Consider the following 72,089-nt stretch of genomic DNA (forward strand, 5'->3'; position numbering starts at 1 on the left):
TGTTGTTGCAGGCATGCATTTCTACTAGATATATTACCAACATGATTGTTGCTTACTTTAAATATATACAAAATTACAGCTAAACCCAGATTTATTTAGAACCACTATAAAAGCCAAACTTTTTCAAAACCAATTTTAAAATTTATATATTTAAAAATTATATAAAAATTACTATATATCACAATAATTAAAAAAATTCTGTGTTATTCAACTTACAAGAAATCATTATAGCTAACACAAAAGAATTGACGTTACGATTAATAGTAAAACATTAGTGCTCCTATATAATAACAGGGAAAAATTAAACGTAACTCCTTTTGCATAAATTAATTATCTTATATTTTATATTGTTTCAAAGCTATTGTTTCTTTAAAGAGAAAGCTTTTTCTCTACGCTTATCAACACTTTTCTTCTTCCACGTAGTACCAACGACGTGTGTGGACGTGTAATACCCCACAAAACCTGATGATTCATGGTACTACGTGGAAGAAGTCATGCAACTTTTGTAAAGTATGTGGTGTCCACACGGGTGTATTTAGGGTGGCAGAAGCGGGTTTACCCGAACCCCTTTCGCCGAAAAATTACGCCGTATATATAAGACAAAATCTATTTTTTACCTTTCTCTTATATTAGAAGGCACAGTTGAGCTACTTGAGCTATCTATGTCATCAACATACTCGCTTGCCTGGCCCATAGTAGCCCCTCTTTGTTGATCAAGTTTCAAGACTACCCCACAAAACCTGATGATTCATGGTACTACGTGGAAGAAGTGATGCAACTTTTTGTCTAAAGCATGTGGTATCCACTGTGCCTTCTAAAAATTATATTAAATTCAAATTACCTGAAGCTCACTTATTATGCTAAAAAAATAAACTTATCCTTAACCACGTAGTACAAAAATTTAAACCTTAAGTAACATTTTAAATTTGTCTTATTAAGATATCAAAGGAGTGCTTAATTTTCTAGACTTATCTATCCTTCTAGATAAGAACACTGAACAGTTGAGCTACTTGAGCTATCTGTGTCATCAACATGCTCGCTTGTCTAGCCCATAATAGCCCCTCTTTGTTGATCAAGTTTCAAGACTACCCCACAAAATTTGATGATTCATGGTACTACGTGGAAGAAGTCATGCAACTTTTGCCTAAAGCATGTGGTGTCCACTGTGCCTTCTAAAAATTATATTAAATTCAAATTACCTTAAGCTCACTTATTATGCTAAAAAAATGAATTTATCCTAAACCACGTAATACAAAAATTTAAACCTTAATCAATATTTTAAATTTGTCTTATTGAGATATCAAAGGAGTGCTTAATTTTTTAGACTTATCTATCCTTCTAGATAAGAATACTGAGATGTGCAAAACTTTAAAAAAGAATGGAGATAAAATTCAAATACAAGCTCAAAAAAATTCCACTAGTGAGGTCTGGAAAAGTACAAGAAAACCTAAAAAGTCAATCAAAGTAAATTGATTGACGAACCTTAGAAGCTCGTAAAGAATGAAGTGGAAACTAACCATTCAGATGTGGAGAAGAACGAAGTCAACCACACAATTTGTTAATCTGTCAATTTCCTGATTTTAGCAAGAAAGAGAGTGAGCAGAGAATAGAGGAGTCCACAAACGATGGTTTTTTTTAGAGGCTCCTATTGTTTTAATAGGAGGGAGCAAGAACGGAACACATGGATATCGGAAAGTCTCACGCGTGTTGATGAAACAGGCTGGTCAACCTGGTCAAGTGTCGCTTCTAATATGAGAGAATGCGGCTTTACAAAAAGTTTGGGTGGGCCCATGTTGTTGCGAGACAGTTGATGAAACATGGTCTCAGCGGAAACCCGAATTTCTTTTCAAGGAATTTCTTGAGTTTCAAAGTTTCAGGATAAAATTAGAAAGACATTTCGAACACAAAAGAAAATAAAACAATCACAGTACTAATAAAAGAAAATAAAATAGAACAGTAAAAACTAACCGTTCGACTACACGATCTTAATGGAGCAACTATGAAACTGTGAAAAGACGCAGTAGAAACCCCAATTTAAGTATCACTTTATATTTCAGAAATTGATGTTCAGTTTTAGACACAGAGTTTAAACGATGAAGAAGGAGAAGCCAAGGTAATTCTAGACAAGGGAAGAACGCGAAAAGCAAATTATTAAGCGGTGGCCGTAAGAGATGGAGCGGAAATTACGTATTTAGAACTTCACCCAACAGCACAAAAGAGTAGACATAGGGGCACAACAGAACTTCTACCTAGCATAGAATTATAAAAAGACCAAGCTGTCCTCTATGGCAAGCAGGGATGTCGACGGTCTCCTGCTTGCTTTAGGCCACTTCTATATATAATTTTGAGTAACATGCGAAAATTTACTGTTTGATAAGTCATTAGTGATCTGACTTGGGGATATAATCGAATTTAAAGTCTAAGTAGTTGAGAAATTAATTTTTAATATAGTTTATTGGCTTGGTTCCAAGATGGTGGTACAGTCGACTCTAGTACTACTCTTATTCGCTTTGCCTTAGTGACTCCGTCTAGCTAGCTGTGACACTAAAGCCCGCTGAAGTTGTTAAAAGGGCGTTCTCTTTCAAAGTTAGAACCGCTAGACACATTGTAACGACCCGACTGGTCGTTTTGCCTTTTAGAACCCCGTTCCCTTAAATAAAACTTCCCGCACTTGCTTTAACTAATCTACGACTTGCGGGGACGGTTGGTTCGGGATTTGGAAGAGTTTGGAGTGAAATATGCCCATTTGATTCCTTAGGATTTTCTTAAAAGGCTAAGTTTGACTTTGGTCAACATTTTGAGCAAACAGACCCGGATTTGTGATTTGACGGTCCCGGAGGGTCCGTAGAAAAATATGGGACCTGGGCGTATGTCCGGAATTCGGACCTAACCCGAGTAATAAATTTTTATCAGAAATTATTAATCTGAAATTTTATTACTAATAAGTTTTATTTTAAAAAAGTTAAACTTTATGTCTAAATTCTGTCAAAGATAATGTCGTCGTGTGTTTATTAGTAACAAAGATCAAAAGTGCTCAATTTTGATAAATATAAAGGACAACTACTTAGATATATATTAAAATTAAATGACCATTTTATAGCAACCCCCGACTATTTTGTCATTTTCTCCGGATAACTGTGCATGGATTGGTATGCAGTGACTAATGATACATTAAAATATTATGTAGCAATTACATGCTTTCCTAATTCCTCCAACCAATTAGCACTGTACAATTTTCTGAATTTTCTGCTAGGATTATTTTTCCTATTTTCTCTAACCAAACCACGCCTTATTGTACAAAATTTCCATTCAGTTTAAACATGATTATTCAGATAATTAAATGGATAGCTATAGGAAATAATTAAGTAAATGATAGCTATAGCAAGTTAATAGCCACTAAACAATATTCTCTCTATTCCAGTTTACGTGAACCTATTTCCTTTTTGGTTCGTTCCAAAAGGAATGACTCCTTTCTAAATTTGAAAACAATTTAGTTTAAACTTCCAATTCTACTCTTAATGAGAAGTTTTTATAACTACACAAATACTCTAGACCTCTTTTTGATTTGTTTAGGACCACAAATGCAAAAAGTTTTCATTTTTCTTAAACTTCGTGTCTAGTCAAACATGTTCACATAAATTGGAACGGAGGGAGCAGTCATTTCTGAAAATTCCTCAAAAAACATAACTACAATAATGCATTGGTAAAAGACTACAAATGCTGTTAAAGAGCTGTTTGTGAAAATTTCGGATTGAGCTACGGTACTTTTGAGAGAAAGGAAAATTTGAGTGGGTGAGGTGTCTGTCTTATGGTCATGCATGTCTGGCATTCTAAGTTACTTCTTGTAAAGATCGAGCTTCTCATTTTAGCAGCAATTCTCATGAAACATGGGGCCACTCAAATTTTCCTTTCTCTCAAAAGTACCGTAGCTCAATCTGAAATTTTCACACACAGCTCTTTAACAACATTTGCAGCCTTTTACCAATGCATTACAGTAGTTATGTTTTTTGAGAAATTTTCAGAAATGACTTCTCCCTCCATTCTAATTTATGTGAACCTGTTTGACTAGACACGGAGTTTAAGAAAAAATGAAGACTTTTTGAATTTGTGGTCCTAAACAAATCAAAAAGGGGCCTAGAGTATTTGTGTGATTATAAAAGCTTTTCATTAAGGGTAGAATTGGCAGTTTAAACTAAATTGTTTCCAAATTTAGAAAGGAGTCATTCTTTTTTGGAACGAACCAAAAAGGAAATAGGTTCACATAAACTGGAATAGAGAGAATATTGTTTAGTGTCTATTAACTTGCTATAGCTATCATTTACTTAATTATTTTCTATAGCTATGTTTTTGCTTGTTATATAGTGTATTCGATATATTCAAGCTACTGTATTCATGAATACAGTAGCAAAACTCGGCGGAAAACAAGGAAGTCCAGCTAAACATAGACTGTATTCGTATGTATTCGTGAGCTGTATTTGGAATATATTAACGGAAATCTACGAAAAAAGGTCTTCAGTTGTTTAAAAACGGTAAGTGAATCAATTAACACGATAAACTTCTAATATAACTTAACAAATTCAATTATAACACGCAAATTTTATATTTTCAGTTATAGAAAAAATTCTCAGCCAAAAAACACCCCAAAAACAGAGCAATCTTCAGAGATTCAATTCGTCCTTTCTTTTTTTAGTGGTATCTTTACTAAAATATTTTTAGTAGTATCTTTACAAATATATTTATATATTGAAATTATATAATTATATTGAATACAGTTAAATACATACAATACGTTGAATACATGAAGAATAACAGGTCATCTATAGTGCTAAACATATGAATACATACTGCAGATATATTTGAATACATATATACATCTGAATAAATAAATTATATTAATTAAAAAAATTATGAATATATTCTACAATACATTGAATACATACTGCTGAACAAAACAATGAAACAAAGTGAAGCTTTGAAATTATATAATTACATTGAATACACTTAAATACAGTGAATATATTGAAAAAGTAGAAAAAACTAAAGACAGTGAATATAATGAAATACATGGAATACAACGAGATACATTGAATATAATGAAAATAAAGTATCTTTTCCCTTAACCCCTGAATCATCATCCATAAGTTTTCTTCTCTTTTCCGCATCAGGAAGTGTTGATTCTTTCGAAGATTTCTCAAAAATTGGGCTTGTTTCGATGTCGGGTAACCCTTTTGTGAGTTGTTGAATCAGCCATTGGAGATGAAATTTCGAGTTTTCTGGTGAAAGTATAACAATGGTGATTATTTCTAAGAAATTAGTAAAGAGAAACAAAAGAAGCAATGTACCAGCCAAAATCTAACAACTTTAACACTTACCACAACTTTTTGGAGCAAAAAAATTTGAAAATTTCGCGAGACATTGTAGATGAATCAGTGGAGAATCGTGTTTATATTCATGGAGAAGAGACTGACATTGAGAGAGAGATATGGTGGAGAGAGATCGTGGTTTCTGAAGTTGTATACTATACGGTGGTCTTGTGAGAGAAAGAACAGAAAGTAGGAGAGAGAAAAATATTACCAGCGTATTTAATGGCTAAACGTAGGAAGTGACCATAAAATCATAAATACATATTTTGCTATAAAACCTAAAAGATAGCTATAGAAAATAATATTTTAAAAAAAATTGAAAGATCATTAGAATATTTTGTTAAATTATTGAAATTATCGGATTGAAAAATTTCTGTATTATTTAACTTACAAGAAATCATTATAATAACACAAAAGAATTGACGTTAGGATTAATTTATAATGCATGCAGTAAGTAATACTTCAAATATGTATTAAATTCAAATTACCTGAAGCTCACTTATTATGCTAAAAAAATGAATTTATCCTAAACCATGTAGTACAAAAATTTAAACCTTAAGTAACATTTTAAATTTATCTTATTAAGATATCAAAAGAGTGCTTAATTTTCTAGACTTATCTATCCTTCTAGATAAGAACACTGAGATGTGCAAAACTTTTAAAAAGTTAATCTGAAGTTTCAAGACTACCCCACAAAACCTGATGATTTCAGGCCAGTTAAGCTGCAAGAGCCCACTATAGAATCTAAAAACAAATTTCAAATGCTTTCTACTGCTGGGCCATCAGATTTTCAATTTGACCACTTCTTCAAAAGCCCAATAACAAATAATGTAAGTAATGATCCATTACTAATCCAACAACGTGCTAACAGCCACTTCTTTACTCCTGATAAGCTGCCGACCTTATTGCCCAATCCTCTTCCTATTAACCCTAAGCCTACATTATACCTGAAACACAATCTCCATCTCTACTTGATTACAACACGTTTCCTCAGGTCTGCATGACACCTATTTCACCTTTGCCATGTAACCATCCAGCTACATCCATAACCCACTTATCCTCAAACAACTCAGAAGGACCCTTGCATATTAAAGACACGTTTGATCCAACTCAGACCAAAGGAGTAAAAAACATGCATGCTACAGTAATCTCCCTTTTGATTTTAGGCTTCCTCAAAACCTATGCAAACAACATGATGACTTCCCATGTGAACATCATCATGAAGAACCCACTATCTTATCTCCTTCACTTACTAATATTTACCCTCCCTTAGTTCAAACACCCAAACCTAATACGACTCCAACATTTGAACCACAGCAATTGCCGCACTCTATTCTCAATGCAGAGACCAACGTTCATAGGCATGAGCCAGAGTCAGTTTCTGACAGCAAATATCCAAACCAACAATCAGTTTTTTCATCTCCCTCGCTTCACAATGGTAGGTCCTCATCTGCCTCAGAGTGCATCACCTCTGATATACACATCTCAGGTCATGACCGTAGACCTTCCTCTCCAATCTTGGTTGGAAATAGGACTGCAGGGATATGCTCTAATATTTACTCTGTAACTCAACAACCAAGAGGTGGTGTTGCTCATACAGAATCCGACTCATTTAGCAAAAATTGTGACAGAAAGAATGAGGTTGAGAATGGAAGCTTACAATCAAAATTAATGGTACACGACCCAAACTCCTTTTCCAATGGATCACTAAGCTTCCAGCTCCACCCATCAACCAGGGCCATATCAGATAGCCCAGATGAGTCCAACTTAGGATCAAATTGTCAGTTTACTACCCTTTTACCCACCTCGTCATATGGGTCAGGTATATGCTCCTTGGTTTCAGCCTCTGGACTCTTTCAATCCACTCTGCCCTTATTCAAGCCCATTGAGTCCACTAAAGAGTCTCACCCCACCAAATAGTCCAGTGCAATCACATCCTCCATCTCCACAAGAACTAGAGAGAGATACAAGAGAGGAACTGATAACAATTCTTGCGGAGATGAGGGAGACACGAACGGAATTTTGGTGGTTAAAAGGGATCCAATTTTACAACCTCAAAGAACAATTTGAAAAAAAATTCATTCTAAAGTGTCCACCGGAAATGATAACACGCAGTCTCAATTTCCGTCAAACCACCAACCCAGAGGTTGGGAAATATGCCATGGTGATCATTCCGACGCTTCTTCAACTTCCACTGAGTATGGATTCGATGACACCCTCAGTTGTCCATCCAATGACTCAGGCTCCTACGACCCAGCCTAAAAACTCTAATTCATACATGAATTTCTTAGTTTGGAACTATAGGGGCTCTCATAATCCAGAATTTAGGAGGCACTTTAGGTCTCTACTAAATAATCATAGGCCCACTCTTGCTATCCTACTTGAAACCCACATGCAAGATCATACAAGCTTGCGTAAGGACTTTAATTTTACAAATATGGTACAAACTTCTGCAAATGGACTCATAGGGGGTTTGGTGGTGCTGTGGAATGCTGATCTTATTAATGTCACAAAAATGAGGATCTCTGATCAGGAAATACATTGCATGGTCCAGGTTAGTCCCACAAAACCTCCTTGGATATTATCTGCTATATATGCTAGTCGACATTATCAGTTACGTGATGTTCTTTGGAATAGCCTAATTAATTGCATGATAATACTGCTTTTCCTTGGCTAATAGGAGGGACTTTAATGAAATTCTGGAATCTAGGGATAAGTTTGGGGGTTTCTTTATAAATAATAATAGGGCTGAAAAATTTGCTAACTTCATGCATAACTGTCGCCTTATTAATTTAGGATTTCAGGGTAGTCATTTTACTTGGACTAATAAACAAAGAAGTGGGCGTACCATATTAGAAAGGCTAGATCATTTTTTTGGTTAATTATGATTGGTTAAACTTATTTCCAAATACAACTGTGACGCACCTTCCTCGTACTCACTCTGATCATTGTCCTCTATTAATTAACTTAGAACCTCCTCAACCTATACAAAAACATATATTTAGATTTGAGACAATGTGGGCATCTCACCCACAATTTCAACAGTTTGTTCATACAACTTGGTCGAATAATATGCCCTTACTAGCTACTACTGATAATTTTAAAAGAGTGGTCACACGTTGGAATCAAAATATTTTTGGTAATATTTTCCAAGAAAAAAGAAAACTGCTTGCTAGATTAGCAGGGTTACAATCCTCCTCCCATTATCCTACTAGTATTTTCTTATAAAACTTGGAAACACAATTGACATTGGAATACAGTCACATTCTTCGTATAGAAGAGGAATTTTGGCAGTTAAAATCTTAAATAAATTGGCTAAATGAAGGGGATACGAATACTAGGTTCTATCATCTCTCCACACTCCGCAGACGTAGTAGAAATAGAATTAATGCTTTACAAGATAATGTAGGGAATTGGGTATCTACCTCTACTGAAATCCATGGCTTAATTATTAATTATTTCACTGACCTCTTTTAAACTGGTCACTTAATCTCGGAAAAAATGAGAGTGAATACTTATAACTGTGAGATCTATTTTGATGATATTCTTAAGCTTGAATCACCTCTTCATCAAGATGAGATTTTAACGACTTTACAAAGTTTTACAAAGCCCCATGACCAGATGGGTTACATCCATTTTTCTACCAAAAATACTGGAAAGATGTAGGTAATAAAGTTAGCTCATTTTGTCATGATGTTTTCTGTTCAAATATTATACCTTATGAGCTTAATAAAACACTTATTTGCCTGGTCCCTAAGGTAAAACATCCTACAAAAATCCAACAATTTAGGCCTATTAGCCTTTGCAATACTGTCTATAAGCTCATCACTAAGATAATAGTTAATAGACTTAAGCCAATCATTAGTAAAATTATAGGACCTACACAAACTAGTTTCCAACAAGGTAAAAGAGCTTGTGATAATGCTATAATAGTACATGAATCTTTAAATTACCTTGCTAGAATGAAAGGTAAATATCCTTCAATGTTATTAAAACTTGATTTAGAAAAAGCGTTTGATAGATTAGAATGGTCTTTTATAAGACGTGCTTTATTTTATTTTAATATACCTCCCTCTATGATTTCTTTAATCATGTCTTGTGTTACAACTACTTCAATTTCCATATTAATTAACGGCTCAAACACCCAATACTTTACACCTTCAAGAGGTATTCGTCAAGGCGATCCACTGTCACCATACTTGTTTATCATGTGCATGGAATTATTCTCTAGAAGCATTTCTCAATCAGTGGATTATTTAAAATGGCAACCAATTCGACTGTCTAACAAAGGTCCACTCCTATCTCACCTCTTCTTCGCAGACGATATTATACTGTTTTCTAAAATAACTACTAAAAGCTGTCATGCGATCATTGATGTTTTAAATAATTTTTCAAAATATTCTGGGCAAAAAATTAATTTTGAAAAATCAAAACTTTTCTTCTCTAAAAATTGTAGTTTGTGTGATAAGGATTTTGTTATTAATTCCTTTAGCATGAAAGAAGGCACCTCTTTTGGCAAATACTTGGGATTTCTCATGTTCCAAGCAAGACCCAAAAATGTTGATTTCCAGTTCCTCCTTGATAATTTTAAAAATAAACTAGCACGATAGAAATCTAGATTCCTGACATTAGCAGGAAGAGCCACCTTAATAAAATCTACTCTAAACCAATTACCAAATCATATAATGCAGTACATACACATTCCATCCCATATTCTTAATAAAATGGATTAGTATCAACGAAATTTTTTATGGGGTACTACTATAGTAAAAAAAGAAATTGTACCTCGTTAGATGGAATGAAATTACTAGGCCAAAAAAGGATGGAGGTTTAGGAATTCAAAAACTACGTCAAAAGAACAATGCTTTACTAGCAAGTTTAGCTTGGAGGTTATTTAAGACACCAAATGCTATGTGGGCTAACATCTTGCTGACCAAATATCTTAATACTTCTCAAAATAATAATCACTCTCATATATGGTCTAATATTACTAATGGCTGGCATCTATGCCAACTAGGTATAAAACGGAATATAGGAAAAGACACTAATATTAAGTTATGGGATGACCCTTGGATTGGGTCTGGTACAACAATCAGATCAAAAATTTATGGCCCTTTACTCTTAGAGCACCAGAATATGACTATCTTATCTTTATTGATAACAAGGGATGAGATTGAAATAAATTACCTTTTGAGATGCCCAGTAACATTACTCAACTAATTCAAGCTACTTATATATCTAAGTACAATAATAAGGTTGATAACATTTTCTGAGGTTTAACTCCTACAAGTCATTTCAACACTAAGTCTATATATGGTATCTTAGATGCACAACATGATGTACCCACTAATAGTTCTACAAATTCTGACTGGATATGGAAACTACCTGTACAACCCAAAATTAAAGGGTTCCTTTGGCTTCTTCACAAAAAGAGGCTACCTACTAAGGACTACCTTAGACATATTAACTTAATTCAAGATGCTACTTGTCAATTTTGCCATCAGGAGGATGAAACTATTAGACACTTATTCCTAGATTGCTCAAATGCTAAAACATTTTGGCTGGATTTGGGCATCCTTGAATTCATCAATCAACATTTGCAAGGAACACTCTCTTCTAATTAGATACACCGAACTCATAACTTGTAAGGAATTTCATTTTCCTTACCAAATAAATCCAGCGGCATACTTGCCTCTAAGTTTATGGAATATTTGGTTAGCACGTAATAATAACTGTTACAAACATACTATGTCTACGGCTTCTACTAAATTAACAACTCAACAAGCAGCAAAATTTACATACCTTGTAGCTAAGAAGCATACAATTGTTAAAAAGAGATAGCAAAATCTCAAATAGAAACCTCCTAAAGATCATTTCTATAAACTAAACACTGATGGAACACATACAACAAGCAAGGCTGGTATTAGTGGACTAATACGAAATTCAAAAGCTGAATGAATATTGGGATTTGCACCAACAGTTCTAACAGACTCATCATCTTCAGCTGAATTACGTGCTTTGTTGCAGGGACTCCAGTTAGCTTACTCACATAATCTTGTTCCACTGGAGGTGGAAGTGGACTCACAAGACATTATAATGCTTCTCCATTCGAACAATGTCTCATTTGATAATTTAACTACTGACTCCAGGTACTTCCTGGACAGGTTGGGTAAGCCTGTAGTATTGCATGCATACAGAGAGCAGAATAGGGTTGCAGATAAACTAGCAAAGGCAGGTTGCAATTTTGACATTCAATCAGTGGTGTGTATTTTTGAAGACAACCCAGACTTTGCATGGTCAGTTTTTGCGCAAGAAAGGAGTGCAGTGCAAAGACATGTTCTGGATCAATTCAGGCCTCACTCTGATAACTATAATATTGTAAATACATATTGTAATAGTGGTAAATTTAGTAGTAGTAGTAATATCATTTTGTATAATACTTTGGCACCCGCTACTGGTGCATCAGCATGTGATAGGATACAATATAAGCATCCGCCCTCTGTACGCAATATTTAATATTAATATATGTTTATCTTTTAAACCAAAAAAAAAATAAAGCAACGATTTCGCAATAACTTAATAAAGATTTTAATATTTCTTTCTGTACCTTCTCTCTTTTGTCGACTAGTATTCTGGGACAGCTCTTAAACTCTATCTGAAAGCTGAATGAATGACAAAATCAATCATGTCTTTTAATTCCTTTTCACTGGCTGAGTAGTGAGACCAAATCCAAAGGGAAAGAGGGGATCATAATGTCGATCGCCAACGTTCATAGGAAGCTGGTCAACTGACTTGAACCAAGTGCGAGCAAGTTTACCACTGAAACCATAGTCACCAAATAAAGCATCTGCAACACCTTGGCCTTCAGTTCCCGGAAACCATGCAGCCATGAGTGCATCTATCTTTTCGACATAAGGTTCTAGCACGACTGGACGACCAGAGACGACAACTACAACACATTTCACAGCCCCACACACATTGTTGATAGTGCTAGGACCAGGTTCTGTTATTGTAAGATTTGTGCTATCACCAAACATCTCTGCATAGGGGACTTCACCTACTATAACAATCGCGTAGGAGAATTCGTTGGACTTCACAAAGTTTGAATCTGGATTCTGCTCGTACACTACTTGCGTAGCAGGATCCACGGTATTCTTGATAGCACTTAAAATGGTGGTTCCTGCCAAGTTTAGAAATAGATCAATTTCTCGCGATTATGCTACACGAGTTTAACTTCTACTACCTTGACATGTAAAAGAACTTTTATACTATCAGGTCACAAGAAGAAAACTACAGGTAATCGTCCTCAAAAAGTGGAATTAGTAACCTAGAAAAAAGTCATGTTGCTGCTACAATAGGCTAAAATTAGAGTAAAACTTTTTACGTTGTTTGTGCATGTAAGTTAAATCCGTGCTACAAAAAAAAGTCGCTAACCTCTGTTTGATTAAAGAAGGATATATATTCATTAGTTATCTATGCGTGTTGGTACTTCTAATACGTAAAAGCAGATTCCTTATGAGACGACATACCAACTGTTAAATCATTGCCTGCAACTCCTTGCCATTCTATTGTCCAGCCTCCACATTGGTAACCCAAATTGTCCGCATGAGTTCCAGCTACAAGTATCTTTGGCGCTTTCTTTGGAAGGGGAAGTAACGGCTGACTAGTGCTCTTTCCGTTCTTCAAAAGTACGAGTGATTTCCTTACTGCTTCCCTTGCCAATTCTCTATGTTCCTATAGAGAAGCAGTGAAGCACGTTATATTAGACACATAAAAGAATTAGATCCAAAGAGTTGAAAACAGTTACTGGATAGCAAAGGTACCTGGCAACCTAGTTGGTTTACATAGCTAAGGTCAGCTAATGGATTCTCAAAGAGACCCATGATAAACTTAACTCTCAATGTCCGCTTCACGGCATCATCAATTCTGCTCATGGGAATGATATTATCTTTCACTAGCTGAGTTAGAGTATCAATAAACTCTGTGTAGTTCTCTGGAACCATAATCTGCAGCGTAGACGAGACAATCATATAGAGTAACTAAAACTGTCATTTTGATTTTAAGAAAAGAAAGAACCTAGATCAAACTAGCAAACCAACCATGTCAATTCCTGCCGAAACTCCAGCTTGAACTGAATAAGTGTAGTTAGCATGAGGTGGGCTAGTAATCCGATCAATGCCTTGCCAATCCGAAATGACAAAACCCTGAAAAGACACAGGCCAAAATAGGCGGTTATACACGGATATATCCCTACTTGACCTTAACTTAATGATTCTGAATGAGCTGAGTTAATCATTCTTACCCTGAACTTGAGCTTGTCCTTTAGGAAGCCAGTGACAAGATCTCGGTTAGCGTGCATCTTTTTCCCGTTCCAGCTCGAGTAAGACACCATTACCGTTGAAACACCCTTTATGATTGAATCATAATATGCAGGCATGTGGATGCCAAATAAACCATTTGAGTTAATTACAGTGTTATTTTCATCGATCCCATTCACCGTGCCACCATCTCCTACAAAGTGCTTGGAACAGGCTGCTACTTTTGACCTTAACCAGTTGAAAGTTCAATTAAAGGAATGTTCCACAACAAAGGAAGAAAACAATAGAAACATCAGGGTTGGTGTTTAGAAGCAATTCAGAATAGTCACGTGAATAATCAAGATGTCTAGAATTATTCTAGTACCACACACATTATCTTAAGCAAGATTAAAATTCACTATGATGTTCAATTTTGTAAATGAGAGAAGACTTTAGTACTCCAAAGAATTTTAAAAATACTATCGGATAATAGACTCTACATTTTTAATGAAATGGACAACTGAGTGCACTGGAGGAAAAGATGTGAATTCACGAGAGAGGTAGCAGTTTATAGTGTGAAGAAATATTCCGAAAGCTGAAAACCGGAAAAGGCTATGTTTTATAATTAAAAGTTGGAAAAAAACACCAAGATAATCTAAGTTAATTGATTGACTAACAAAAATATGCCAAAAAACATGGCTGTAATGTGCCATGAGAATGCAATTCTGTCAGTGATTATTTAATTTAACGAATTTTAGGTTAAAAGATGGCGATACATAAAGCCTGCGATATGCAACGACCATTGGCTGATTAAGTGTAATAACTCACAATCCTGAAGACGATTATGAGATTCAAACTATTCCAAGATCATGATAACGAAAATAATGTGATTAAACCAACTTGAATGGTTCATTTATACTTGATCCAAAGATGAACAATATCCAAACTTGCCAAAGGTCATAGTCATGATAAATACTGTGCTGGACCATGATATTGATAGGACCAGTTATATGTTGTAACCAACAAATATGGGTCAATAATATTCATTCTAAGATCATCAAATCCAAACTTTCTCAGTTTGACAGAGAACTTCTATGTGAAGGAATTCAATGACATCAATTCTAAGATCACCAGGTCCCCCCTATCATGTGGCCTTCTCAATAAAGTTTTATGCTTATCAAGTAGTTTGTCAGATAATCGTCATTCTGTTTTTTCATCTTTTTCTTGTTGAAGTAATCTTCACTTTGTTTTTTCTTCATAAGAATGGGATTAGCATATATCATTTAATGGAAATGGTAAAGGATGAAGATGCGAACTGATAGACATACGTACTTTCCAGCAACAAAGGGAACACCCTTGCGAGAATTAGCTGGCAGATCTCCTTGTAAACCAGGAATTATATCTGTCATAGCTCGCACAATCTTATGATCTTCGCTATAGCTTTCATAACAACGACCCCACCTAGGATCTCTACATACCTACCATAACACAGTTACTCAGACATCAAAGAAATAGAAATGCAACTTTACTAAAAGTACAATCATATCATATCAACTTACTGCAATGCAGGGAGAAAAAGCATATTGGATTCCCGTGGCTCTAACTTCAAGTGCAGTTGCAGCCCCAATCCGCTTTAGAAGATTAGGATCCCTGCATCGAGAAGACAAAATTTTAACTCAAATAGTAGGTGAAAGATAAGCATACATATTTCTTACTGTAATTCATAGATACTTGCCTAGTGACACCAAGCCCAATGTTGTGAGGGAAGATAGTAGCATTGTAGACATTATTGTGGCCGTGAACTGCATCAATCCCATAGATCATGGGAATACCAAGGCGGGTCGAAAGAGCACCCTTTTGAAGCTCATTCACCATGTTGATCCAATCCTCAGCAGAGGCCTTAGGTGCTGGAACACTCCCTCCACCACTCAATACACTCCCTGCCAAAAAAAATTCTAACTATGAACTCCAATGTGTAATACAACAGTAGATACTGAAAGCATGTCAACTCTCCCCCCCCCCCCTGCCCCTTTTCCATGTTCCCTTTAAATGCCTATGTATAGTACAAATAACTATTACCTCCGTTTCATTTTATATGACAGTATATGACGATGTTTGATTGGGCATGAGTTTTGAGAAAAAAAGACTTGACACATAAGCTAAACATGTATAACATACAAAAAGAGCCCTAAGAATGTGTAGTCATAAACATGACATGTCATATCTACTCATTAAGGGTAAAAGGGATATCTTAAAATTAAATAGTTTCAAAAAATAAAAAAGATGTTAATCTTTTCGGAACAGACTAAAAAGGAAAGAGTGTTATATAAATTGATACTTGATAGTATCAATTTTAGATAGTCAATCTGATCTAAATCACTTTTCTGTAATCTGTATGCATATACCATAAGTAGTTAATATACACATAAAGAATGGATTTTCCAAACATCAAATGTGCAAGATTCTAGTATCACTGATGAATAATAAACAATCAAGCATTTAAAAAAAGGCCATCTCAATCTAAAGAGTAATAGTTATTCAAACATACCAATGAAATATTGCTTCATAACATCAGCTGTGGCAACTTTCCTCTCAATCTGAGTCATCTGTCCAATCTTTTCCTCAAGACTCATTCTTTTCATTAAGTCCCTGATTCTTGCACCCAATGGCTGTTTTGGGTCCTTATATTTTAAGTACTCAGCCTCTACAGCCACTGCCCAGAGGCAGAATAACACAAATAATCCCTTCACTGGAATTGCATATCTCCCCATTGTTTTTCTTTGTTGGCCTTCTGCTAAAAATAGCACAACCATTTTAATGATAAGTATATAAGATGTGAACAAACAAAAAAACAAGTTTGTTAAAAGAGTAGGAAAAGAAAAATGCTATGAACAAGAAATGGATAACTTACTTGTTGAGCTTCTACTTTGTAACAGAGATGAATTAGACCAATGGGAGTGCAAGTATACATACACATGCACATTGAGTGGGAGGGGTAGTGGGGGGTTGGGGTGGGGTGATTAAGAAGGACTCTACTTACTTATTTTTTCTCCAGAAAAGGACTTTGAATTAATTTTTTAATAAAAGGAGGACTTTGAATAGAAATTTGTTTGTACTAAAGTGGACATTTCGGTTAACGTTTTCCGAGGTAACATGTTCTGATACGGAGTTCTGTTGAGATTTCGGTGGGGCCCATTTAGAAAAGCAATCATATGATTGAGAAATTGCAAATAAGGGCTTGGTAGTTTGGAAAAAGAGAAACAGAGGTCCTAATGAGTTGAAAAATGACAATCAAGTTAAGCTATAATTGAAGCAAAAGTGTCATATTTCAGTAGTCTAATTGGGAATGTGAATTATTGAAATTGTGGTAACCATGGATTAAAAGGATAAGTTACAATTATCTTTATTTAAAAAATTATTCAAATCAAATAGTTTCTTAACTAAGACACCTCATTTAATAATTCAATACATATCTTGTACTTTGATATTCTTCACAAAACAGCAGTTGAATCATAGTAATCTAAACTAAAATAGTCAAAAACTAAATAAAATTAACCTCTTAAAAATTGATCCAGATTTGGAATAAGGCTTGAAGGAACCATGTATATTTTTCAAATTAGGATCTTAAAATTAGATACAAACTAATGAGTATGCACAATTATCATTTCACAAATACACTATTGCAGAAATTTATTAACAAAATAGATTTAATAAATAAAAAAAGGACAACAACGCATCCTGCATTGACGCGGACTTCAGGGAAGGGTCGGGGTGTGACGTAGACAAAATTTGGGACCTATAGGTTTGGAGACAATTTTACCATTGCTATAGGTCACACAGAGACAATTTTACCGTTGCTACGAGGATTTAATAAGCAAAATAACTAAAAAGGACGTGGAGGACTTGAGATAAAGACGTGGTATCAAGCATATGGATTTCAGTGATTTCACTTGGGTTACTAAGGTATACTGATTAATTTTTTAATGGAAACATAGTAATTGCCATCTTACTTTTTTTTAGAATTTGAAATGAATTTTGGTAAATTATCTAATTTGATTCCTCATTTTTGTCATAACTAGAACAGATAAGAATTGCCAAATCAGAGAAGATTCATTAGTGGAAGTGTTAGATTATACAGTTTGGGACTTGAAAAGCCAATAAGACCAAGTGATTAATGGTAAATGGTATTTCATAGAGCTGTCAAAATATTGAACACTACACTTCACTTATTTGCAAATGAAACTAAAAATCTATGGTATTGGTATCTAAATTGAAATTTAAATACACATTATGCTTAAAAAAAATAATACAATGAAAACTAGTTAGAGTGGATTCTGAGATTGCACCAACACCAAATTAGAAGAGAGTTGAACCTATTTTATGCTACTCCCCATTCCAAATATTTGCCATTTTAATAAATCAAATTTACTTTAAAATATTTATCATTTTAAATATACAAGTCATTTATTACTTTTTTCTTCTAAATCGACCCTTACTGTTTCAATTATGTAGTATTAATTAAATAAGATGTTTAAGGAGAGATAAATGGCAATTTAGACATATTTTTACGATTAAAGTTATTAGATGTCTTTCCTAAAGGATGTACAAAAATCTTCACAAACACATAATATGAACTGGCGGGAGTCTTTCCTCCATTTCACCACAATGAATACAATGGTGCTTTTCCTTGACTTTTACTTCCTTTTCCTCCTAAACATTAGTGTTACTCTAACTAGGAGTGTCAGCTGTTCGGTTCGGCCGGTTAATTTATAAAATTTATATCATACTAATTTTTTGATTATTCTATTATTTATAATCAAAATTAGACTTTTCGATACCGTCCCAATCATGTTGATTTCTCTTCGGTACCGGTATGGTTCGACTAAAAGTCGGTATTTTTTTTAAATGTCACGTAAAAATCACAAGTAGAAGTAGAATACAATAACATACTTTTATAGGATTTAGCAAAACTCTCAAGACATTTTACAGTTTAAAGGGTGGTGAATTAAGAAAATATGAAAGTTGATCAGAGTCTAGATCCATCAATTATTCTACAGCAGCGTAAAAGAAACTAAGCAAATACAAAAACAATATAAATCACACGAGTGGAAAGATATTCTCCAAGTTGGGACTCAAGAACAAATTCTATAGAAAAGATTAAATATTCAAAAAGATAAATCTAAAACATACGAAAGAAAATATATTCAATACATTGTAGTTTGCTACTCATAATTCCTACAGTACCTTGTGTCTTGCTAGTGAATATGCTGAAAATAATTTAATTTCAATAGGAGTAGCACAATAGGTTTGGGAATTAGGATTTTGAGTTTATTTACTTGTGGCTTGTAACTGTTTTCGTAATTCTAAGGACCAAGGAAAATTTTAATGCTTTATTATTTTTAAACTTAATATACAATCTTTTTTCACATGTAAATTTATTCGGTACGGTTTGGTATTTTTTCGGTTTATTTTCGTAAAATAAAAGTATTTTTTCGGTTTATTTTCGTAAAATAAAAAACCTACCCTAATTATCGGTACAGTTATAGATTTATGTAAGAACCTACGGTTTTATTAAAAGAAACCTAAAATTGGTTTGGTATGGTACGGTTCGGTCGGTTTAGTCGGTTTTTAAATAGAGAAACTTTCAGAAACCACTATGTTTTAGTGGTTATTAGCTAGTTGTAGTTACCATTTACTATATTACTTCCTATAGCTATGTTTTCAGTTTTTTTAGAGTGTATTCGATGTATTTAAGCTACTGTATTCATGAATACAATAGCATTTCTAGGCGTGAAACAAGGGATTACAGCTAGACAAATTTTTGTATTCGATTGTATTCACGGTGTGAAACAAGGGATTACGGCTAGACATATTATTGTATTCGACTGTATTCACGATATGTATTTGTGAATACAATAACGTAAATAGCGCAATTCATGGTCTATTCAGCTGTTTTTAAACGGAAAGTGAATCAATTAACATAATAGACTCCTAATATAACTCAACAAACTTAATTATAACACACAAAATTGGTATTTCCAGTTATAAAAAAAATTCTCAACCGAAAAATACCCCAAAAATATAGTAATCTTCAGAGAAAATATGCTGAATATTTTTCCCAGCAGATAAATACAATAAAAACAGAGCAATTTAAATACATATATACATTTGAATACATAAAGTATATTAATTAAAAAATATATGAATACATTCATGGAATACAACGAGACAGTGAATACAATGAAATACATGGAATACAACGAGATACATTGAAATACAATGAAAAAAAAGACAATGAATACAATGGAATAGATGGAAATACAATGAGATACATTGAAATATATTAACCGAAAATTCAAGTTGCTCAACCCCAAACTCCGTCGTCTTCATTCAAGAACAACCCTAATGTCGTCTCGTCGAGAGGGCAGCGATTTTAACTCGAAACGCCACTGTTCCTGTTACCATAATACCCTCACGTGCGCTTCAAGAAACCTATTCGTTACAATTGAAGCCGCCGGAGCCACCGTCATCAGTCCACAGTCTCGATGGCGGCGGTGAGGTTGAAGCAGCATCAGTATCAACGGCGACTTCGACTCTGTTTCTCCATCTTTGTATTTTCACTTGTGTCGATGCTCTGTTTTCTTCCGTTCCTCTTTTTTTTTTTTTTTTTTTTACAGCTGCTCGTTCCCTTGGGGTGGCGATTGCAGGTTGTTAATGGAGTGGGCTGCTATCAGCTTTCTTTTTGGAATTCAAGGATGATGATCCTCTCTTAGGAAGGTGGGCGGATGATCAGGTTTGTGAGGGGTGGAGTGCTGGGCGTTCTTGGAGAAGGGGAATGGAAAGGACGGTTGCTGCTCTCTCAAGAAGGAGGAGATCTATCCTCCATTGAAGAGAATGAGAACGAGATGGGGCTGCTGGTGGGCGAGAGATTGGGGGTGGGCAGCTTTTTTAGGGGTTCCTTGACTGAAGCTTTTGGTTAGGGATAGTTGAAATTTGAGTGGAGAGAGAAAAATAATACAAAGCTTATTTTATGGCTCAAGGGTAGGAGATAACCATAAATATATATTTGGCTATAAAAAATCAAAAGGTAGCTACGTAATATAATTTTTTGAAAGGGTATTTATTAAAATAAATAAGGTATCAACCTTTGCTATAGGAGGTAACTAATCCTTTTAAATATCCATTTACACCCCTGACTCTAACAGTGTAATATAGTCTTCTCTTATCCATAATATTTTGTCACCTTTTTATTATTATACAAGTAGTCTTTGTTTTTCTCTGTTTCCCTTCTTCTATTCTTTAAGGGAAAACTAAAATTGTTCGATACAAGGCATAAATAAAGCTCTAAATTACGATTGAACAGCAAAGTGAAAGACCAGCGGAGGAGATTTAGCTCTTGACAGGCTCAGTTGTGAGACCAAATCCAAAAGGAAACAAAGGATCATAATGTGGATCGCCAACATTCATGGGAAGCTGGTCAACTGACTTGAACCAAGTGCGCGCAAGTTTGCCTGTGAATCCATAGTCACCAAACAGAACATCAGCAACACCTTGGCCTTCACTTCCCGGAAGCCATGCAGCCACGAGGGCGTCTATATTTGCAAGATAAGGCCCAGTCACGACTGGACGCCCAGAGATGACAACCACTACACATTTCACAACTCCACAGACATTAGTTATAGTACTGGGACCAGGTTCAGGTATTGTAAGATTTGCACCATCGCCAAATGTCTCTGCGTAGGGTGTTTCACCTACGACAACAATGGTATAGGAGAAGTGGTTGGACTTTAGAAAGTTTATATCTGGATTGTCCCTGTAAACCACTTGTGTGGATGGATGGACTGTGTTTCTCACAGCAGTTAAAACTGTAGTTCCTGTATGTATCCAAATATATGAGAGCTTGTTCAGTCTGATGCCACAAGAACTAATAATTCCCATTCACAGAGTTTGACAATGAAATGACAGTAATCTTTATGAGTAACTTTATTAACATGAGAGCAAAAGGGTTTAGATCATTCTTTGCAACTCGTCTAAAAAGCAGAAATATTTGGTTTACAGTTTGTAGAAGTGGCCAAGCAATATTCAACTCCTGCCAAGACAATCTATGATCTATCCAAGCGGACCAAGCCTAATCAATTCACCTTCCCATTTTACTCCATCCCGAGTGACATTAAACTTCGCTGAAGAAAAAGCTTTACATGTCTAGGAATCAAGTACTAAAAGATGAGGCTATGTTATATTACTCTTGATGTCACCCTTAGATGAACTATTGCACTCACCCATTTTTAACTAATAACAGACGTATTTTTAACTAACTCCACTAAAACAACTACTGCTAAGATTTTTTCTGGATCTCTGCTCTAATTGAATTGCCATCTAAATTAGAGGCAAAGTTGTTCTTTAATAGAATTCTAAGACGTCGAAACAAATATAATGTGCACTACTAATAGCTAAGAGTAAACGTTTGAGTTTTATTTGTACTGAATAGAAGTGCCAGATGAAAGAAAACTAAAAAATTATCACAAACACATCAAGAGGTTGCAAAGGAGGAGTCTCAATAGTTCGTAATAACTGCTAATCAAGGTGTTTTGTCAAGGACAATATTTGATCCACAATGCCTTAAAGAACTGAGAGATACCTGTGGTAAGATCATTCCCTTCAATTCCCTGCCAACTCCTAGTCCAGCCTCCGCACTGGTAACCCAAATTGTCAGCGTGACTACCAGCCACAAGTATCTTCGCCACTTTTTTCGAAAGGGGAACTAGTGGCTGGCTAATAGCTTTCCCATTCTTCAATAGTACAAGTGATTTCCTCACTGCTTCTCTTGCTAATTCTCTGTGTTCCTACAGAAAGAATTTAAGTTGATAAAAAAGGAACTAACTCAAGGTTAGATAGATCCAGGTGAAGAAAATTCACATTCCAGAAAGGAAACTTGTGATTTTGACAGAGGTTGTCTCGCATCCTCTTGGAAAGGCTTGTCATGATAACTTTTGTGAATGGGGAAATTACCTGGCTTCCTAATTGGTTCGCTAAGCTGAGATCAGCCAATGGGTTCTCAAACAGCCCCATGACAAATTTAACCCTTAATATCCTCTTAACTGCATCGTCTATCCTGCTCATGGGAATGATATTATTCCTGACTTGGAAAGCCAGATCATCAAGAAATTCAGTCACGTTCTCCGGACCCATAATCTGCGACAATAAAAACTAAACGCATTAGGAAAGTGAAAAGTAATTACAACTTGAGTGGACTAATGCTGAGCTAATAGTGTCAGGTGACAATTTAGAGGGAAACGTGTTAGATTATACGAGTCCACCAAACTGTAGAGTACCTGGTCCTCTATGTGTTTTTTCTGAGAATGCTACTGAAACAGTAAGTAAATGAGACACGAGATTTTTACGTGGAAAAATCCCACACAAGGGGACAAAAACTTCACTAACTTGTAAACACTCTATTACAAGCCACTTTGTAATGACTCTATTACAAAGACTTTAACTCAACTAACTTGTGATACTCTTACCACAAGCCACTTTGTAACTTACTAGTTACAAAGACTTCAACTTATGACTAACTCTAGTCACAACACAAACTTAGAAAGTTAATGGTTTTACAAAGGGTTTCCTAAGCAACGCTTCTAGCTAAGCAATTTAGGAATTACAATAAGAACAATCACAAAGTTACAACTCAACTAAGGACAAAACAAATACTAGATTTAGGAACTGGTCCATAGTAGCGTTTAACTTTGTTCTTCAAGCTCTTGAAATTAAGTTCACTGTTTTGCAGAAGGCTTGAATGCTTGAAGTGAATTCTCAAGTGTTCAAGTGATGTTTTGATATAATCTTCTTGTTAACCTCGATGACATCACTTGAATGATGTAAGCACTTTAGTTGGTCAAAGGACAAGTGACCGCCGGAAACAGTGCAGTGCAGGCAGTCACGTCGCTTTCCAGCTGTGTCCAATTGACTTCGTACTGCTATGAGGGAACCACAAGGGTATTAGGTCCTTGTTCGGTTCTCCATCTCCTGAAGCTATAGCAGTTGACATTTAGCTGGAATCCGTTGATTTGTAATGTAGCCCAAATGTGTCAGGTTCCGTATCTGGTTCTTGACAGTAAGTTTGTTAGATCATCAAAACATAAGGCAAAGACATTGAAAACCCATCAATTTCCCCCTTTTTGATGATGACAAACTTAGACATTGATAACATGCATTTAGAGCAAAGAGAACCAGATAAGGTAACATGAACTTCATAAGTTCCTCTGACTCTATACTTCCCCCTTTTGGCATCATTAAAAAGACACACGCAGGGAAACATCATAAAGAAGTCTAGCCTAGCTAACTCATGCCATATATGTGCACACAACATGATAGAGAAGAGAAACAAAGAATACAAGCAAGGAGATACTAAAAGAGGATAGATTTTATATATTGAAAACATATGCCTTTGCTTAAAAAGCAAGGGCAGAATTGGACTGTTAAAAACAGGAGCAGCACTGTTACATTCCAACCACATATAAAAAAAAGAAACAAAACATCTGCCAAATCATAAAAAAAATTCCAGAAACTGGTCACTAGTGGGGTTACTTAGGGGGCACTAGGAGTAGAGGGCTTGGAAGCTTGCAGCAAGAGTTTGGAGAACTAAGTCTATTCGGGCATTGGACGACTTTTGCTCATTGAGCAGTTCTGCTTTCAGATTCTCCACTTGTGCCCTGAGATCAGCATTATCTTGTGCCAAACGAGTCACTTCATCATTTGACGCCAGAGTCCCTTGAGCTTGCTGACCTTCCAGGATAGGATTCCTAGCTTTCAACCTTCGAATCTCCTCAGTTGCACAATTTTGAGCATTAATGAGTTGTGAGATGGTTGATGTACTATCTATCCCCCCATTCTTTTCTATACATTCACATTCTTCCAACGTTGTCTGTGAGATAGTCTGCTTCTTAGTTCCTATCTTGCCTTGCCCCAGCGGCACCTTAAAAAACTTAAACACTTGCGTAAGCAGAAACCCGTAAGGAAGACCATGATTACCATCCTTAAAGGTTACTACTTTTTGCATGTGTTCGATCATAATAGCAGGCAGGTTGACAGGATTAAAGCCATTCAGTTGCTCCATTAAAAACAAGTCAGACTTAGAGGTCATGGACCTCCTCTCAGCACGATATAACAGAACTTTGTTTACCAATTCGAAGAGCAACTGATAAATAGGGAGTAGTGCCTTCTTGTGGATCTGGTCCCCCTTTTGGTTCGCATTGTCCTTTACCACAGCATTCCGGAAATTATACTGACATGCATCATTCACACTAGTCACACCATCCGTAGGGACTGAGAATATCCCGGAGCAAACTCACATCAAACACAATGTCTACATTATTCACCAAGGCACAAATATGGTCTGTATCAACGGGGAAGAGGCTGGCATAAAAACTTCGTACCTCGTCCTCATACACTTTGGGTGCATCCATTTGAAACAGATGTTCCCATTGTTGGAACTCAACCATTGCAAGAACTTGCCGCATACCAGCCATATCAGAGATCGCTGGGTCAAACGTACGACCCAACAGAACCTTTTGGTGCCTTAGGCGTTCTGAAGCAGAACTACCTTCACTCCTCAGCTTTTTCACAGAACCAGGTTCCTTAACAGTTTCAGACTTTCGTTTGCCAGACTTAACATCACTTGATTTCTCTTTTCCCTTAGACTTGACTAACATATCCTCATCAGAAATTGAGGGCTCACTCACAACATCCTTCAACTTTGAACTGGGGGTTGAAACTTTCTTTACTGAAGCAGACTGCTTCTTTTTCTCGGACCTTCTCACCAAGGAACCAGGTTCCTTTGGTGTTTCCTCTTCCACTTCTACCACAGGGACTTCTTTGTCACACACAACAACATTGTTTTTCACCAGTCTCCTCTTTTTCTTTTGACTACTCTTTCTGCTCTTTTGAAGGGCAGAATCATAAGCTACCTTCGCCTGTAACCTTGTAGTTGGGCGCTTAGTAGAAGATTCAGGGGTGATAACTTCCTTTCTCTTGACTAGGAAATCCTCCTCTTCACTAGACCTTGTCTCAAGGCTCTAGGATGTCCAAGGGCTCAACAGCAAATGCAGGAGCAGAACTAGCCTGGGTGTGAGAGCCCTGTCCAGTTTCCTCCAGAGAGGGGGGGTCAGGTTCCTCACGAGAGGGCCCAGTAGTTTCTGCTAGTGCAGACTTCAACAACCACCATGGCTCCTTCTTCCCCTATACCCTATGTCTTGTTCCTTTGAGACACGGAGGCGCCAGAAATTACCTCATGTTCTTTCCATCAGCAGATACCACAAATATAGTCGCGATATTTCCTTCCTCGATAGGCTACATAGCCACCACATAATCTGAAACAACAATGGCAGAGACTTCTGCGACCTCAGGACTTTACCTTGTTCTCCATTTTTCCCTTGATCAACGGGAACTTCAGAGGATAGAGAAGAGAGATCAACAATTTTAGGGGTTTCTGCGATGGTCGGCGTAGAACTAGAGGGAGACGAGAAGACTGGGTTAGGAGTGATTTTAGTGATGAGAAAAGGAATAGTTACAGAGGACTCAGTGGGGACGGAGGACTCACTAGGTTTTTCAGTGTTAGAGATGTCTGAGGCAGGAATTGCTGGGTTTGTGTCAGCCATTGAAGGGATAAAGAGAGAGAATTCTTGGAGAAGTTCTAACGGAGGATTGTGGTCTGTGAGGAAGGGAGATGGTTTTAATAAAAGAGGATAATTATGAGGAGAGAGATTGAAACCGGTTCTGAAACGGCAGTTGTGCTTAAAGAGTTGCAACGTTTTAGAGGGAGATGGAACGATTTGAAGTGAAAAGACGTGACAGCAGGGTCTGAAAAGGTGGATGACATGGCAGTTGATATTTGTACCTTTTCAAGACGTGTATTAGAGAATGCACAAAGCTATTAACTTTTGGTACAAGAACCAGGTTCTTGACCTATTATTTGAAAATATCAATCCTCGTTTATCATCCATGCACTGCATGTACAGCTTCTATACTCATCATGCGTGTTTACCTGCAACAGCATTGAAGTGAGTTAGACTTGGCCAGAAAACACTTTAGCTAGTTTTACCTGAAGGTTATTTTCATAGCCAATTGATGAGGAATCAGGTGCTCAATTGGGCTTCAAAAGCCCCAACTTCACCCTGTTTCTTTCAAAATGTTCCCTACTCAATGCTTTGGTGAATATATATGCAATTTGGTCTTCTGTGCTGCAGAACTTCATACAGATCAGCCCTTTCTCCACATTGTCTCTCAAAAAATGATGCCTCACATCAATGTGCTTGGTCCTTTTATGTTGAAATGGATTCTTGGCCATGTTGAGTGCACTGGTGTTATCACATAGAAGAGGCACACAATCAGCAAATACCCCGCAATCCTCCAGTTGCTGCTTAATCCATAGGAGTTGAGCACAACATGATGCTGCAGCTACATATTCTGCTTCAGCTGTAGAAAGAACCACTGAGTTTTGCTTCCTTATGCCCCAAGAGATAAGACATGATCCTAGAAAGTGAGCCATTCCAAAGGTGCTTTTCCTGTCCACAAGATAACCTGCATAGTCAGCGTCAACATACCCAATGAGATTAAAACTGTCACCTGAGGGGTAATATAGGACCAAGTCCTGTGTTCCCTTAAGGTATCTCAAAATTCTTTTGGCAACCTTCAAATGAGATTCCTTCGGATTTGATTGAAACCTTGCACATAGCCCCACACTAAAGACAATATCAGGTCTGCTGGCAGTGAGATAGAGAAGAGACCCAATAATGCCTCTATACATAGTTTGATTCATAGGAGATCCAGTTTCATTCATGTCCAGTCGAGTAGCCGTAGCAATGGGAGTTTTTATCACCTTTGATGCTTCCATATCAAACCTCTTCAAGAGCTCCCTGATGTATTTCTGCTGGCAGATGAATGTACCCTTTGTGGACTGCTTCACTTCAAAACCCAAAAAGAAATTCAGTTCCCCCATCATGCCCATTTCAAACTCACTTCCCATGAGCTTTGCAAATTCTTCACATAGAGAGTCAGTTGTTGCCCCAAAAATGATGTCATCAACATAGACCTGAACAATGAGCAGGTTCCTTCCCCGTTTCTTTAGGAACAAGGTGTTGTCAATTTTCCCTCTTTTAAAGCCATTTTCTAAGGAATTTTGACAGCCTTTCATACCAAGTTCGAGGAGCCTGCTTCAACCCATACAATGCTTTGTCCAGTTTAAACACATATTCAGGGTGTTCATGACATTCAAACCTTGGAGGTTGCTTCACATAGACTTCTTCCTTAAGAAGTCCATTCAGAAATGCACTTTTGACATCCATTTGGAACAAGGTGAATTCCATATGAGATGCAAAAGCGATTAGGATTCTAATAGCTTCCATGCAAGCGACTGGAGCAAATGTTTCATCATAATTAATCCCTTCCTCCTGATTGTAGTCTTGAACCACTAGCCTAGCCTTTTTCCCTGTAGTGTTTCCATGTTTATCAAGCTTGTTCCTGAATACCCATCTGGTTCCTAAAATTGTTCGATCTGAGGGTCTAGGTACTAGGTGCCAAACATTGTTCCTTTCAAACTGATGTAGCTCATCTTGCATGGCTGTGATCTAGTCTGCATCTTTCCGGGCTTCTTTGATATTTTTGGGTTCTATTTGGGAAAGGGCGGCTAAGAAGGCAAGTGAATTTCTGGCTTTTGACCTGGTTTGTACTCCAGAGTCTAGGGGAGTGATTATGTTGTCAAGAGGATGAGAACTTTTGTGTTTCCAGTTAGACAATTGAGGTTCATTTGTAGAGGAGAAGGGTATAGTTAACTGGTTCTCTTGTGTCCTTCTCTCAGGTACTAGTGGAGTACCCTGGACTGCATCTACCACTCTTTCTTCAGCTTCAATGGTTGTAATTGAGGTACCTGGTTCCATTGAAGAAGAAGCAACATTGTCTTCACTTGGCTCTTTCACTTGGCTCTTTCACTTGGCTCATCATATATGTCTTTTTATTTGTCATGTCAGTGACTTCACCAGGGACTAGTAAGGGTTCTCCATCTTGATCCTCTTCAGCACTCTTCTCACAGGAGGGATAGGACTCATAAAAAATAACATGAACACTTTACTCAACACATTGAGTCCGCTTGTTATATATCTTGTAAGTTTTGCTTTGAGAAGAATAGCCCAGAAATATTCCTTCATCACTTTTGGCATCAAATTTACCAAGTTGATCTTTTCCATTGTTGAGAACATAACATTTGCACCCAAATGCTCTTAGGTGAGTTAGCTTGGGTTTCCTTCCATTCAACAACTCATATGGGGTCTTGTTTAGAAGAGATCTGATCATGCACCTGTTCACCAAGTAGCAGGCAGTGTTGACAGCTTCAGCCAGAAGTTCTTTGCGATCCCAATGTCAATCAACATTGTTCTTGCCATTTCTTCAAGAGTTCTATTCTTCCTTTCTACTACTCCATTTTGCTGGGGGGTTCTTGGAGCTGAGAAGTTGTGAGCAATGCCATTTTCATTGCAGAACTCATCAAATTTGGCATTGTCAAATTTTGTTCCATGATTTGATATGATACATGCGACTCTAGACTTCATCTTCACCTGGATTTTCTTCACAAATGCCACAAACACCTCAAATGTTTCATCTTTAGCTCTAAGAAACAAAATCCATGTGAATCTGGAGTAGTCATCCACTGTCACAAAGATGTATCTTTTTCCTCCCCTGCTTTGCACTCTCATAGGCCCGCATAAATCCATATGCAGAAGATCGAGTGGCTTTGAGGTGCTTACATCCTTTTTAGATTTAAAAGAGGACTTCACATGCTTTCCTCTAGCACAGGCATCACAAACTTTCTGTATCTTGAACTTTGACATGGGTAGACCATGGACCAGGTCCTTCTGAATTAGTTTGTTCAGAAGATAGAAGCTTGCGTGCCCCAATCTTCTGTGCCAGAGTTCAGCATCATCATCAATAGCCTTCAGACAACTCAGATCCCCACTTTGTAAGGACTCAAAATCAGCAACATAGATGTTCTTGTATCTTTTGGCCACAAATACCACTTCACAAGTTACCAGATTAGTAACTGTACATATCTTGGACAAGAACTCCACCTTGTTTCCTTTATCACAGATCTTAGAGACACTCAAGACACTGTACTTCAAACCATTTACATAGTACACATTTTCAATAGAGTGAGTGAGTGATTTCCCGACTTTTCCAACTCTAAGAATGTATCCCTTTTTCCCGTTGCCAAAGGATACACTCCCTCCTTGCAGGGCTTTTAGTGAAAGGAAGTCCATGGTGTTCCCAGTCATGTGCTTTGAACATCCACTATCCATGAACCATTGTTGACTACTTCCTTTCATTGTTCCCTGCACAAGAAGATCAAGAGTTAGTTTTAGGAACCCAAGCAAGTTTGGGTCCCTTGTAGTAGGCAGGAGGATGAATAAGAGCTCTCTTAGTCCATGCAGGTAATGTGTTTTTTGTGGGTGGAACCTGGTCCCTTTTTATTAGTTACATTTTCAGCAAACACTTTGTTTTTCTGAATGAACTGGACCCTGGCTTGGCAATTTTCCTTGAAATGCCCATTGTTCCCACAGTGGGTACAACCAGTTATCTGGTACAGTCACATACTTGCTATGGGGGTTGTAAGGGGTTTTCTCCCTTTGGAACCCTATTCCCTGCCTGTTTTCACCATTATTAACGTACATGGCAGTGATAGCTTCTGAGGACCAGGTCCACTTTAGGGACTTTTCAAGATCATTTTTTACTCTTTCCAGTTCAGTTTGGAGATGCTTGTTTTTCTCAGTTTCAACACACAGCCTAGTTCTCACAGCTTTCAACTCGTTTTCAAGCCTAATGTGTTCTTCACTGGCTACCTCTTTTCCTTTTCCAGTATTTCCTGATTTAGATTCAGTTCCTAGTCCCTCTATTGTTTCCCCCAGGTCTGCAGCTACTACCAAGAGATCATCTCTTTCTTCCTCAATCTCAGTCACTCTTTTCACTAAGGCCTCCTTTTCTTTACTGAAATTCTCAATGGTTTCCTTATGATCAACAACTACAACCACAAAGTCATCTCTTTCATTCTCTATATTGGCAATTTTTTCGGTTAAGACACTTTTTTCTTTCTCTAGTTCACAAATGGTTTCCTTCAGATCAACTACACACACTACCAGATCATCTCTGGTTTGTTCAGCTTCCCCTAGTTCTAAGGTCAAGGCATCCTTATCCTCCACAAGACTATGATAGGCATCAATCAGAACATTAGCTAAAGACATAAGTTTCTTAGGAGAGTAGGATTTCAGATTTCTCTGAACATCCCTAAAATTTACCTCATTGTTGTCATAGTCTTCATAAAAGTTGAATCATATTCTTTTTCCTCGCTTTCAACTGTCATCATGGCGCTGTCACCAGCATCAGTTTCATCTTCAGACTCACTGGAGTTGTCTCCCCATGCTGCAAGAGCCTGTTTCACCACATTGTCAGCAGATCTCTTCCTTTTGAAGTCCTTGTCAGGAACCGGGTTCCTCTTAGCTGCTTTCTCAGGATTATACTTGGGGAACTCTTGCTTCAGGAGAGGACAGTCTTTGATGAAGTGCCAAGGCCTTCCACACTTATGGCAGAGATCATAGTTCTTTGGTTTGCTAGAGCTGCCCCTTTTCAGCATTCCTCCATTTCTTCTGACCATCTTCTGAAATCTTTTGGTTAGGTAAGCCATGTCACTGTCTTCCTCACTTGAGTCATTGCTGTCAGCTTTGAGAACTAGATTCTTTTCTTTTTTTGGTTCTCTTCTTTCACTGTCTATCTTCCTCTTCATCTCGTAGGTCTTCAGATTTCCAATCAGCTCATCTATGGTTAGCTCCTACAGGTCCTTTGCTTCAGTAATAACATTCACCTTGCTTTCCCAAGAACTAAGCAGGATGCTGAGAATTTTCCTCACTAGCTTGTTTCTAGGAATGGTTTCACCAAGCGAGTGTAACTCATTTATGATGGAGGTGAATCTTGTGTGCATATCTTGAATAGATTCATCGTCCTTCATCCTAAAGAGTTCATACTCGATAGTGAGCATATCAACCTTAGATTGTTTTACTTGAGTGGTTCCCCCATGAGCTACTTGCAAAGCTTCCCATATCTCCTTAGCAGTATCACACGCAGAGATTCTATTATATTCATCAGGTCCTATTCCACATACCAAAATCTTCTTGGCACGAAAATTCGTCTCCACAGCTTTCCTGTCTGCATCGGAGTATTCTTTTTTGGTTTTTGGCATTGAGAATGGAAGTTCTTCAAGTACCTTTGTTGGGACGTAAGGATCATCACATATGACATCCCATAACTCAGAATCCTCGGCCATGATAAAATCATGCATTCTTGTCTTCCACCATCCATAGTATTGCCCATTGAACCTGGGTGGTCTGTATGTAGATTGTCCTTCTTCAAAATTTGGTGGAGCAGCCATCCGGATCCTTCCTAGGTGTTAGCCTGATAGGAGGAACCCGCTCTGATACCAATTGTTAGATTATACGAGTCCACCAAACTGTAGAGTACCTGGTCCTCTATGTGTTTTTTCTGAGAATGCTACTGAAACAGTAAATAAATGAGACACGGGATTTTTACGTGGAAAAATTCTACACAAGGGGACAAAATCCACGACTTACACTCGTAGGCTTTCAACTTCACTAACTTGTAAACACTCTATTACAAGCCACTTTGTAATGACTCTATTACAAAGACTTTAACTCAACTAACTTGTGATACTCTTACCACAAGCCACTTTGTAACTTACTAGTTACAAAGACTTCAACTTATGACTAACTCTAGTCACAACACAAACTTAGAAAGTTTATGGTTTTACAAAAGGTTTCCTAAGCAACGCTTCTAGCTAAGTAATTTAGGAATTAATATAAGAACAATCACAAAGTTACAACTCAACTAAGGACAACACAAATACTAGATTTAGGAACTGGTCCATAGTAGCGTTTAACTTTGTTCTTCAAAATTTTGAGAATTAAGTTCACTGTTTTGCAGAAGGCTTGAATGCTTGAAGTGAATTCTCAAGTGTTCAAGTGATGTTTTGATATAATCTTCTTGTTAATACACCTTGATGACATCACTTGAATGATGTAAGCACTTTAGTTGGTCAAAAGACAAGTGACCGCTGGAAACAGTGCAGTGCAGGCAGTCACGTCGCTTTCCAGCTGCGTCCAATTGACTTCGTACTGCTATGAGGGAACCACAAGGGTATCAGGTCCTTGTTCGGTTCTCCATCTCCTGAAGCTATAGCAGTTCGCATTTAGCTGGAATCCGTTAATTTGTAATGTAGCCCAAATGTGTCAGGTTCCCTATCTGGTTCTTGACAGTTAGTTTGTTAGATAATCAAAACATAAGGCAAAGACATTGAAAACCCATCAAAACGAGTAATTACATATTCTATAACAGGCAACTTTGGTATTAATCCTTTAGACTGACCATGTCAATTCCAGCAAGAACTCCAGCCTGAATAGAGTAAGAGTAATTCGCATGGGGTGGATCGGTAATCTTGTCAATACCGTTCCAATCTGAAATGACAAAACCCTGATATAAAAAGCAGCATAAGATATGATGATCAGCAATCTCCCCACTATATTTAGACCAATAACTTAGAACAAAGCTGCTTTTTTACTTTGAACTTGAGCTTTCCCTTGAGAAAACCAGTGATCAGATCACGATTAGCATGCATCTTCATACCATTCCAGCTTGAGTAAGATATCATTATTGTTGAAACTCCCTTTATAATGGAATCAACATAGGCTGGCATGTGGATGCTAAGTAGCTCATTTGCACTGATAATAGTGTTATTTTCATCAATGCCCTTGACAGTGCCACCATCGCCCACAAAGTGCTTAGCACAGGCTGCTACTTTAATCCTAAAGCACATTTGCATATATAAGGGATGTTCGGTGATAAACACAAGCCACTAAAAAGAACTTTTCTTAACTATTCCAAAGCAATTTATACTAGACTTCTATAATGGTATTTTGCACAGCTTACTGTTATTCTGCTTGAAACTTGAACATTTGTATATACAATTAAGACTCAGTCCCAAACAAGTTGGGTCGGCTATATGAATTCTCACTAATCATGTTCTCCGTTTAAATTCATCACAAGCCAATGTTATACAAAGTAAAAAATACAAAAATGATATGCACCTTGTATTTCCTATTGGTAAAGAATCCATAATAGGGCTAAAGGACTCCTAAAAAGCATAGACCTAAATTAAATGAATTAGCATGACAACAAATTTCCAACTAACTGGTGTCGCCAATATAAATCTTTTTCTTCCATTGTGCGCTACCTTTTGCTAGGTCTGCATTGATTTTAAGAGATTTTAGGTCTTTCACGACAATTTCCTTCCATGTGATTTGAGGACTACCTCGTCTCCTTTTAAAACCTTCACTCACGATGGTTTCACATCTACGGACCAGGACATCTAGAGGTCAACGCAGGACATGACCATGTTAAGCGATATTCTCTCATTTATCCTCAACGTATGGCGAATGTGGTCGTTTTTAATCTTGTATATCCTAAAGAAAAAATTTCTCATATAATGAAGGTTAAGAGGACCATCGTAGATAATTTATAATGCCATTATCACACTTTATTGTTCTCACTTGACTAGGAAGGAACAGAAAATTTTGATTCTTCATTATATCAGACTTTTTCCATACTAAGGTTGAAGTAAAAGTTCAATTCTTGTAAGTAATGGCAAAAGTTCATTTCTTGTAAGTAATGGCTGTTTTTCAATTCCTTTTTGGCAAGCTATGGTTGTCTAACATCCTCGAGAATGTTTAAAGTTTCAGAAAAGGATTAATAAATTGGGACTTGGGACAAAATAAAAAGAAAATATAAATTAAGTAAATCGTGATGGAGGAAACAAATATTATTTAATGGAATGAAGTAATAGATTTAAGAAGTATTGGGAGAAGTAACTTATCCAATTAAACAAGTAACCAATGTCATTGGAGAGCATATTAGATAGATTTAAAGACTATATGTGGTTGAGGATGTGTACTGAAACCAAGAAGGTCACAGTTAGTTGAAAGTTAGATCACAATTCTCCTGAAGTCAAATGAAGTTACATTTTTCTCAATTGGCTCATCCAATTTCCCCTAGAAAGGCATATTTAATTTCATTTATAGTTCTAACATGCCAATGAGTTCACCAAACAGAGTAAAAAAGAACAAGGATGTGAAAGACTAGAGATTCTTACTTTCCTTCGACAAAAGGAACACCCTTACGGGAGTTCGCTGGAATATCTCCCTGTAAACCAGGAATGATCTCAGTCATTGCTCGAACAATTCTATGATCTTCGCTGTAGCTTTCGAAGCACCGACCCCATCTTGGATCTCTACAGACCTATGATAACAGGTATCAAGCAAAGATAAACACCCAGACTTGTGATGAAAGTATCAAATAAAGACAATAAATACCATACAGGCTACATATGATGTTATGGTACTCACGGCGATACAAGGTGCAAAAGTATAAGGGATTCCTGTAGCTCTGACTTCAAGAGCAGTTGCAGCCCCAATCCGCTTCACAAGCTGTGGGTCTCTATTGCGAAGTTGAGATAATTCCGAATATCAGTATATGAGATGAAAGAACTTCAAGAGCAAGTTGTAAAAGAACCAACTGCTTGGTTAAATCTCTTCTTTCTCTCAAGGAAAAGAAAGGTTAAATCTCTTCTATTTCCTTATTTGACTATGATACAAATAAAATATACGGCACAATATACTTCCAGCCATAATTTTGAAGCCGTGCTTCCACCCTCACACCAAGCAGTAAAGAGAAACAGGGCAGGGAGTCTCAGCAACCCCATTTATGTAAGCAAAATAATGAAGGTTCAAAGACACAAATTTCCAACGCAAAATGTAAATTCAATTTTCCTCGAGAGTATTGTAATCACCACTAGGGGTCAAATACTCAATCTCTAGAAACGACTCCTGATTACAGACACTCTTGGAGATCTTCTAAATTAACAAGTCAGCCCCACCTCCCAAGTTTATGCAATGTGATTCCATGGCTTAGAACCATAATGACGGAAACATCAAATCTTCAAGCCTATCAAGTCCAAAAGTTGAAGCATAGACTATATATCACAAACACTAACCATGTATATTTCTTCTAATTTCACATTCAGTATAAACATTTACAAGAAGAATGCCGCTCAATAAGTTGCAAATAATTGTTACTACCATTTCCTTTACCTTGTGACTCCAAGGCCAACATTGTGTGGAAAAATTGTGGCTTTGTAGACATTGTTGTGCCCATGGACTGCATCAATTCCATAGATCATGGGAATACCAAGGCGTGTTGAAAGGGAACCCTTCTGAATCTCATTAACCATCTTTACCCAGTCCGCAGCAGTAGCTTTTGGAGCTGGTTCGCTTCCTCCAAGACTCAGTACACTCCCTGCCACAATCAAATCATTCACACTTCACTAAACCAGAAAAGGCAGGCTTTCATTCACACTACACTGCACCTAGTACTCTTGTGCAGCAAAGTGGCGGAGCCAGAAGTTTTAACAAGGGGGTCAACAAATTCAAACCTGCAACCTATACATATATGAATTATAACAAGTACTATTACTACTATGTCTCAATCTCAAGCAAGCTGGGTTGGCTATGTGAATCCTCACTGACCATGTTGCTCAATTTAAACTCATCTTGGTGCAATATTATACAAAATAAAAATAAAAATTACTACTAGAAATCTCGAGGTTTTGTACTAGCAATATATATATCTTTTTTAAAATTTTAATAAATGATACATCTCCATTATGGTAATGTAAAACCTCAAGATTTTTGTGAAATGCTTACCAATGAAGTAGTTCTTCATGATCTCAGGTGAAGCTAAATGTCTCTCAATCTGAGTCATCTGACCAATTTTCTCTTCAAGACTCATTCTGTGCATCAAATCCCTTATTCTAACATTCAGTGGCTGTTTTGGGTCTTTGTACTTCATGTACACTGCTTCAGTAACACCAGCACACAAGAACAACAGCAGAAAACCCATCATAATTGTTGTAATTGCAAATTTCCCCATCGTTAATGCCTAGAGTGCTCTCCACTATAAAAGTGGAGAAATCAAATGAATAGCTTTAACAAAAAGTTTAAGGATAGGAACTCAGTGCTACTGCTATTGCAGCTCTATTCAGTAGAATATCAAGTTAAAAACAGGAAAAAAATCTATTCCCTCTCTCTTAATTTATATGCTGCTGGAGAGAGAAAATGAATCAATGGTCCTTCCTTATGGTCCTTAATGAGTTAATGATATGCACTCTAACAGATATGGTCCTTCCTGATCTAGTCCCTCTCTCTTCCTTTATATGCTGTTGAAGAGCCACGAACTACCGGTCGGGATCCTAAATGTTATATTTTTGGATTCAAAATATATAAATAGGTGTAAAAAATATTTAGTGGCCAAAATATATAAAACATAATTTTGAAGGACGTTTTACATTAACGTGACGTTAAGGAAAAACGCATTTCAAAATTGCGTTTTATAAAAACGTCTCCTTTTCACTTGAAATCAGCGAAGGTAATAAATTTTCTGGAAATTTTTAACAAAGATTGTTTATGATATATCCTAAGTTAACCATTATTGCTTATTGAGTTTATATAAGAGATTTTTTAGAAAATCAAGTTGAACTATTAATATAGACAATAGAACAACAACTTATTATAACCAATTAAACTCACTGTAAATTCTTTTAACTTAAATCCATACTTATTATATAAAGTTACATGCAACTACAACAATAACACACCCAGCTTAATTCCATACGTGGGACCCGAGGATGATAGTATGTACGCACCTTTACCCCTACCCTATAAAGACAGAGAGATTGTTTCCGATAGACCCTCGACTTAAGAAACGGTAAAATAAAGCAACAAGCAATAACAACAATAATATAATAAGTAATTGAAGCGAGTGACAATATAAAGTCACATGCAATTATCTTTTATTTATATGATTTGATTGTGTAAGTATAAAATGCATAAGATTTAATTTGAATTATTATTTATTAGATTGAAAATAAAATATAAAAACTATGAAACAAGAAAATACTATTGAAAAGTTATATTTTTCAGTGACTATGATTTTTGTGTGAGAAAATAAAATTATATGACTTTGTTGGGAAAAAATCATAGTTATATAATAATTTGTAAAACTTACCTTTCGTTTCTATTTACTTGTTCGATTTGTATTTTTCACTTCTCGAGAAAACATTAATTAAATATTTAGTTTACTAGATTATCCTTATTAATAATACTTTACATATCTGACTTTAAGTACTAATATATCAATTAGTTTGTGAAATGGATACTTAATAATAAGAGTAAAATTGAAAAAGTTAACTAATTCTCTCTTGATGTGCTAAAAGGAAGTAAAAGGAAAAACGATCTTTAGTATTATACTAAATAAGTAAAAAAAAAACGGAGAGAGCTCATTATTAATCAAATGAGACATTTTAAGAAAATTAAAGAATAATTTAATTAACTAATTAAGATTAAGATTACTGAATATATTTCCTAAGAGATATAAACCAAAGGAAGTAGAAAAAATAATGGAAAAGGAATAAAATAGCATCGTAGTTAGAGCCAAACGGTAAGTAGTGCCTGTCTCAATCATTTATTATGTAAAATGCCAAATATATACGTTTCCCTTTAGAATGGTTGTTTTTTCCAAAAAAAAAAAGAAAAAAGAAAAATGAAGAACAAATTTCCAGAAAATTTATTACCTTCGCTGATTTCAAGTGAAAAGGAGACTTACAGCTTGTTTGGATGGTTGTTACGCATTGTTTTATAATATATCGTATTGTACTGTATCATATTGTACTGTATCGTTTGATAAAAATAATGTTTGGATAAGTTGTATCGTTTGCCATCGTTTCATGATATCAAGCACCAGCAATATGAAGAATAGACTTGTAATATTATAACGAAAAATTATGATACAAGGTAAAATTACTATATAAAAAAAGAGTAAATGATAAAATAAAATTATTTAATAATAATAAGGGGTGAGATTGAGAGAAAAAGACAAGGTAACGATGCAACCACACAAAATCGGTCGTTACATAAAGTGACACATTTCGTCGTTATGTAACGACCGATTTAACGATACGATACAATAAAATTTAAGTAACAATCAAAACAAACACCTTATTTAAAATAACAATACGATACAATGCAATGGGTAACATCCATCCAAACAAGCTGTTAAGGTAAATTTTTATAAAACGCAGTTTTGAAACGCATTTTATCTTAACGTCTCAAACGGACGTTAAGGTAAAACGTGATTTAAAATTGCGTTTTATATATTTTGGTCACTAAATTTTTTTTCACCTATTTATGTATTTTGAGTCCGAAAATACAACATTTAGATTCTGGACTCCGCGAACTACTACAGTATTATTTGAATAACTTTTTGAGAGAAGCTAGGAGTACACCACTGTCAGTTCCAACAACATACTACAAAACCAAACAGTACACGGAACCAACTTCTCTATCTGTTCCCATAGTAAATCGGCAGTAAATAAAGAACACGCGATATTTACGTGGAAAACTCCTTGCTCAATGGATTAAAAACCACGACCTACCTTAGTAGGATTTCACCTCCACTAAACTGAGCAAACTTCAAATTACAACCTATTGCAATCTAGAAATTAAACTCTTAATCGCTCGCTCCTTACAATAACTCTATTGCAAGCCCTTTGTAATAACTCTATTACAAAGTAAAAAACCTTGACTAACTCTAGTCAATCTAGAAATTAAATTCTTAATCTCTCACCCCTTACAATATGTCACGCCCCAAACTTTTGGGGGGGGGGGGCGAGACCAGCACCTAGTGCCTCACCTATCCTTGCGTACCAACTTGCAACTAAGGGGCTCTGAACATATGATGTCATACTTTGGCCATGGGCCATATTGTAAGACAACTGTGAATGCTGACTAAATGTCAATATAAAACTTGCCGACAAGGCCGTCATATTTATTACAGCTGGCAAACCAACCAAATATACATGCAAGGCTTGAAAGCCCAATATACTGCACTAACTGACAAGATATGTCTACAAGCCTCTACTAATAGATATACTGCGATCAGAACGGCCCTCCGACCTACTCATGATATATATATGTATATATACAAGATATAAATAAAGCTCTAGACTCGGAAACTCCAAAAGGCATGGAGCTTACCGATCAATCTGAACTCGGGCAACACTTATTGAAGAGGCCTACTCGTCCGTCTGTCTGACCTGCACGCATGAAATGCAGCGCCCCCAGAAAAGGGACGTCAGTACGAAAAAATATACTGAGTATGTAAGGCAATATACTGAAAGCTGAAACTGAACTGATAATATAATAACTGCAAGTAGCTGGAAGTCAAAGATAATCTGAAGATATGCTTACCTGCCGATACTGACTCAATTCTCTCAATATAGTAAGTAAAATAGTTGTCCGGCCCTATAAGGCTTGGTATACATATATATATCTGCTCTGCCTAGTAGGATCGCTCATAAGCGCTCGGCCATACTAGGCTCTGTATTTCGACCATGCTGGGCTCGCTCATACGCGCTCGGCCACAGTAGGCTCGGTATATATATAACTGCTCTGCCGTAGTAGGCTCGCTCATAAGCGCTCGGCCATACTAGGCTTTGTATCTCGACCAACTGGGCTCGCTCATAAGCGCTCGGCCACAATAGTATCAGTATATAACTTACCATCTGATCAGAGGTTGCCCAATAGGGGCCTGCCCATCGATTATAGCTCGATGGTAATGAAAATACTTTTAATACTATATATATGTAACTTCTCTACTCTCTTGACTGGAAGAAGGAAATATTCAACTGAATATGAAGTCCCGATAAGGAGAATATTATAACTTACAATACTAGGAAAATATATGCAATTTGCGAGACTAGCAAAATATACGTAAATTCCGGGATATGAATTTTTCTTTATGCCTCGTACCAAATTTGTGAAATGACGAGATCATGCAAAATGAAGGAAGAGTTAGCCTTAACATACCTGAGTCAATTCTCTTGACAATCCATTTAACACATGTTAATTACGACGAAACATGTAACGGTGAGATCGAAATAGGGAACAAGGACCCCTATGCACAAACCTTGAAAATGGGCATGGCTCCAATATAGTATTTCACTATAACAGCATAGGCTTCTGATTTGATACACTTCGCTAACCTTCTGCTAAGACATTTCTACATAGAGCTAGAAATATAGCCAAGATTCAATATTCAACGAATTGGAATGGAGGTGAAGTTGAGGCTGCAAACCATTATCTCAACTTGACAAGAGTACTATACAACTATATGACTCCTTTTGTGTCAAAATACCCAAGAGCAGCATTTTTTTAATTATAGGGATATTGATTTGGGTGTTACACACAATGGGAAGTTGAGTTATTTGGAAGGAGGAGTGTATGGGATCATGTATTGTTTTGGGAAATTTCAACAGGTTGGTGAAGATCAAGACAAAGGTTGACCTTGATAATTTCTTCAGGAATGAACAAATCATCCCCATAAATAATGAATGTTATCTTAACTAATTGCCACCTTTTAATTTATCGTATGAGTCACTACAATTGCATGGGGGGCTGCCACCTCATATTTTTTTTTTAATACTTATCCAATATATCCCCAATTAATTAGGTAATGTCCCGTTGCCCGGTAATTAATCAATTACCCACATAATTAAGAATTATCTCAACTTACTTAAAATACTACTCTCTTTTAACATACCTTGTACACCATACTAGTATGGTCATGTAGTACCTTGTATGTCATTATTCCATAAATATCGAGTATTAATGCCCGGTTCGTATTTTATCCGTATATGCCAAACTTTGACGAAAATTCATTTTCTTTGACTTGCTTCCCCTCTCACCTTCACGAATTTACTCATCATTTGTTTAAAATAGCATAATCCTTAAAATCTCCAAATAATCTCTTTACTTGGACTAATGTCAATTACCTTATGACAAATTCAACGCACGATACTACATGGTGCAACATCGTCGTAACTTATTATTGCGAAGCGTGACATTAACGTAATGTAATACTGCAAGGCATAACATCATCGTAATATAATATTGCGGGACGTAATATCGATGTAATATTGCGGGGTGTAACATCATTCCCTCCTTTGGAACATTCGTCCTCGAATGTTGACTGATGCTCTTATCATTTTCGTAACTTATAGCTCTTGTGAATCCCTTAATACTCTTCTTGTCATTTAAGCGGTTGCTCTATGAATAAATCCAAAGTCTAGGGTATTCCCCCCTTTCGTCTTTTTGCTCATATCATGACCTGTGGTCAAAATCTTCCTAATCTTGCAACTGTTGTTACCTCTTGTCATGCAACTTGTATGACCCTGGCTTTGTAAGTGCACTTATGCGATTCATCTTTTTTTTTCTTTTATCTTTTAGTCAATATCTAGGCCTTACTTTGTATATACAAGACTTAATAGGTTGCCTTTCTAGGCCTCTATAGGTGTACTGAAGTCCTTCACTTGGTACTTTGTTGAACTTACGAATATTGCTATACCTTTTTTTTTATATAAATCCATTTATCCCTCCGTATGACTTTACTGCATCAAGATAGGTCATATTATACCGTAACTCTTACCTCGATTTATCGTTACTGAGGTCTGCTACAAAATTCCAGGTTACTTTCATTACTTATCCAATACTTATAAATTTATGTCCTTTAATGCTTCCACATACCCGGGGGATACCATGCTTTCATAACCGTATCTCACAATATCCCAATATGATTCACCTTGCATGGGTATTTTAATCCTGTTCAATTCATGAGATCCCTTTCTTTTCTTCGTCAGATCATTACTCAATCGAAGGCCTAAACGTTATCCTTTATCCATCACAATTACACCCTCATTGTACTATCAAGGCAGTATTCCATCTTTTCTAAATGCTACTAGTCTTAGACTCCTTTGAGTTCATTCAGGCTATACTGAGCTTTCTATAATTTAGAGAAACTATCAGCTCTTCTTGTTTTCATGGGTTTAATCCCAAGGACTTATCCATTCTCGTCACCTTTTCACTCGCCTTTTTTCATCCTTCTCATGTCTTCCTAAACCTTGTCGCTCTACCATACTTTATCTTGCAACCTACACATATCCATTTATACTACTTTCAACCTTTCTTCAACTTGCTTGCACCATAGATTTCCTTATGTTATTATGGAATAACAAGCGAGACGTCACCTCGTCTCTAACTCTTCTATACTCTTTTAACTACACCTCTCGATACGTAGAAACCATAGGCTGGGAGATATGCCACTAACGATGCCGCTATCATTCCTGAATTTTGAATCCCCGTGCTTATAACCTTCTATCTGAAGTATGGACTATTCACAACTTTCTGCATTTTAGTATCTCGTACGTTGTTCACTTTTACCTTACTTACTTAAAATCTCGTATCATATCTTCTATCTCTTTCATAACCTCCCTTCCATCTAGGTGTAACTCACGTCCATAACTTGAAGCTCTATTATAATACTCGCACCTCTGGCACACACACAATCCGGTGGGAGCTTCGTACTGACTTTTTATGAGGCTGGTACTTCTTCTAACTGGATTCCTTGTAGATCCCTTATAGATTATGGTTGTTGTGTTATTTCTCTTGAATGTCTGATCTTAAGAGTGATTCTGTCATGTTCTCAAGCACAACTTCTATAATTTTTTTTCCTAGTTCCAATAGTCAGACTCCTGATTCACTTAGGTGATGTAATTCTTTAGTTTCCTCTTCCTTCTGATCAGTCTTTATGTAGGCTTAAGCTATCTTCCAATTCGTGGCTCATGGTATCAGTTATTACCTTAGCCTTTCATGGGCATTATGGAATATCCCTGATACAATCTTCTAACAATTCAATCCTTTATCTATGCCCTGATCTCAATTCTTTATTTTAACTTATATCGGAGTCTTCTATGGCTGAATGATTGTCAACAAATATGCTGCCTGGATAATGTTCCAAAATCCTGAGTGTATCCATAACATACTAACTCTGGATCATTGATCAAATAATTCTTTCGTTCCGTCTTAGCTTTCTTTCAACATAAGCTATTACTTTTTCCTGGTCTTCCTACCCCCTTGCTGCGTCCATACTTAGCTTATCTTAGTGCCCACACTTGCCAGAGTTTTCATGCAACTCATATGACCTCGAATATTACTTTTATTCTTACTTCCTGTTCATTAGCCATGGTAGGTGCCATTTTCCTTTGGAATGCTTACATAGTTGTTACGCGATTGTTGTTACACGACCATTTTCTCTTTAGGTCGTTGTGCTTAGGTTGAAACCTTCTTCCTTATCTCCTCAACTAGTCTTTCGTTGTAGTACTTAGGGAGAACCCTTGACTCTCGTAAAGTTGTGAGCTTATTACAGACCTTTTTGATGTCCTTATTTGCCTATAATCTAGTCATCCATAGTTGCTTACTTCTGTGCCCTTGTGGTTGTATGGTTGCTTCTGAACCGATATTTTAACTGCCTTCCCAGTGGCACTCTTTTTTATCCCTGTAACACTCATACGGTACCTTTAACTACCCCAATGCTTGTTTGAATATACTTCAAGTATTATAATAATATTCTTCGAGGCTGAATTCTCCATGTTGGGTTCTATTATGTTTATCTTACACGATCTGATGACTCGTCTGTAACCTCCTGTTTAGCCATAACTGGGATCTTCCTGACCAATTACTAACTACTCGTTGGCCCATTCTCATATCAATATTCCTTGTAATCTTTCTTAGGTTATTTCCTTTGTCTTAACTTACATCTCGCACTGGCTCTTTATTTATTAATAACAGCTCTGGCAGGAACCTTTACTTTCTTTACCATTCTATAGTCACTAGAACCACTTAATTCTGACTTAATGTCACATCACTCCATATTCCTAAAGGTGTACTAAAAGCTGAAGCCACGAGGATCTACCTATAGATGTTTTACCTCTTCATCTTTAGCGTCGTTTCTCAACATCAATGATCCTTACTCGCCTCGCGGCAATTCTTCTGTACCAAGGATGAAAAATTCCTTTACTCGCGAGGGTGACACTTAGTGTAACTTAAGCTTAACTTTGCTCATATTGCTTGCTCTAGAGAAGCGTCTCCCTGAATGACCATTCTCTGAATTCATCATGAATCTCTTTATGTGGACCATTCTATTACCACCGGAATGAAATCTTAAATTACCATGATGTCGAGTACTTTCCAATTATTCCGTCCCTAACTTATAATGCTTCCTTATCTCTCTTCTAATTACTCTGCTAATATTTCTGCATATCCCTTTTCTTGTGAAAACTTTAATACGACATTATTTCGCTTTTAGCTTTCCTTTGCTCGATCCAGCGGCTCTTCAAGTTGCTTAACGTTCTCGCTTTACTAGGGACGCGAGCCACACTAAGGTAATATTTATCCCTTCAAGGCTTATAGTGCGTGTCTTTGTAGTACTCATATCTGGCTGCACTATTTTAGAGTGCACCATCTAGGTGTCTCATAAAGAGATCTATTAGCACATTTGCAATATCCTTCGGAAATGTCAACTGACGTAATCAATTCATTCATCATATCTTCTTATACTATTTTTTGTTAACCCCCATAGGGCATATCTGGAAGGGGTGCGACCAATTGTATATACCTCTGTTACTATTGAATATAACTCAAAAAGCTTATGTTCCTCTGCCTCAATTATAAATGTTGTTAACCTTTATTACCTGGGTACCTCGTACCCTTTTTCACCTTGCTCCTTTTACTTGCTGAAACTTGTACTTATCTTCTTAGTCTCTCATTGTCCTTCACCATAAAGATGGATAAGCATTCTTGCCTTAAGACTTCTTATCAGGAAGCTTACGCCTTTCAGTACACCCATGATTTGCCAAAGACCTCATATTTGCTTATCTAGGCATCATACAAAAATCCAACTCCTCTGACTCCGCTCTTCCACAACTATCTCTCTTTCCAACCTTCTTTTCGGATATACGCATCGTCTTATTTCGAATAAAATAGAATTTCGGAATTCGGATTCTTATAAGTGAGCTCTACCACACGATCTAGAGTAAGAAGAAGGAGTAACAATCCTAATGCCATGTAGCCTCTTGCTTATAAATGTGGTGCACGACACACCCATAAACAAGACTCTACTAGGCACGGCTTGTAGACTCCCTAGGACAGAACTGCTTTGATACCACTTTTGTCACGCCCCAAACTGGGGGGAGGGGGCGAGACCAGCACCTAGTGCCTCACCTATCCTTGCGTACCAACTTGCAACTAAGGGGCTCTGAACATATGATGTCATACTTTGGCCATGGGCCATATTGTAAGACAACTGTGAATGCTGACTAAATGTCAATATAAAACTTGCCGACAAGGCCGTCATATTTATTACAGCTGGCAAACCAACCAAATATACATGCAAGGCTTGAAAGCCCAATATACTGCACTAACTGACAAGATATGTCTACAAGCCTCTACTAATGGATATACTGTGATCGGAACGGCTCTCCGACCTACTCATGACATATATACGTATATATACAAGATATACATAAGTCTCTAGACTCGGAAACTCCGAAAAGCATGGAGCTTACCGATCAATCTAAACTCGGGCAACACTTATTGAAGAGGCCTACTCGTCCGTCTGTCTAACCTGCACGCATGAAATGCAGAGCCCCTAGAAAAGGGACGTCAGTATGAAAAAATGTACCGAGTATGTAAGGCAATATACTAAAAGTTAAAACTAAACTAATAATATAATAACTGCAAGTAGCTGGAAGTCAAAGATAATCTGAAGATATGATTACCTGCTGATACTGACTCAATTCTCTCAATATAGTAAGTAAAATAGTTGTTCAACCCTATAAGGTTCGGTATACATATATATATCTGCTCTGCCATAGTAGGCTTGCTCATAAGCGCTCGTCCATACTAGGCTCTGTATCTCGACCATGCTGGGCTCGCTCATACGCGCTCGGCCATAGTAGGCTCGGTATATATACAACTGCTCTGCCGTAGTAGGCTCGCTCATACGCGCTCAGCCATACTAGGCTCTGTATCTCGACCAACTGGGCTCGCTCATAAGCCCTCGGCCACAGTAGGATCGGTATATAACTTACCATCTAATCAGAGGTTGCCCAATAGGGGCCTGCCCATCGATTATAGCTCGATGGTAATGAAAATACTTTTAATACTATATATATGTAACTTCTCTTCTCTCTTGATTGGAAGAAGGAAATATTCAACTGAATATGATGTCCCGATAAGGAGAATATTATAACTTACAATACTAGAAAAATATACGCAATTTGCGAGACTAGCAAAATATACGTAAATTCCGGGATATGAATTTTTCTTTATGCCTCGTACCAAATTTTTGAAATGACGAGATCATGCAAAATGAAGGAAGAGCTTAGCCTTAACATACCTGAGTCAATTCTCTTGACAATCCGTTTAACACACGTTAATTATGACGAAACATGTAACGGTGAGATCGAAATAGGGAACAAGGACCCCTATGCACAAACCTTGAAAATGGGCATGGCTCCAATATAGTATTCACTATATCAGCATAGGCTTCTGATTTGATACACTTCGCTAACCTTCTGCTGAGACATTTCCACATAGAGCTAGAAATATAGCCAAGATTCAATATTCAACGAATTGGAATGGAGGTGAAGTTGAGGCTGCAAACCATTATCTCAACTTGACAAGAGTACTATACAACTATATGACTCCTTTTGTGTCAAAATACCCAAGAGCAGCACTTTTTTAATTATAGGGATATTGATTTGGGTGTTACACACAATGGGAAGTTGAGTTATTTGGAAGGAGGAGTGTATGGGATCATGTATTGTTTTGGGAAATTTCAACAGGTTGGTGAAGATCAAGACAAAGGTTGACCTTGATAATTTCTTCAGGAATGAACAAATCATCCCCATAAATAATGAATGTTATCTTAACTAATTTCCACCTTTTAATTTATCGTATGAGTCACTACAATTGCATGGGGGGCTGCCACCTCATGTTTTTTTAATACTTATCCAATATATCCCCAATTAATTAGGTAATGTCCCGCTGCCCGGTAATTAACCAATTACCCACATAATTAAGAATTATCTCAACTTACTTAAAATACTACTCTCTTTTAACATACCTTGTATACCATACTAGCATGGTCATGTAGTACCTTGTATGATATTATTCCATAAATATCGAGTATTAATGCTCGGTCCGTATTTTATCCCTATATGCCAAACTTCGACGAAAAATTTATTTTCTTTGACTTGCTTCCCCTCTCACCTTCACATATTTCCTCATCATTTATTTAAAATAGCATAATCCTTAAAATCTCCAAATAATCTCTTTCCTTGGACTAATGTCAATTACCTTACGACAAATTCAATGCACGATACTACAGGATACAACATCGTCGTAACTTAATATTGCGAAGCGTGACATCACCGTAATGTAATACTGCAAGGCATAACATCATCGTTATATAATACTGCGGGATGTAATATCGATGTAATATTGTGGGGCGTAACACAATAACTCTATTGTAAGCTCTTTGCAATAATTCTATTACAAAGAAACAAAACTTGACTAATTATTTACCCGTAAAATGGTACGATTGAATTTATACGTGGTTTCTAGACAAGTGGATTAATTTGATCATGAAATAATAAAAGAATTGAAAAAATACACAATACTTAGCCTTGAGATGAAGATGAAATGACAGAAACAGTAAATCCGGGAGTAAGGCTTCCGGACACAACAATAATAAAATTGAAAAGTTAGGAGACAAAATTATACAGAGCTTTGAATAGATTATAGTGTAAGTTTGCCAGAAAATTCGTGTCCTTTACAGTAATAACATAGCTTACTATTTATAGCTACACCTAGGTAACAAGGTCCTAGGATCATGTCCTTCTTTAATATTAATTATGAAGGCCATTGACAAATGTAATAGTTGTTTTTGGTTTTAACTAACCTCTGCATTCGGCTCCACATGTCACTCTCTTATGTAACCACCTAGCATAGGATATTTTACCCTATACAGATAGTCCCCCTGCTTTCCGGTGACATAACTTTGTGTCACCAGGAAGTTGGTAAAAACATTCTTTTTTGGCGGGAATTTCTCTGATCCCCTCTGAAAAGCTTCTGACGTTTTATTAGACGCATGTCTCTCCGCATTTAATGCCCCGAACACGCGTCATCTCACGATTGAACATAACTTTTATTAGTTATCGAGGTAATCATGGCCACGAATTTAGCCGCCTAAACCTTTACTTATACGCATCAACCTCCTTCATTCATACTCTATAATTCTCTAAATTCTCTCAAAACTCTCTTCATTCAACTTGTACTCTGTTTTTCAACCTTTCTTTATCTCTCTTCAAACGAGAAAAGTTTTTCCTTCTTCCATAACATACAATGGCTTCTTCTTCAAAAAATACCAGTTCCTCAAAGAACAAAAACAAAGCCAATGACGCTGCTCCTCCAACAGTGAGCACCATCATCCCTAGAAGTCTTGTCACAACAAAAGACTTAGAAGAGAATTTTCCTTCTGTTAGCCCTCGTACATGGGCCGTTAGCAGATATCCTTATTCTATACGTCCTTCCAACATTCTTACCATGAAGGAAGATTGTCGTTGATCACTCCTGATCCGGCGAAGCAGGTAACCTTACCCAAGAAGGGTTTTACGTACTTATATACGTATCCCTTCACTTTGGGGATATTTTCTCTGAGTGGAGATCTTGACTCCGTTATTGAGGAGTTTTGCCTCCGCTACCAAGTGTGTTTGGCACAGGTGAGTCCCTCCGTGTGGAGGACGATTGCTTCCCTTCGGCGCCTATTCTAGGAAACGGGGGAGGAGCTATCCCTAGCTCACATGATGAACCTCTATTCCCCCAAGATCTTCTGTGAGGGGATGATTAACTTCAGCAAACGAGGCTACCATGCACTGTTATACAGCATGAATGATGATAAAGATTGTGGGTGGATGGAACGGTTTGTTTTGGTTGGAAACAGTGAAATCATCCCTGCCTCAGCTTCTTCCTTCACGGAACTGTGGAACCACACTCGTAAATATACAGTTTGTTTCTACTCTTTCTAAAGATCCTTCCTCATCATTATTAACTTTTCTTCCTTTACCTGCCTCAGCGACTCGGTGGGTTCCCCCTAGGGTTGAAGGCTTAGACCAGTGGGTTTAGAAAATTTTGGACGTTACTATGCCCAAAACCTTCTCGTGGAAAGAGTTGTACCTGAAATATGGGTGGAAGGCCAAAAATCATGGTACGTTTAACTCATCAGGTCCTTACCTTTTCTTATGAGAAAGTTATTTGATTTTTCTCTCGCGTCCAATATAGATCTAACCCAGGGCTCAGTTTTCATCCATAGGGAGGATGTTTTGGCTGATCCTACTGATGCGGTGAGGCTGTTGCAGAAAGCTTTTTCACAAATAGGCATCTCTGAGACTACTTATGGTTCAAGTGCTTCTTCTCGGAGTCCCCCGCTGGAGAACAAGCAACCAAAAAGAAGGCATTCCTTCGTGGTCGAGGGAACACATAAGAGGGTGAAGAATGCTGCCTCCGAGTCATCTTCGAAAGTCATGGTAATGAGCCCTCTGCCCAGGCCGGCCATAGATACTGTGATGATTGACGATGATGAAGAAGCTAGCGAGGAGGGAGCTTCTCTACATATAATACGACGACCTTCCTCAACTCAACATACCTCTCAATCTATTGAGCTAGTTACATCAACTGAGGATGATGTCTCGACAATTTAGGGGGAGTATGAGATGGTGGAAATGCCAACTTCCCCTTCCAGATCCCAGTTGCTACGCCCGATATTTTGGGGCTGAGTGCCGGGTCTCTTCCGTCTTTGGTTGACGAGCAACCAACAACCAACACTGCCTTTGTCGCAGCTGTTTCTCACCCTTCAACACCATCAACTTCATCTCCAACTTCACCAACTCTTCCACCAGTAACTGCTACATCATCTCCACTGGCCGCATCTGCCCGAGAAGAAGATGTTCCTCTTCCCTAGTCCCCAGTCCATGAGAATTTGGGGCAAAATTATGTTGCCCCCTCAAAAGATCTGCAAAGGAGGATGAGTGTTACTCTCTCGGTCTCCACCGGATGCAATTTGCTATCCTGGTCGGTGGAACTTGCTAACTATCTGAAGCCTTTGGCTTCAAAAAAAGATTGGGAAAAATGCAAGCTCTCTCGGGAGAGTGCTTGTTGAACAATGCCATGCACAACACTGTTGCGGTACATTCTTCACTTCTTTTTTCATTTCTCCTGTCTTTGATTGAATGGATATCCTGAGTTTGCCTTTCTTGTTTTGCAGGCCAATTTCCTTGCTTCCGAGGGCCTCCAGAGGTTGATTCGGGAAAAAGAAGAACTAACCTTCGAACTAGATTAACTTTTGGCTGAGCGGGATCACACTGCTGCTCGCCTTTTAGAATTAGAAGAATTGGAAGCCAAAGCTACTGAGGCCATTGTGTTGGAGACTTGTTTGCAGCAAAGCGATCAAGAAGTGGAAACCCTTAGCCAAGAGATTGGCCCGTTGAGTATTCAATTTGTAAGGCCAAGTCCAAATGGGATGAAGTTCATAGTGTCGTTCTTGCTGTATTAGACTGCGAGCCTGCCTCCGCTGAGAGATTGACCAACCTAGAGGCAGCCTTGAACTCTAAAACTGAAGAGCTTGCTGCTACGAGGGTGAAATATGCTCAATTGGAGGAGAAGTATAAGAAGACCATTAAGCATAACAAAATTTTCAGCTCTACTATCCGCAAACTCGATGTTAGCCTCAAGTTCATTAGATCTGCTCGGGAAAACCTTTCTGCCAAGGTTAGCCAACTTAAAGAAGAACTCAAGCACCAAGAGACTTCCCTCATTGTTGAGAAAACTTATGTTATGTACATCATGAGGGTCAACTGCTAAAAAGGGGTCTCTCGACAAGGCCTGATGCTTTCGATTCATCTGATTTCGGTTCCGAAACCTAGGGAACTAAGGAGGAATCGGAGGGCGAATATGTTGAAGGATAAAATTATGAGGGCCAAAATGTTGAGCCATCGGCGGATCTACCCACTTCTCCAAGGGGCGCGGACACTTCTCTTCCTCCGGGTTTCGGAGATGCAGCAGTTTAGCTTTTCCTTTTTCTTTGCAACTTTTGTATCTATGCCATTTTGGCATATTTATTATGAATAAAAATATCTTTTGCTTAAGTATTGCATGAGTCTTTTTGTGTTCTTTCATCTGAACATTTATGCAAGTTCTAATCTTTGTATTCGTAAGTGTTTTTCGCAAGTTTTACTATTTGTGTCTGATTATGCAAGGCCTTGAGTGTATTTTTCCCCAAAATCATTTGGAGATACACAGGTTTTTCCTAAATCAACCCTTTATCGTGAGGGTTTTTATAAGAGAGGGCCCTCTTATGTTTGCGGTTCTCTTGAAGAAGACGTCTCCTGTTCATTATGGTACTAGCATTTGAAGTACTTGTTTAACTTTCAATTGACAAAATCAATTCATCGTTCAGACAAGAAACAAGATGGAAAATAAAAGGACTTTACTTTATTCCTTTCTTTTTTAAAAAGTACATAAGCATTCGTTATGCTAAAAAGAAATTGCCATTCTTGTGGCTAACTTGTACAACTTGTTCTTGCGGGGCTGGCCGCGCGGTCCCCGATACCGATGATACAACTATGTTTCTAGTTTTCATATTCCGGTCGACATGACAGTCATTGTTGCCGTATCCTTACATCATTCTCCCATAGTGTTCGAATGCGAAGAATGCGAATTGGAACACTATAAGCTTTGCACCTTTGAGGACTCCACTAATGAATTCCTAGACAATCTTCAGCTCGGTACCAAACTTCGCTTTCCCTTAGGAATTTATGCTAATGAGCAAAAGACAATCTAACAATCCTCTAGTGGCTTGCACTTATGAACAGTCGGGTATCTTTTGCTTGAGAGAAAACTCAATTTCCCGGTGGAAATTTTGCTATCGAGCCAAAGATTACCTAACCGCTCCGGAGTGGTTCTTTGCTTGTAGTCCTTGCTATCAAATGTCTTATTGTTGCTGTTGAAACCTACTTCGTAGTATGCTTTCCGTCGCTACCTCATTAAAAATCTTGCCAGAAAAACTCAATTGGGACAAAAACTGGACGAAGGGAAAAAGAGGGGAGCACATACTTTCAGTACAGGTGATGTTTGTCAGCAATAATATCTCTTGAGGTGTATCACATTCCAGTTGCTTGGCAACTTTTCTCCATCCTGATTCTCCAACTCATATGAACCTTTCCCGGTGATAGTTGAAACGCGGTAGGGGCCTTCCCAGGTTGGACCTAGCTTCCCTGTGTTGAGTTCTAGGGTGTTTTGAGTTACTTTCCTTAGTTATAAGTCTCCCACTTTGAAATAACGGAGGTTGGCTCTTCGATTATAATATCTTTCCATTCTCTGCTTCTGGGTTGCCATTCTTATATGTTCCAAGTCCTTGCGCTCTTTGAGTAGCTCCAAGTTGACTAAAATCGCTACGTTGTTCGTCTCTTCACTTGCCTGGAAATATCTCAAGGTAGGCTCTCCTACTTCTATCGGGATTAAGGCTTCTACTTTGACACAAGGGAAAGAGGAGATTCTCCTGTGCTCGATTTGTCCATTGTTCGGTATGCCCATAGCACTCCAAGCACTTCCTCAGGCCATTTACCTTTAGTCGCTTCCAACCTCTTCTTGAGATTTTGTATAATCACTTTGTTCATTGATTCCGCTTGACCATTTGGACTCGGATGATAGGGTGAAGATGTGATTCTCTTAATTTTCAAATCTTCAAGGAAATTTGTGATCTTTGCGCCTATAAATTGTGGCCCGTTATCGTAGACTATCTCTTTGGTATTCCAAATCTACAAATTATGTTCTCACATAAGAAATACACCATTATACATTCGCCGATCTTCTGATAAGGACATGCTTCAACCTATTTAGATAAATAGTCTGTTAAAATTAAAAGAAATCTTACTTTACCAAGGGCCGGCGGTAGTAGTTTGACAATATCCATTCCCCACTTCATGAATAGCCACGAATGTAGAACTGAATGTAATGGTTCTGCTGGTTGATGTACCAGTGGTGCATAGTGTTGGCACTTATTGCATTTTTGTACAAAAGCTTTGGCGTCTTGTTTCATTCGGGGCCAATAATTTCCTGCCCTTACTAGTTTTAGACTAAGGAATATGCGCCCGAATGATTTCCATATAACCCTTCGTGGACTTCTCGCATAACATAATTAGCTTCGAACACTCCCAAGCATCGCGCCAGCGGACCTTGGAAAGATTTCCTGTACAGTCGGCCTCTTTTGAAGCTATATCATGCTGCTTTGGCGCGTAGCGCCCGGGATGCTTTGGAGTCTTTGGGCAACCTCCCATGCTCGAGATAATCGATGATCTCATTCCTCCAGTCCAAGAACAGATTAGTCGTACTTACCTTGTAGTAGCTATCTGCATCCAGAACCGAGTGCATGAGCTGTACTACCATTTCAGAATCTGATCCCTTAATGTTTGTTGATGAACCAAGGTTAGCTAATGCATCTGCTTCTACATTTTCTTCTCTCGGATGTGATTAATCAACCACTCCCGAAATAGAGCTAGCAGAGCCTAGACCTTCACTACATATTGTTGCATGTGCTCCTCTTTGGTTTTGAAGATCCCTTAGACCTAATTTACCACCAGCTGGGAGTCGCATTTGATTTCTATGTCCTTGGAATCTAGTCTTCGGGCCAGTTCGAGTCCTACAATCAAAGCTTCATACTCTTCTTTATTGTTAGTTAAAAGGATCATTCTTATGGCCTGCCTTAGGGGTTTTCCCGAAGGCGTGGTTAATACTACACCAAGCTCGGACCCCTTTACGTTGGAAGCTCCGTCCGTAAATAAGTTCCAAACTCCCGATGTCGATTCTGACACCATTACTGCTTTATTGGTTGGTAGAGGCAGCAATCCCAAATTGAAATCAGACACAAAGTTGGCCAAAACTTGTGACTTAATCGCAGTCCTCGGTTTATACTCTATGTAGAATTCTCTCATTTCGATGGACCATTTAGCCAATCTACCTGAGAGTTCAGGTTTGTGAAAGATATTCTGCAGGGGAAAGGTGTCACCACAGCTATTGGGTGACATTGGAAATAAGGCCTCAGCTTTCGAGCGACAATTACGAGAGCTAAGGCCAGCTTCTCCAAATGCGGGTAGTGAGTTTCTTCTCCCATTAAAATTCTACTAACGCAATAAATGGGAGATTGCATACCTTCATCCTCACGGACTAAAATGGTGCTTACCTCTACCTCTGAGACTGCTAGGTAAACTAATAGTGTTTCACCTTCCTTTGGTTTTGATAGTAACGGAGGGCTTGACAAGTACCTTTTCAAATTTCTCAAAGCTTGCTGGCATTTCGGGGCCCATTCGAATTTGCTTTTCTTTTTGAGCAGTGAGAAGAAATGGTGGCATTTCTCTGATGACCGGGAAATGAACCTGCTCAAAGCGGACAATCTCCCTATGAGCCTTAGAACTTCTTTCACGCTTGATAGCTGGTTCGGGATGTCCTTGATGGCTTTGATCTAATCAGTATGTGCCAAAATTTGTTATGAACGAAGTCTTTTCCTGATCCTCCGGGTTCATCTTAATTTGGTTGTACCCGGAATAAGCATCGAGGAAATTCATTAACCCATGTCTGTCTGTTGCATCAATCATTTGATCGATGTTTGACAGTGGGAACGAGTCTTTTGGGTACACCTCATTCAAGTCCTTATAATCTACTCACATGCAAAATTTATTGTTCTTCTTAGGAACTACTACTATATTAGCTAGCCAGTCTGGACACTTTACATCTTGGATCGAACCGATATCAAGTAGGTAAGTTACCTTTTTTTTGATGAATTTATTCTTGGCCTCCGTAATAGGGCATTTTTTGTTGGGATCCAAGCTTAGCTTGTGTACTACCACTTTCGTTGGGATACCTGTTATATCTGCATGCGACCACGCAACACAATCAGCATTATATTTAAGAAATTCAATAAAGCTCGAATCTTAACGTGACTTGGAGACTGGACCCGAAATGGACATACTACAATATGCCTAAGGGTACGGCATAAATTCCACTATCTCCAGCTGAGTGAGCCTCCGGGCTACCCACCTGTAAGGTCACTTCGACCCAAAGCACAAAAGGCCATTGTCGTCCGCCCATGCAGGCAGGAAAGAACCTGACGGTCAATTGAAACTCGAATTGCAATGCGACTCGTAGACTGGATCCGAAATGGTTAAACTACAATATGCCCAACGGCAAGAAATGGGAACTATTACTACCTGTCCGCACGGGCATAGATGATTTAAGGGCAAGAAAGCTCGAGTCAAGGCCTGACTCGAAGACTAATCCTAAACAGTTGGACAAAGCACGGAAGCCCCAATGCCTGATCACATCAAAGATCACACTTAAGAGCCTCTAGGCCTGTCTGATCAGTTCTGGACCTACGAGGATTCCGCCAGACACTGAAACTAGCCTTCCTGGTCAAAAGCAACAACAGAAAAGAGATGCGGAAGAAATAAAGCTTCCATTTTCCTCTTATCTTACATACGCAAAAAAAGGGGGCACACTCTCCATCTACAGACATGCCCTACAACTATCAAATATGAAGCAACAATACAGCGAAATTTACGCTCCGCTCCAAAGGGCTACAGTTTGCCGGGTTCGCTCTTAACCTCGTCATCAAGAAATGACCGTGCAACACGCTCGTCCGCCTTTTCTCGAGCCAATTCCTCCAAGAGAACGAAGCCCCTCGCACCGATCTCCTTGAGTACCTCTCTTCGGGATCTGCAATGAACATATTCTTCAATCCTCTTCTCCCGATCGAGGGCTTGCTTTAGCTCGGCTTGAGCATCCGCAGTGTCTTTCATACGAATCACCTTCCTCTGATCAGCCTTGGTTCGGCTTAGTACCGCTTCAGCCCGGGCATCTATTGTCCAAGCCATGATCTTCGAGAGATTGGATTCAAGTTTCCCGATCATGTCCGCTTGAACTTTGGAATTGTCACGAGCCAAGCGGAGCTGGGCTTGGAAGGAGGGGACCTTGGCCGAAGCGCCTGTCTCCTCTAAAGCTTGAGCTTGCACCTGAGCCCTTAGCTCACCACACGCAGTTCTGACGCGGTCAATGTCGCCCTTGAGATGCTCCAAATCCTCCGTCTTTTTCTGCAACTAATATAACAAAAAGGGGGTTAACCTTAATGGGAAAAAGAGCAAAGCGTGAGCTGCAAAAAGTTACCCGCTCCATCAAATAGCTCTCGTAATTCGAGCTCTGGTATGCCTCATATCGCCAATGCAACAACTCGACCTCCTTCTCCTCGCTAAGGAGCTTAAGGGACTCGCCCTCTATCAGAATTATCTGAAGCCTAGCCCCTTAATAGAGCAGCTCAAACATAAGCCTATCCCAGGCCTGCACAAGGAGAGCTCAATAGGGGGAGGAGGATGGGGAATACAGGAAAACTGCGCCTAAAATCTCCACGAAGTGAAGGCGTCGGACTTCCTCGAAGTCTGAATACACTCATGTTGATCTTGCCTCTTCGGCCCCAGAATAACTGACCTCGGGCAAAGCATATTCACTCGGAGGAACTGTCGCCTGGGAATTAGATACTCTATGAGCAGCGAACTCGGACGATGCCATCTCCTCGGAAATGCTGGCCCGTTCAGCACCACTAAAAGCTCCACAACATCACGGGTGCCGATCCCTCCTATCGCTATCTTCCCTCGGCTTGGGGGCCGACGACTCCTTCCCCTCTTCGGAAGAGCACTGCCTCATCCCAAGGAACCGCCCGATATTTGCAATCGGCGAATTCGGTACAAATAAAAGGGGAAAATGTTACCTCAAATATACGAAGGCCAATGCAAAGGAAGCATACGCATATACCTTGGTATCTCGCTCCCCATCTGGCATGGAATATAGCTCGCCACCGGTGCTCATCGCAGGTCGAATGGGTCACTAGCCTCCAAACCTAGTCGGGCAGGTTAAGGACCTCACCCGACGTCCATGAAGTTGCTGCAACAAGGGAGAAGATGCTATTATTCAACTAATTTTTGTTGTAGGAAAAATCTGAAAAGGCACCAGACGCTCCACTCACGTGCATAATTCCACCCTTCGGAAAATGGCAAAAGCTCCACAGGGATAATGTCGACCGTTCGGACCCAGATAAACCAACTGGCCCACTCTCGATCCCCGTCCTCTTTGTCATCAACTACAAAGGGCATGGACGAATGGCACCTCAGGGTTAGCACGCCTTGGTGATGAAAGGGTCGGTATAGCCTGACAAGGTGGTTAAGCGTGAATTCAAGCCTAGCCTTCTCCGTAAAGAACCTCATCATCAGTACCACTCGCCAAAACAATGGATGTATCTACGCCAAAGTAACTCGATACTTCAAGCAAAAATCAAGCACGACCCTATCAAGGGGACAAAATGCGAAAGGATAAAGGAATACACTCAAGAGTCTATCAGTAAAGTCCGTAACACTCTCATACGGGGGAAGCACCTGCAGCGCTACCCCCTCGCTCCATCCACAGTACCTCCTCACCATATCCAAATGTTCCCTCTTATAAAAGGCACCGTCTTCAGAGCTAACTCCCGCTGTTCCTGAGCGCCGGGAGCAGCACTCTCCACTCCCTGCCGGACCGGCACCGAATTGCTTGCCATGATTATGGTAAAACTAATAGATTAGAGCATGGGCGCGCCAACACTTTTTGCACCTAAAGAAATGAAGAATCCTATGCCAAAGTGGAAGGGCGGATGCTTGAAAATAGTGACGTCTTGCGAAGAAGCCAAAGCTGCCCCACATATATGTGAGAAGCGGCGACGACTCGGCTACCCGAAGTGAGCCCCGGTAAGTCAACAGCCTCAATACAGATCAACGGAGTGAGACCCAATCTAGGAAGCATCCTTCGAAGAAAAGCCAGGACTCGAGGAAGCATTCGTACTATCTCCAATCTAGAGCCAGCATTCTACCTCGAGGATCCCCGCCCAAAAGAAGTTGGACATCGGGAAGCTTTCAACGCCATCACTCGACGCGAGGCAATACCTGATCCCATGGTTCCTTTTCTAAAAAAGTGAATAAGCACAGGAAACTCCGATCACGAAAGCTCCACAAAGGTTCGAGGCAGCGCCCGAGTATAGGCAACTCCTCAGTAGAAGTTCATCCTACACGTTTTAAGAAGGCTATCTGTATCAAGATCAAAAGTGGACCCCCAGGTACCCAAAGCTGACCTTCATTCAAGATAACATCCTCAAAGTCCCCAGAATTCGGCGCACTATCTCCATACAACTCGGAGGGCCCCAATAGCCCGAGCCTATCAGATCAATTTAGGATTGGTCCGAGGTAAGACGATGGCTTCGGAAGGGATCCATGTCGATCGGCAGCGGATCGGAAAGAACGCTCACGCCTAAGTTAAAATGTCGGCAGTCAACAATAAAGGAAGACATTCAAAAGTCCTCGAAGGGCATGGGAACATGCAATAATAAAGCAAAGATCGAAAGCAAAAGTCAATGGAGTATATTCATATTCATAAAAATCCATGTACAACAGCCCTCGGAGGGTCATTACATACAATTACAAAAGCGTGCGGAGGATCTCTATGCATAAAGGAAGAAACAAATGGATGCACACGCAAAGTAAAAGCTCGAAGACCGGTCCACCTTTGAAGTTCCGCAACAGGTGCCTCTGGACGCGCATCCTCGGAAGTTTAATCCCAACCTTCCACACTAATATCCCTAAGGGACAAGGTGAGTGGTAGGGAGGGAAAAAACACCATAACTCTTCGAAGCTTGAGGACCCTCACTGGCCAAGAAAACCTCGTAGAAACAGCGGACTGGACAACCCTCGGTCCCGCTTGCACGACTACTTAGAATCCACTTCTTGGAGTGTCTAGTCGTGCAAGCCCCCAACTCGAAGCAGAGCACCACGTCGAGCCAGGGTATGAAGGTGAGCAGGTATATATAATCCGAGCCCTCTTTTGAGCAGCGGTGCATAATCCGAACGACTGTCTACATGAGGGGGAAACTGACTTCCCCGTCCATCATCACCTTGGGCCAACAGTAGCAGCAAAGGCAAGCATATTGACGACCACAACAATAGCGGGACATCATAATTATGCTTGACAAAGGGAAGTCCCGGCAAACGGCCACAACACGATCTGAGGGAGCTCCCCCAAACGGCCTTGAGGCCATGAGCCCCAAACATGATGTTCAAAGATAGAGGAAGATGATAAGAAGGAATAGGTAAGCAAGCCAACAAAGGCACTGAGATAGGAAAAACAACGCCAAACACCCCTATTTATAGGGGATTACGACATGGTAGTTGAGACTTTGAAAGATTGATCGACGGACGCAGTTAATGCATCCTTGGAAAACCGAATCGACGGTGGTACCTTTACCTTGGAGAGCAAGAATCGGGAGTGCATTGAATGAAGTCGAAAATACATGAGCCCGTGGATGCTCGGTTATCATAAAACTCACGCCAGGAGTCGCATCATCGGTATGACATCACCGTAAGAAGCTCGAGGAGTCAAGTGTCAGAATCATTTCCCATCACTTCATTATGGTAAACGCGGAGACTATATATGCGTGGCAAAATCATAGGACTTGATTTCTCACTGTCAAGTCATTTTGGAAGAACGCCTCGAGATCTTGAGGATGAGAATCCACGATCGAGTTCCCGACCTTGGGGCTCGTCAAGGCCCGACTCAAAAAAGATGGAGATCAAAGCCAGGACAGAAGGGGAAGCTCCTAAGGCATACGGCTAAGTCTGACAGGGCTGGCCTATCCAGAGCCTATGCTGATGCACCGCGTCAAGCCATCCCATCTCTATACTTTGTAATTAATCTCCATGTAGTTATAGCCGAGTTCCCCTCCTATATAAAGGGGATGCACCCTACCTTGTAAAGGGCCGATGTTGCTCTATTTCTCCACAAGAGCAATAATATCTCTCTCTCTCTCTCTTCTTTCTAACTTGCTTGTTCTCGCTGGCCCGAAGTCGCCTTAATCTCCATTGCTTGCTTTCTAGTTATTCATCGTATTGCTTAGTATTGGCTGCAAAGAACCTTGTTTAATTATATCCTAAACTGTTATCCCGTCCCCGACTATCCCCAATAGCTCGAGCTCGACCCTCACATTGACCCCAAGGTCCCCCTTCGACACGACCTATATCCGGGCAAAAGGCCTTTCGGTTCGATTACTATCTCGTTTTAGCTTACATTTCATCATTAAACCCCATATTATTAGCATCAACTGCTCTAACAACTAGCTCAAGAATAGATCACATATTTTTAGAATCTCATTTACAAATTTAATTGTTTTTACCATTTTCACGGTAAATAGATAGAATTCCGACATGTGCCCAGAATTCAGAATGAGTTTGCCGATGCATTAGCCACTTTGTCATCCATGATACAACATCCAGATAAGAACTACATTGATCCCATTCTGGTGAGGATCCATAATTAGCCAACTTATTGTGCTCATGTCGAGGAAGAAGCCGATGGAAAGCCTTAGTTCTATGACATCAAAAAATACTTATCAAAAGAAGAATATCCGGAGCATGCAAATCACACTCAGAAATGCACGCTCCGAATATTATCAAATCACTTCTTCCACATTGGAGGGAACATGTAAAGAAGAACTCCTGATTTGGGGTTACAAAGGTATTTTGATGCGAAGGAAGCTTCTAAGCTACTTGAGGATGTGCATGCTGGGACCTGCGGTCCACACATGAATGGTTTCGTTCTGGCTAAGAGGATACACAGGGTAGGTTACTTTTGGATGATCATGGAATCAAATTGCATTTAGTATGTCTGCAAATGCTTTCAATGTCAAGCGCATGCCGATATGATAAAAGTGCCGCCGAATGAGCTCAATGCAACAAGCTCACCTTGGCCATTCGCCACCTGCGGAATGGATGTTATTGGTCCGATTGAGCCCACTGCTTCAAACGGACATAGGTTTATTCTGGTAGCCATTGATTACTTCACAAAATGGGTAGAAGCTGCATCTTACAAAGCTATAACCAAGAAAGTCGTTGCACCCATTGTCAAGGATCGTATTGTCTGTCGATTCGGAGTTCCTGAGTCCATTATTACTGACAACGTCGCCAATCTCAATAGTGATCTGATGAAAGCTATATGTGAAACTTTCAACATCAAGCACAAGAATTCTACAGCCTACAGACCTCAGATGAATGGAGCCGTAGAAGCCGCGAACAAGAACATTAACAAGATACTAAGGAAAATGGTAGAGAACCACAAACAGTGGAATGAGAAGTTACCCTTTGCTCTGTTAGGGTACCGCACCACAGTTCGCATGTCAACCGGGGCAACTCCTACATGTTGGTTTATAGTACCGAAGTTGTCATCCCAGTTGTAGTGGAGATTCCTTCTTTAAGAGTCATACAGGAAGCTGAACTCAGTGATGCGGAGTGGATAAGAAGCTTCTATGAACAATTAGCCCTTATCGATGGAAAAAGGATTAACGCAGTATGTCACAGCCGTCTTTATCAGAACAGAATGTCCAGATCTTTCAACAAAAGATTCAAACCAAGACGTTTCGCACCAGGGCAGCTGGTACTGAAGAAAATCTTCCCACATCAAGATGAAGCCAAAAGGAAATCCTCTCCCAATTGGCAAGATCCGTACATGGTTCACAGAGTACTAACAGGAGGAGCACTCATACTTGCAGAAATGGACAGAGAGGTTTGGCCAAAGCCGATTTATTCAGACGCAGTCAAAAGATACTATGCTTAGATACTTTGCATTTCCCACTTGATGTAATTGAACTACGTTTGACCTGATTCTCGTTTAAGAGGGGATATCTAGGCAGCCTTATGGGTTCAGTCATATCATAATAAAATTTTCATTTCCCCCAAGATCAGAAACTAGGGCAGAATTTTGAGGAGGGTCTTCAAAATTCCGGAGCAAGTCCAGCCAACGCCAACACATGTCAGACAGCCAGTAACTAGTTAAGAAACTAGGGCAAAATTTTGAGAAGGATTCTCAAAATTATATAGAAGGTTCGGCAAATCCATTATCCGCAAGCAGAATTTTAAGGAGGACCCTCACAATTCCAATAGGAGATAGCTGCAATGCATTTGAAATGTGTCACAATCACTAGTCCATCAAAATTACTCGATATATCAATACGTTTCCAAAAAAACTCTATTTTCACCAATAATTGCATATTATTAGAAAATTTTATTTCCATAACAGTCATGTGCTACCCAAGGGAACTCGAAGGGGCTTTCAGAACGAACCAGAGCAAGGCCAGCAGACGAAGCAAGAACCAACCTCCCCTCATAAAACTTACGATTTTTCTTTGAATGCAGGCACATAATTGTAGCGTTCGCGAAATATATGTACACCAAGATAATTCTCTATCTATCAGCTCATCAAACATCAAATACATCTTTAGCTAAGAAATACACTACTCTTATCTTCTACTCGCTCCTTGCATGAGTCTAATCTCTGACTCCATATTTGCATGAGGCTAACCCTTGCCTCCATATTTGCATAAGGTTGATCCTTGCCTCCATAGTTGCATGAGTCTAATCCCTGACTCCATATTTGCATGAGGCTAACCCTTGCCTCCATATTTTCATGAGTCTAATCCCTGACTCCATATTTGCATGAGTCTAATCATGGACTCCACATTTGCATAAGTCTGATCCTTGACTATATATTTGCATGAGGCTAATCCTTACCTCCATATTTGCATGAGCCTAATCCTTGACTCCATATTTGCATGAGTCTAATCCTTGACTCCATATTTGCATGAGTCTAATCCTTGACTCCATATTTGCAGGATTCTAATCCTGGACTCCACACTTGCATGTGTCTAACCCTTCACTCCATCCCTGCCTCCCCATATTTGCACGAGGTTAATCCTTGCCTCCCTGTTTGCACAAGGCTAAGACTTGCCTCCCTATCTGCATGAGGCTAATCCCTGTCTCCACATCTGCATAGGGACTAAACAGTGTCCTACTTTGCACAGATATTGCTCCATTTTAACTTTCCGATCATGCTAAGCTCTTCCATCCACTTAACAAGACTAAGCATTGTCTTGATAACATCATATTATTGCATATCATGGGCTGAAATATTGTCAATCAATCCGAAGGCGTCATAGTCTAAAGGCATCATTCTCATAGTCGAAAGGCATCATGCAATGGCCTGAGGATCCCTCAATCTTGCATATCATTATTTAAAGGCGTCATGGTTCAGAGGCACCATTTTCATGGCCCGAGAACACCATTTCATGGCCTGAGATTCCCTCACTAAACAATTCATGGCCCAGGACGTCATGGTCTAAGGACGTCATCTTTAACCGTCCGAAGACAACCTTTATGGTCCAAAGGGAATCTGCATCATATTTAAAATTTTCGCAAATACATTTGTAGCATCTTTTATCCGCAGGTAGCTAGTAAGCAACCACTATCCTAGCAGGAGCAATCTTGCTTCAGTTCCCTCCAACCGTCCCGAGACTTAACCGTTCACCGTAGCCGCTTCCGCATCTCGTGTCCGTTCTTGCAATAATTTCATCGGCCTACTCCGCGGGTGAATCTAAAACTACACATGGCGTGATTCCTGTAAAACCAGGGATATGTAGGCAACTCAAAAACCGGAGTCCGGCCTCTGGCTTTTGACATATCCCGTCCGGTCAAAATTAGCCATCATTTATTTAACCGAAAAACTCTTTATCCTTCCCGGGTAAAGAGGGGAAGCTATTGATACCTAATTTTTTCCTATATATTTTTTGTATGCATAAATACCTTTAAAATGGCATATATATGCATATATAAGCATGGACAAAGTTTTTATTGTTTTTCCCATAATTTTAAGGATTTAAATTGATTTATTTCCTCCCCTTTTATTCACAAAATTCCCAATAATCATTTCCCAGATTATTTTTAAGGTAATTTAGTAATTTAATTTCTATACTTATGCCAAAATATGGTTAACATATTTTTTATGTATTTTTATAATTGCATTTGGTATTTTTAAAGCTAAATTGCATATAATTGCAATATTAGCTCATTTAATGGATAAATGCATTTTATATGCGTAAAATTAGTCCATATATTTCAAAAATGATTAATATATATTTTAAACATTTTGGTACATAAAATTATTTTCCAGAATTTGTTTATTATTTTTTATAAATTAAATAGGGGAAAATTGGCTATTTAAATTATAGCCAAATCTGGCTTTCAGTAATAGCCAAAATTGAACCCAACCCCAGCCCAATTTCGCACCCAATCAGCTGACTCAGACCTTATACATGTCTACCCAACCAAAAAACCCATCAGATCATGACTGTTGATCTGAAAGAACAACTGCTAGAATTTGTTCTTTCCTTTTTAATTCCAAACGACCCCCTAACCCTAATCATTCTCTACATTCCTCCGCCCCCAAATCCTCTCATCACCTCTCTTCTCTCAACCTAACCCTAATCCCTTTTCAACTGCCGCCTCCTTCTCCGGTCTTTTCCGGTGATCACCTTTCATCCCCAAGCCTCCAATGGCTCCCCTATTGCCCCGCTCATCTTCTCTAAGGCCTTCATGGGCCCTGGGCCACGCCGACTTATGTCTAAGATTGTTGTTTTGACTGTTTGTGGCTTCTCCGGTGTGATTTTGAGCAAAATCCCCTATATTGGTTACGATCTTTGAAGTTCTAAGCAGGTTCTTCCATCTCTATTTGGGTTTCTTTTGAAATACTTATTTTCGTTTGTATCTCTTAGATCTGTGTTGTTTTTAAACGATTCAAGTCAGGTCCTTTTATGTTTTACACTATTCTTGAACTTCTCTTTCAAAAATCATCGATTTCAAGTTATTTTACTTTCTTTTAAATTTAGGGTTTTTTCGGAACTTCTTCTACAGTTTGTTTAAATCGATTCTTCATGTTTTAACTTATGTTCTTTTCATATCTCGAACGATTTTATATTTTTTACTCCTTTTTCAACTCGTCTATGTCAAAAACCCTAACTTCTTAGCCACAACCTTGGGTTTCTGGGTTTTGTTTTGATAAAATGTTCAGTGAACATGTTTGTTTCTATGATTTTTTGCCTAATTGTGGTTATCCCTGCCTATTGTGTGATTTTGCCTTATCCGGTTCACTAATGTTTCTTATTATTCACTTCTCCTACCTGAATCATACTTAGCTTACTAATTCAGACTATACTCTACATAAATCCCTAGTTTTATGCGTGATTCTTGTCCTACTCGACCTTTTAGGGTTCTGATTTTGCTTACTATGTGTTTGTTCTTATAGAGTGGTCTAAATCAGTGTTACCTCCTATTCTTGTATCCCTGGATCTTTATGATTGATCTTTCACTGATTCTGCATGATTATTCTACTGATTTTTACCTTGTCAAACATTTTTCTAACCTTATTCTATGGCCAATTATGTTGTTAATTGATTGCTCAAATCTTTCCTTGATTTATGTGTGCTGAACCTGGCTTCTATTACATATTGTGGACTTGTACTATGCAGAAAATATTTCCTTAATTAGCATGTTCAGCCTTATAGGATTTCTTTCCTTATTTGTTGTCTATTACCGTTTGAGGTTAACTCCTCAATTAAAGGGAGTACATACCTTGATTTCCTGACTAATTGATTATGAGTTCCTTAATTTTTAATGGACTTTGATTTTTACCTTATTTACTACCAACTTTCAAACTATAAAGACCCTAGTCTTTCATTAGCACAACACACGAACTCTTGGTTCAAAACTATCTCTCACACTCAAACTTTCTACTCTCTCTTTGGTACTACTTGCTACTGCTTTAAGTTAGCCGGCTGCCATTGTGTTCTCTTGTTCTTTCTCTTTGCTTACTGTCCTCTTTAGTATGTTCTAGTTTCAATTCAAAGTTCCAACAACAATATAATTTTCTTATTGCTTCAGTTCATCATGTTCCTAGTTTGCTTCTATTTGTGGTATTGTTGTGAAGCCTGAAACTGATGTTTACCTTATTATGTACTCCCCTTCCATTAGATTAGCATGTTACCCCTCTGTTTGTTTGTGAGCATGTCTACACCAATCAACTCTTACTTGTTATGTGTTTACCATCATGAATCCCCAAATCCCTATCACCCCTATTTGGCGATTCATATTTATTAATATTATTTGTTTTATTAGGACTAATGTCTATTTCTGGAGTTACTTTCTTTTTCTCTTTTGTAATTCTTTCTATTTGATTTTTTATTGTACTTGTTCTATTAGTCAAATCCTTTATTTTGCTTTCTATTTAGGGATTATGTAGTTGTGTTCTTCATGTCAGGTTTGTGACTATGCCAGGGTCAGCTGTTTCAGAGCATGTCTAAACCAGTCATAGACCTTTGCTGGGTTCTGTGCTTGCAGTCAGATGTTCTATGTATCCCAAAGCCCTTAACCTCTGGTGACTATTGAGTTTACTTGGTTCTGTGAATTGTCTATGTATAAACCTGCCACAAGGTGTAGTGTCTGGACTTTGTTAACTACTCCAATCTGTTTTTTTTTTAAAAAAAATCTGTTGCTTTACTAAATTACTTTCAAACAGATTTTTGTTTAATACAGTTTTCTATTGAAATGTTTCAACTTGTGTCCATCACTTCTCACTCTACTCTTAATCAATAAGTTCTGCCCCCTCCAGTATGTGCACTCCCTTGGGATCCTTTTGAGAACCTTCTGAACTCTGGCATACTGAGGCTGACTCTTCCACACTGTATTTGCTCAATCATTGGTTACTAAGTCTAAGTATAAGCACTGCCTGGGATCCTTGATATCCTTAGGGAACTTTGATGCACCTAGACTCTGACTTTGTCTATGGAATTGAGGCATATGAGGCCATTGGGGGCTTTGGGTAATCTGGGCCTAATCAGAGGCTCCCTATAAAATAGCTTCTTGATTTTTTTATTTACTTATGTAATTCATTCATTGGTCTGTAATAACTTGTAAATAGATATTGGGGTATTCAGTGAAAAAGGTGGGTAGATACCTATTTTATGGGGTAATTTAGGTAGAAATCAAGCTCATAGGACGTTACTTTAAAATCTGTTTGCTCTACTAAGTAGAAATCATGCTCATAGGACTTTACATTAAAATATGTTTGCTCTACTAATTAGAAATCATGCTCTTAGGACTTTATCTGCTTGTTTCCCAATAGAAATCATGCTCCTAGGACTTTATGCTTAAATTCGATTGCCTTACGAAGTAGAAATAATGTTTATAAGGTTTAACAATATGTCATGTTTAGAAACCATGTCTATAAGTCCAAATAATCATGTCTTAAATTCAGTATCAAACGTAGATATCATGCCTATAGGGAACAACACTCACATTTCTGCCTGTCAATCTAATCTAATCTAAATAAATCAACTTAGTCCACGCGTAGTTCAATCCTAAATTTTTTTAACTAAGTGGTTTATATTTCCTGAAACGAGATCTTTAAAACTGCCTCAATTTCATTAGATATCATGCCTAGAGGTATCAAAGAAGTTTGTTTTAAAACTTGCTTTGTTTTTATACAAGTGTGCTAATTATATTGCTCCGCGTATAGGCAAGCCCCTAGGGCATTTTTTCAAATCTGCAACTCTGAAACTGTTTCTATTGCTTGATGTTTTCTGATCCCAACAGATCTTTAAAATCGATAGGCCACTGCTAGGGTCACTACTCTTGAGTTTCTAAATAATAGGTTGTTTGTTTCTACATATTCACCTAGATATACTGTCTCAGGACACTATCTAATAAAAGCCCATAATTATGCTTGGGTCGTGCTACTTATCTGTTTGTTTGAGGACGAAACTTTGAGCTTTTAATTGCTCCATTTATGTGCTAAAAGTCCTAAGTGTTTTGAATGTTGCCTTAGAATTTTTCACCTTTAAAACCTTAGGGGTCCGTTTAAAACCACCTATAGGTAGAGGTTCTAACTCCCTCCAGGACCATTAAGAAGGGACGGATAGCAACATGCAATAGTAATCGTTGACCAAACACTCGCTTTGCATGACCAATAAGAGGATGGGAAGGGTAGATATGGGATATGATGACTACGTGATAATATCGCGTGTAGCCCCTCATTGAGGAATGTTTACCGGACATTGTGTGGGGTGATCCTATAGGATAACCAACCTATGACCCCTCCTTCACCAAAATTCCCATGTTATTCAAATCCTTTGCTTCACAATTTGTCCTAACCTCTATCTTACTACTTGAGTTATCCAACGTGCTTTACTTGCAACTTATTTGATTCAACTATTTATATGGACTAATTTGTGAATATAAGTTCGCCCGTGACTGTGACGACCCAAAGGGTCATCACCGTAGTTCTTCCTTGTTCCGCACTTCCGAGGCCTTGAAAAACTCGCTTTTAGTTGCCTCGATTTGCGTGCGTAGTTCGGGCACATAGCCGGAAAGTTTTTTTGTTAGAATATGTGAATTATGTGAAACATTTGATGGATTTTGATATTAATATGCATAATATTGACTTCGGTCAACATTTTGGGTAAACGGACCCGGACCTGTGATTCGACGGTCCCAGAGGGTCTGTAAAACAATATGGGACTTGGGCATGTGCCCGGAATTAAATTCCGAGGTCCCAAGCCCGAGAAATGAATATTTGTGTGAAATTGTTTTCTGAAATTATTAAAGGAAAATGAAGAAGGAAATTGATCAGAAAACTGTGGTATCGGGCTCGTATTTTGATTTTGACGCCCGGTACGAGTCTTAAATATGTTTTAAGCACTATCTGTAAAGTTTGGCTAAAACCGGACGTCATATGACGTGTTTCGAACTTAAAATGGGGAATTTGAGTTTTATGAAAGTTGAAAGAAAATCATATGCTTTGAGGCTTGATTCCATGTATATGATGTTATTTTGGCGATTTGATCGCACAAATGAGATCGTAAGATGTTTTTAAGATCATATGTATGTTTGGTTTGGAGCCCTGAGGGCTCAGGTGAGTTTTGAGTGGGGCCCGGGAGGTCTTAGACTTAAAAAAAATGCAGGTTCAGGTGTTGCAGGCCCAGCGCGGCCGCGACCGTTTCCGCGCGGTCCGCGCTGGCAGCCACGCGGCCGCGTTGCTTTTCTGTGCGACCGCATGGTGGGGGTTCAGAGGGTCGGTAGCCAGGTCGACCAGCGCGGCCGGGCACCAAATCAGTGCGGTCCGCGCTGGGTGGGTTCAGAGAGCCCACTTCTTCCCTCCCTCGGCACGGCCGCGATGCATTTTTGCGCGGTCCGCGCTGGCAGCCACGCGGCCGCGGTGCATTTCTGCGCGGTCCGCGCCACCCCCAGCATATATATATATATATATATATATATATATATATATTTTCAGTCATTTTATCCACTTTTCAAAAACCTAAAACCTAAGAGGCGATTTTCCAAACAACGTTTCTTCTCCAAAACGATTAGTAAGTGATTTCTAACTTAATTTCTTTATTCCTTGACGTCTTTTAACATGATTTCAAATTCAAATCAAAGATTTTCATGGGGGAAATTGGGTGTTTTGGGTAGAATCTAGGTTTTCTACAAATTGAGAAGTTGGACCTGTATTTGAGGTCCGATTTCAAAACAAATCATATATTTGGATTCGTGGGAGAATGGGTAACCGGGTTTTGGTCTGAACCTCGAGTTTCGACCACGTGGGTCCGGGGGTGTTTTTGACCATTTTGGGAAAAACCTTGTAAAATTTATCTTTCATGCATGGGGAGTGATTCATTTAGTAATTATTAATGTGATTAACTAACTTATGACTAGATTCGAGCGGATTGGTGGTGGAATCAAGAGGTAAAGCTATACTAGAAGCGTGACTTGAGTTTGGAGCATTTAAGGTAAGTGTTTGTTCTAACTTTGGCTTGAGGGAATTAGATTAGGATGTTATTTGCTACTTGCTAATGTGGAGTACGGTGTATAGGCATGGTGACAGTTATCTATGCACCGGGGTCTAGCATGACCGTGAATCTTAATTGCTTTTAATTCGAATAACGTGACACAATCTACTTGTTTACTTGTTGAGTTTCATATAATGTGAACGGTTGAGGTAAAATTGTGATTGGTGTACTTTTGGAGCGTTAGCTCGAACATGAATATGTTAGTTGAGGAAGAAGGGATTTAAAAAGAGAACGTGTTGTGATTACTCCCTTGCCGGGATGTGTAGACCGATATATATACTCTCCCTTGTTGGGATATTTTGGGCTATTAGTTGTACCCTTGCCGGGTTAGAGTGATACGTTGTTGATTTCCCCTAATGGGACTCTCCTTACAAAATCAGATGTTTCGAATTGTATTATGGGATCGTGTGGCACGCCGTCCACTTATATATGATATTATGGGATCGTGTGGCACGCCGTCCACTTATATATGATATTATTGGATCGTGTGGCACGCCGTCCACTTATATACAATATCATGGGATCGTGTGGAACGCCGTCCACTTATATATGATATTATGGGATCGTGTGGCACGACATCCACTTATATACGATATTATGGGATCGTGTGGCACGCCGTCCACTTATATATGATATTATGGGATCGTGTGGCACGCCGTCCACGTATGATTTTACGAAATGGGATCGAGTGGTACGCCTACCACAAATTAGAGTGATTATTGGTTATTGGCCTCCGTTGCCAGTGACATATTGCGCACTGTGATAAAGATGAAATGGGAACGAGTGGTACGCCTACCACGTGGTATATGAAAATTGGGATCGTGTGGCACGTAGTCCACTTATATATGATATTGTGGGATCGTGTGGCAGGCCGCCCACTATATATATATCATGGGAATCAGAGTTTCTTCTGATTATTTCCGATATTTCATTTTTATCTATTACTCCCCGATAGCATGTCCCCTCCTAGCTTTTCTTTGTATTATCTTATTATTGTTTTCTTGCACTTGTATATATATCTGTACAGTTTAATTGTGGTAGGTCCTGTCTAGCCTTATCACTACTTCGTCGGGGTTAGACCAGGCACTTACCAGCACATGGGGTCGGTTGTGCTGATGCTACACTCTGTGCATTTTTGTGCACAAGGCATTTCTAGAGCGGGTTTGCTTCCCGTAGGTCCAGCCACATCTCAGGCTGGGGGAGGAGTTCAGACTCCCGATACTCGTACTCCAAAGTCGGTAGCTCCTCAGGCTCAGGTTCCAGCAGTTCAGCCAGCTGTGGCAGCCCAGCCAGGTATTGTGGCTCAGTCCAGCGATGGTGTGGCTATGTCCGTGGATGCTTTGTGGAGGCTTGATCGTTTCACCAAGATCTTCACAACCACATATAGTGGCACCCCCTCAGAGGATGCTCAGGATTTCATATT

At 38.6% G+C, this 72,089-nt stretch overlaps 3 protein-coding genes across 5 annotated transcripts; 1 reads left to right on the forward strand and 2 right to left on the reverse strand.

The window, feature by feature from the left end:
* The first annotated feature begins 7,042 nt into the window (after positions 1-7,042).
* Positions 7,043-11,879, forward strand: LOC107780086 (uncharacterized). The gene is made up of 2 exons (XM_016600607.2): positions 7,043-7,917; positions 11,391-11,879. The coding sequence occupies exons 1-2, from the start codon at positions 7,177-7,179 to the stop codon at positions 11,877-11,879; spliced, it is 1,230 nt and encodes a 409-aa protein (XP_016456093.1). The 5' UTR covers positions 7,043-7,176.
* Positions 11,707-16,706, reverse strand: LOC107780085 (uncharacterized). 3 transcript variants are annotated; one of them, XR_001646740.2, is made up of 11 exons: positions 16,572-16,702; positions 16,209-16,451; positions 15,396-15,600; positions 15,220-15,310; positions 14,993-15,138; positions 13,666-13,909; positions 13,463-13,567; positions 13,187-13,369; positions 12,893-13,097; positions 11,971-12,543; positions 11,707-11,862 (listed from the first exon to the last, which is right to left on the reverse strand). XR_001646740.2 is itself a non-coding variant. In XM_075219419.1 (10 exons), exons 2-10 carry the CDS (start codon positions 16,429-16,431, stop codon positions 12,056-12,058), a joined length of 1,890 nt encoding a protein of 629 aa, XP_075075520.1. In that variant the 5' UTR covers positions 16,432-16,454; positions 16,572-16,706; the 3' UTR covers positions 11,928-12,055. The 3 variants fall into 3 exon arrangements, 2 of the variants coding, with proteins under 2 accessions (XP_075075520.1, XP_075075518.1); XM_075219419.1 differs by lacking the exon at positions 11,707-11,862 and having other exon boundaries at positions 11,928-12,543; positions 16,209-16,454; positions 16,572-16,706; XM_075219417.1 differs by lacking the exon at positions 11,707-11,862 and having other exon boundaries at positions 11,928-12,543.
* Positions 16,707-20,882: 4,176 nt separating this feature from the next.
* On the reverse strand, positions 20,883-37,074 carry LOC107780083 (uncharacterized). Its single transcript, XM_016600605.2, has 9 exons — positions 36,520-37,074; positions 35,908-36,112; positions 35,164-35,254; positions 34,911-35,056; positions 33,324-33,567; positions 33,131-33,235; positions 22,670-22,852; positions 22,299-22,503; positions 20,883-21,534 (listed from the first exon to the last, which is right to left on the reverse strand). Exons 1-9 carry the CDS (start codon positions 36,743-36,745, stop codon positions 21,050-21,052), a joined length of 1,890 nt encoding a protein of 629 aa, XP_016456091.2. The 5' UTR covers positions 36,746-37,074; the 3' UTR covers positions 20,883-21,049.
* Positions 37,075-72,089: the final 35,015 nt, after the last annotated feature.

The sequence above is a fragment of the Nicotiana tabacum genome, chromosome 8, assembly GCF_000715075.1.
Source record: "Nicotiana tabacum cultivar K326 chromosome 8, ASM71507v2, whole genome shotgun sequence".
NCBI classification, from domain to species: Eukaryota; Viridiplantae; Streptophyta; class Magnoliopsida; order Solanales; family Solanaceae; genus Nicotiana; species Nicotiana tabacum.

Coding starts and splice junctions, on each gene's coding strand:
- LOC107780085 (XM_075219419.1), bottom strand. CDS start 16,431: ATGGGGAGATATGCAATTCCAGTGAAGGGATTATTTGTGTTATTCTGC. Junction 15,311..15,395: donor ATTGGGCTTGGTGTCACTAG/GCAAGTATCTAT, acceptor TTCTCGATGCAG/GGATCCTAATCTTCTAAAGC. Junction 13,098..13,186: donor TAAACCAACTAGGTTGCCAG/GTACCTTTGCTA, acceptor GCTTCTCTATAG/GAACATAGAGAATTGGCAAG.
- LOC107780083 (XM_016600605.2), bottom strand. CDS start 36,745: ATGGGGAAATTTGCAATTACAACAATTATGATGGGTTTTCTGCTGTTG. Junction 35,255..35,907: donor GTTGGCCTTGGAGTCACAAG/GTAAAGGAAATG, acceptor ACTTCGCAATAG/AGACCCACAGCTTGTGAAGC. Junction 33,236..33,323: donor AGGGAAAGCTCAAGTTCAAA/GTAAAAAAGCAG, acceptor TTTTTATATCAG/GGTTTTGTCATTTCAGATTG.
- LOC107780086 (XM_016600607.2), top strand. CDS start 7,177: ATGGGTCAGGTATATGCTCCTTGGTTTCAGCCTCTGGACTCTTTCAAT. Junction 7,918..11,390: donor AAATACATTGCATGGTCCAG/GTTAGTCCCACA, acceptor GCTTTGTTGCAG/GGACTCCAGTTAGCTTACTC.